Here is a 53,637-nt window from a genome sequence, read left to right as displayed (position 1 = left end):
TGACTCAGCATGTCATTGGAATCTTCTACAAAAATGGTAATAGCTGTGCCGTTCACTTTAAATTGGGCAAGACTACCTTGGAAGTGTAACAGTGAAACCACTTCTCCTTTGCGCATCTCTGATGCAATCCCCAGCCCTGGAGCCAAGACTTGTGTTGTAGTCTTCACTGGGCTACCAAGAGTACTTCAAACCATATGGCTGGCTTCATCCTTTGCTTTTACTGACATAGTAACTTTACAAATGCTATAGCTGCCTTTAACATTTTGGAGCTTATTGTCAACTTTTATTGTGGGGACATTGATGAAGAACCCCACAACATGTCCCGCGCCCTGAAATGTTGCATGTACAGTTTGTTCACTTGGTCCAATTAGTCGCATATGTAGTCCCTTCTCGACCTCATTCTACGGAAAGACTAATTTTCTTTCAGATATTCTGTTTCAGCCTGAAACAAGGCTTCAAGTGTAGTTCATACGGGGCGTGTTGGACAACATTAGTAGTGCCTTAGAATTAAAAATTTTCAAGCTCTTCTAAAATGAGAAAGCACATTCAGTGGTTTTGTCATGAACAACAAAGGAATTGCTCTGCCACATTTCCTCCAATGTGCTACTTCTCTCTGGCAGAGAAGCATAAGCCTGTTTGTCATAATTAAAGAACATGTCAACAAGTGCAAAACTGGGGTGCCCTGATTTGGTTCGAATTGATTTTTTGACAGTAATGGCACATATAGATGCATTTAATAGGCTCAATACATTTAAGGGCATCATGGTTCCAAAGGGCCCAACATGGAGGACTGCCCTCAAAAATCTGAATTTTATCTGTAATTTGAAAATGTGACATTATTGTATTTATTAGATAAAATACCGTGACAATCAATCACACACCAAGGTCATTACTTTGCATTGACATGATGTTACATAAAATGACATTGTGCATTTAACTTCTTCTTGCCTACTAAATCTTGAGCAGCATCAGATAGGCTTATAGATTATAGGTTAATAAAAACAAGTATTTATGTTGGTCAAACTTTGTTGTCAAGATGTTTTCTATTAATAGACGACTCAATTGCAGGATACCACAAAGGCTGTAACAGAGTTTATGGTGGATGAAAAAGGGAAGAGGAGTGGCTGGACAGGAAGGAAGGCTGAGCAGGCCAACTTAGCGGGGAAGGGAGCTTAGGCTGGGATCACAGGACGGTGGTAGCCGGAGTCAAGCCATGGATCTGAAACTGAGGGAAACAGTGTGTTTGAAAGAAAAATGAAAAAGACACATGCAGGTTATAGGCTGGAAGGCGTCTGACAGCAAGAACTGAGTCTACGACCTGATGAGGAAGTGACGTCAGGGCTGGGTTTATGTAGCAAGCTGACAATTTGCGATGGAGGACAGCTTCAATGTCCTGCAATCATACACACACACACACACACACAGAGTGGGAGACTCACACACTAGGACTGCAGTTCTCAAAGTGTGGGGTGCAAAAACTGAATCAAATGTTCTTTTTCATGCCTCTCTTCGTTAATGACTATCATTATTAATGCCTTTCTCTATTGAGAACAAAGACAAAACTAAATATCCGCAGTGATCATTAATGCATACATGTAGCCCAAATGAAAGCATTAAATAGGACACCAGAAGAAAAAAATGTAACACAAAACCAAATTGTGAAAATAATGTTAATTATAGCTAAACAATAAACCACCTTTGCAACAGAAGGGTGGCAGAGTAGTGTGGACAACAACCTTAATTTGTCACACAGTGTCCACAACAGTTGGCAACAGATAGAACATGATGTTACTTGACATCACTTCAATAAATGTGAAAATTTGAAGCTTAGTGTAATTCATTTGCATTTGATTGTGGTGATGGGAATGTAATTCTCTCTTTTTTTTGAGGAAAACTCAACCTGGAATATTATAAACACAACAACCCGGCAGGTTCCAGTGTGACCTTTGGGCATCACAGAGGCCACAGACTGTGCTGGGCTGATTTGGAAACGGCTCCTGCTGCATGAGACGTCCACGGATGAGTCACGCGCAGGCGATGAGACGGAATTTTGTGCGCGCTCGCGTGCATGAGAATACGTCTCCACGCACGCGCCTGCCTGGTGCGAGGGGAGGGTCGCGTCACGCCCACCGCCTCACTCTCGCACGAGGACTATATATATGTATGTAGACCGAGATAAGGACTGAGACGATCGTCTGAGCTGGAGGTTCACTCAACGCACACTTCAGTCAAGGAAAACTGCAGCAGTCATGGCTCAAGGTGAGCATCATTTTTTTAAACAGACCATAAATATCGTGTTTGTTTGTTTGTTTGTTTAGTAAAATGTAATAAAAAGTGTGACATCTGTGCTAACCTTTTACAGTACTATGCAAAAGTAAGAATGCTTTTGAAAGTTGAATTTTCAATACTTGAATTTTCAATATGTATGGAGTATATAAGTAGTAGTGTAAGTAGTGAGCTTTTTTTTACACCTTCCCAAAACTTTAGTACAGTACTGTACAACCATTTAATGGGCTAAAATGCACAAATGTGGACATAGTGTAAAGTTTGCTTTGGTGTTATCTTTAAAGCATTTACGAATATGTTTTTGTGTGTGTGTTTGTGTTATTATAACTGCCGAGGTTGTCCCCCTCAGTGAGATTTAACAACACATGCAGCCTCTTATGTCAGTGACTGACAAGTGACTTTCACTTAGGTACATTGCTGTCATTAGCGTGCTGAGAACAACAGGCGTTGCACAGCTGCCTTCTAATACCGTCGCCCTGTGCTGCTGGATCAGCTGCATTTTCAAGTACATAATTCATCAGACATCTGAAGTCCAGTGGATTAGAAAAATGCTACACCCTCATCTGTTTGAACAGATTATTGTTGTTGCAGGACCTCAACGTTTATAATGACATCTCAGAGCAGCTGCAGCCTCCACCAGTTTAAATGCTGCTATCTTTATAGGTACACACACGCAACCCTGCAAATATTTTGCGTTAAGCTCTTGTGAAGGCATTCAATACCTTCCAGACAAGAAGCTGGCCAAACTGTTAGGTGGTCACTGAAAAACGTGTAGAAAAGATGAAATTGTTGTTGACCTGTGAATGAGGCATTCCACAGATATCTCAGGGAGGAATGTTAGCCTATCTTTAAAAAAGGCTTACAGGCTCCATCTAAATTATATGAATTTCATCTGCATTGACTTTCTGTAAATTTCTGTGTGTGCATATGGTAACGATAACCACAGTATAACTTTTCTGAATCTTACAAGCAATGCACACTTTTTGACAGTTCATTTTAATCCGATCATTCACAGGAGAACTCAACTTCATAGAAATATAAACTGAAGCTTGCTGGACGTTTTGGCTTTTAGAATAAAGAGCACATTGATGAATCAATGTCACCTCTTTTCCTTCTGTGAGACAGAACACAGAGCATTTAGTCCGCATTCAAGTGTCTGCAATGGAGGTCTGAATTTAGCAAGGGTGTTAGCTGCAAGACTGAAAAGTTCTTTTTTCTTCAGATGGGGAGCTTGCATATTTATTTTTCCAAGATTAAAATAGTCTACACAGTTGACACTGGTGACATTCTGCTTTAATTTCCTTATTAGGCTTATGCCAGCCTCAGTGCTGCCACAGAGATGGTCCCATTGCAGTGTGGGTGATGTATGAGTGGGAGCAAACTGTGAGTGTGTGCAGTAAAGCTTTGCAAAGAAGGCCGGGTCATGGCTGAGGAATGTCCATCCCCCGCATTCATATAAGAGCATTGCTCTGCACCAAGTTATGTGCCATTATGGAATAAACTGCATTCACATTAGCTTAACACATGTGTACCATCTGGCACTATGGGTTGGCAGTTACCTTCTTTTAAAGCTATTACATACCCGCAAGCCCAGATCACAACAGAAAAAATTAGATCAGTGTTTCCTTGAAGTGTTACGCTGTTGTTTCTGAAGATTTAATGTTGCAGACTTTCATTTGTTAATTGTTTTCTCATCTTTGTAAGCTGCAGAATTTTTAGGACTTGTTAACCCAATTTTGGTGTGATTAATTAACAACTTCTTTCTTTCAAAGGAAAAAAAATCACCTAAACTTCCTAGTATCGTGAGGCATTTCTTTTCCTGATGAGTCTTCAATAAACTGTGAAATAGCATCCATGCTTGTGGTTGATATTTGCATAGATCAAATGTGAGTTAAATGGATGTAGAACTCATACAGAAACAAAGACCCCTGCTTACAACTCTGCAACTGTCTCAGAGTAGTTAACATTCTCATCTGAAAGGTATTTGCTCCTATTAGATACAGTAACATGTCTTCAATTAGGAGCTGAGCAAAGGTCGAACTCAGTAAAACATAACAGCCCTGAAAGGTACTGTGGAATGAGCCCCTGCAGACATCGTGTAAAACAGCTGGGAGACTTTGCAGCCTAGACTTTGTTTGCTGAAGTCTCGCCCAACCTTGACACCATCATTCACACTTGTTTCTAGGCCTTTTCTTAACATCAAGGCATAATGCAGGCCATGGGGAGATGTTAACCTCCAGTGGTGTAATGGAGCAGCCAGTGGTTAGTCAGCAGCAGCAGGACCATGGAGACATTATACACTCAAAGTTTTTCTACAAACAGGAAATCAAAGGGGAGTGTGTGTGTCTTAGTCCCAACGCTCGCTGGGGTGAGGCCGTAGTTTGTTTACACTTATTTCAGGGACTGACTGTCTGTCTGTTCTCACCTCTTGTTAAAGTCAAAAGTGACTGTGAGTGTTGTGCAGCGTTCACATAATGTGTGGACAAGGGTTCAATAATGAACGCTTAATAAACATTTAACCAAGGTCCTTTGAAATCTGTCAGAGAAGTGAAGATTGTGAAGTATCTATATATACATACTCTTCTTCCTGTACCTACACTTTAATGCTGAATAACAGCAGAGATACTGTTTGTACTTGTGAATTACCTGTATACCTAATATTACCCATGCTTATTGGTTATATTTTTTTATATCTTTTCAAGCACTGGACATTGATCGTTGGAACCTGGAGTGTGACTTCAACAACACCGACCATCGCACTGATCTTAATGGTGTCGATCGCCTGATCGTGAGGAGAGGCCAACCTTTCACGATCAGCCTGTACCTTCGCTCTGCGAGCTACCAGCCAGGAGTCAGCTCTCTGGACTGTGTTGCAGAAACAGGTGCTTGTCCTTCGTTGTAACTGTATACTTTTTTAAATGGCATTTTATAATTGAATGCATATTGGCCATCAGTGGTTTAAAGATTCTTAATCGAGATGTTCCCATCATGTTTTACTTATTGATGCCAATCCGTATCTGAACTTGTCCAAGAGCACCTGATCTGATACCATTGTGTTTATGTGAATTTTTGTAAACTGTACACTGCAACTGTGTGGGTGTGATAAGAGTGGTCTCGCTTTGTGGCAGTCCTTAGTTACGTATGAAGAAATTCATTAATGAAATGCTTTGCAGTGATCATAGTTGGAGGGATTAACAGTAAAAATATAAAAAACTTGTGTTTCAGTAGCTTGTAGTCTATTACTGTAACCTATCATGTATGGCAATAAGTGACATAGACAATTACACTCGCATACACTGACTCAAGCTTCAATAATTCGCTCCGAAGTGTTCTTCACCACCCTGCCTGTTTTTGAGCAGCAAAGAACAGACTTCTGCCATTTTATCTGGGGAACCAGTGCACGAAATACAAAGTTACAAAGTTAAATACAAATTTACCGAATATCTTGGTTTTTGCCAATATATGTATTGGCGTAACACCTCCGTTTGCCAGCATGGAGATTTTCATTAATTCTTAATTTCAGGTAAATATAATCATATCCAGAATATGAAAAAAATAAGAGTCATAATCATCCTATAAGAAACAGAAGCTAAGAGACAAACATGGTTATGCTATGTGCTGAGAGGAAGGAAGGAAAGGAGATAATTTTCCTTGTTCAGTCTGTACTGCTGCTGGCTTTCCCATTGAGCTCACTTACATGAGCTGCAATGTCCTGTTGTCGTTTTCATTTTCAACCTCACAGTTCTGTAGTTGTTGATGGACTTGGCTGTTTTTGTTCGGAGCCTCACATATAGTAGCTACTGTATCCTTCTGTAGTGGCTTTAGGAACACCTTACAAACACATGAAACAGTATTACTCTCCCCCTCTTTCAATATTGAATACATGTCTGATGTAGAGCTTGATAAGACAGTTGCTTTTGGCAACACTTGAAAGAGGAAGTGTTAATTGCCAACAGGAAAGCATCTGTATAATCATAGATAACAATATCAACCAAGTACACTTGGATGGATTAGCAGAGGACCCTTTATCCCACCCAGTGAGAATTGACCAAACCACCTGCCATTCGTTTACAAATGATTTTTTTGTTGAGATAACTTGGCAGTACTTGAATCTGAACTCAGGTCACAGACTAGAATTTCATCCAGTTTGGACTTTAATCAGGTGTCATTAAGCAGTTACACTGGGCATGCATGATAAGATTCCTTAGAAATTTGAACTCAATGCAGCATGGTTTAGGAAAACAGTAGAAATTGGTTTTCCATTTCCCAGACTCAAATGTTTCTTTTAGCTCACTCCCACATCCTCGACTCCAACCATATCCCCTGTCACATGCAGGCCCTCAACCTTCTGAGCAGTATGGCACCAGGGCCGTCTTTGGCCTGTCTGCCAACATCAACACCTCCCGCTGGAGTGCTGCTGTCACCAGTCCCCCCGGGGACATGGTGGCCCTGTCCATCTGCTCTGCCCCTGATGCCCCCATAGGCCGCTACACCCTGACCCTGGGACGATCTGCACGGATTGAGTTTATCCTGCTTTTTAACCCCTGGTGTGCAGGTGGGTAAACAGTCCGTAAATCAAGCTGTCAGGCAGTGGATCCTGTGTAGGAATCCTAGATTTAAAAATGCTTTAAGGATTGTGTTTCATGCCAGAGTGCGCTAACAACAGTTTTTAAGGGTGGAGTTTGCTTATACAGCGATCATCTTTCTGATAAATCTAAGGCTTAACAGACGGCTGGTTAGTTCAGCTTAGCATGAAGACCGGAAACAGAGGGTAATAGTTAGCTTGATTAGCCAGCATAAAGCTCTTTCTTAATCAGATTTTGTAAACAAATATTTGTCAGACTCATTCTCTGCCAAGACAAGCCCCTTCTGAAGTCTTCCTTCACGTCCTTGAAATGGAGTGAGTAAACTCCATCACCTGCAGGGTGACGATATGTGCTTTCTACTTTTTAAATAATGACGACCAATACATGACAGCGTATTGGTCTAATGATGTATTAAAGCAGTCATTGTATTGAATGTTGTGTTTCTTGGCTACAGCTGATGCAGTATACATGGACAACGAGCAGAGTTTGGCAGAATATGTCTTGTCTCAGGATGGCATTATCTTTAGAGGAACCCACAAATATCCCATAAAAAGCCCCTGGAACTTTGGCCAGGTACCAAGACCAACATTGATGCTGTCAGCTTCACTTAATCATTCATGCATAGTCAAGACCTGCTTATCAAGTGATTAATGATGTGTTACGTAACTTCAGACTTACCATAATTTTTGGACATTTACCGCTGAAATGAACAGAGATGCTTTATTGAGCGAATGACCCGGCTCCCCACTGAAAAATGAGAGGATTGTTATCTGTTTTAGTCTTCTGTTCAAGACCTGATACAATTTGATTATGTTGGCACTAGCAATGTGCAATTTGTGAAGAATGTGAAAATTAAGCAGATGATTTGTTTTATGTTTTTATGACAAGGTTTTCAAAAAAGATATATAAATACATTAATACTTTGTGTTTTATCAGTTTGAACATGGAATTCTTGATATCTGTCTGAGGATTCTGGATATGAATCCTAAATATATGAAAAATCCTGGAAAGGACTGCTCAGGGAGAAGAAATCCCATCTATGTGGCCAGACTGCTGAGTGCTATGGTAAGCCAAATTCATTTTGGATTTCAGGCATTTCTCTGTTTGCAGTTTAGAGATGCTCTTATTACTGTCTGTTGTTGCACATTTGTGTTTACAGATATGTTTCTAAACATACCTTTACACTTAACATGAAACAAGCTTCTATATTACTTTTCTTTTCTACTCCTCTTCATTGCCTTTCAGGTAAATTGTAATGATGATCAAGGGGTGCTGCTGGGAAACTGGTCAGGTAATTATGGAGGAGGAGTGAGCCCCCTGTTCTGGAAGGGGAGTCAGGACATCTTGCGCAACTGGGACGCACAAACCTGTCAGCCTGTGCGCTATGGACAGTGCTGGGTGTTCGCTGCGGTGGCCTGCACTGGTAAGATATGATGGAGTTGGAGCCTCTGGACTATTACTGTCTTGGTCAGTCACAACCTAACACCATATGTGTGTCTGAGTGTGTGTAAATGATAAAGATTTTGTCCTCAGAGTTTGACAACACATATGTAAATTAATTTTACATAACCAGTTTTCAGAGCTCTTGGTATTCCCTGCCGAGTTGTCACCAACTACCTGTCAGCACATGACAACAATGGCAACCTGGTGATTGAACGCTACGTTGATGAAAATGGCAAAGAAATTGCAAAAGAAATGATCTGGTATGTACTCATATGTTTTTTGTATATAATGCCACACTAGAATATAGCTCTGTGTAGCACCAATGTACTTGGAATTAAGTGCCTTTACATATTGTGAAGAATAGGCCTGACAATCCAAAGGGAAGATATCTGTAAAAAAAGGAGGGGCCATATTATTTATATCCTGACAATCTCAAAAGTGACAGTGAGAAACTTTGATATTTGTTTAATTTGTATTTTAATTTATGCGCCTCAAATATGACAATGTCATCTCAAATTAAATTGATTGACTGAATGATTTTTTTTTTCACAATAAACATAACACAATTTAATTATATTTAATTCCCATGAGTTTGTAAGACATGAGTTTGATTATTAATGTAATGGAAAGTATGTTATTATAAATATAAGCCCAGAGTATTTTGCTCTTACCTAACTGCAGTCAGCCAGAAAGTGTCATGCTGATGGTGTAATTTGTATCTGTAGGAATTATCACTGCTGGGTGGAGAGCTGGATGACCAGGCCTGACCTAAAACCAGAGTTCAATGGCTGGCAGGCCAGCGACCCTACACCTCAGGAGAAAAGTGAAGGTAATCACAACACCAGTGCACTCATGAAGATGTCCAAGGGAAATCCTCTCCAAGGTGAATCTATAATATCTGGTTTTGACATTTTCCATTAGGAGTATACTGCTGCGGCCCCATCCCTCTCAAGGCCATCAAGGAAGGCGAGCTCACGCTCAAGTACGACGCCCCATTTGTCTTTGCTGAGGTCAATGCTGATTTCATCACCTTCGAGAAGAAAAAGGATGGCAGCACATCAAAGGTCATTCATGATATACATATAGGCCAAATGATCAGCACAAAGAGTGTGGGCAGTGATGCCAGAGAGGACATCACTCATCTCTACAAGTATCCTGAAGGTAGAGGAACCCATGATGTAGTTTACTGCCTTTTTTTACGGACAGGCAAACCTCACATAACAGAATATTTATAAGAGGTCAAACTGTATCATTAACAAAAATATCCAAACTCCACATACTGTCAGATCACACCAAGGGGTCACTTGCTGTTTCAACTCCTACAATCCTTACTAATATCTTTGGTAATATGAATTTACTATAATCTTAAAGTCTGAACGGACAAAAAAACTGTGCTTCTTTACTCAAACAGACTGTTTTGTTATGAAGTCCGCTGTTCTGAATGACAAAACTTAAATTTGCTTCTCATTACGTATGCTGTTTTGTTTCTCCGACATTGCTAGGTTCTGCTGAAGAGCGGGAGGCTTTCAAGAAGGCCAACCACCAAACCAAGCTGCTCAAGCAGCGGCAGAATCAGGGTCTACACCTTACCATCAAGGTATCATCAGAAATGAGGAAGGGCTGTGACTTCGATGTGTTTGCTGTGGTTTCTAATGCCACGCAAAGCAACAAGAAATGCCGCCTGTACTTTGGATCCTGTGGTGTATCCTACAATGGGACTGTGGGAGAGAACTGTGGCTTTAAAGATCTGCTGAATGTCGAACTCTCACCAGGACAAGGTAACACACGCCACTGGGGGGCAGTCACATGTGGTTGCTTTGTAGGTCTTACCTTTAAAAATATTGTGTGTCTTCCTTTAGAGAGGAAGGTACCACTGAGGTTGAACTACTCAAAGTACTGTGGCGTAGTCACTGCGGAAAACATAATCCGCCTGAGAGCTTTGCTGTTGGACTACACCACCAATGAGACCATACTGTCCATGAGGCATATTGTGCTGGACAATCCTGAAATCAAAATCAGAGTGAGTACTGGAAAGTAGCCTCCAATGACAGTTATGGACATTAAAACTAGTCTGGACTGCGTATATTTGGGTGCTTCCTTGGGTAAAAGAATTAGAATCCACTGTTAAATTTCACTTAAGGTGACCAGTGTTCAAATTAAAATAAAAACCAGTCTTGAAAATGGATTCAGAAAGAGAACTTGGCCCAAGCGAAACTGTAGTATATCTACGTCAAGACTGTCATTACCTAATACCTCTCACTGGCTCCGCTCTGTAGGTCCTGGGTGAGCCAAAGGAGAACCGTAAACTAGCTGCAGAGATCACCCTTCAAAATCCGCTGCCAGAGCCGCTGGAAAACTGCTGCTTCTCCATAGAGGGGGCCAACCTCACTGGGGGATGCGTGATCTCTGAGAGGTATGGTTGTCATTTTGATCTGGTTTGATCCAGTATGAGTTCACTGTTATTCTGTCACACAATGGACCAGGCATAAACCAGAACACTCTTTTTTTCCATTAAGACAAAGAAACAGCATACCAGCAAAATATAATTTGATGGAAATTTTGACCTTCATCATTTCTGTTTGATTTGAATGCCTGACTCTGAGTTATGTGTTATTTGTTTTTATCATATCTTGCCCTGGTCCCAGTCTCATTTCGCTGTCTTGCTGGATGAGACTCTGTTTATTCAGAACAGGAGCCAGTTGACTATAAAATTCATTGCAGGGGTTCAGTGAATCAGCAGTAGATTTAGCTGGAGGACAAGTTAACTTCAGTCAACAATGGTGTATAAAGAAATTTGCTTACATTAGCTTTGGATGTTCGACACTATGAACAGGTTTTAATTTCATGGGCAGAGCTCTAGTTGATCAAAAAAAAAAAAAAAAAGAAAAAAAAAGAAAATCCACCATCCCAGCACCATCTCCATAAATAGTCATAAATATCAGTCTAATCAATTGTCCAAATATTTATATGACTAGAGAATAGTGATAAAGCCTGTACCACGCGTATCACAAATGTAATGTTTAAATATTTATTCCACAGGCTGGCCTCCTCGGTGGGACCAGGACAGGAGGCCAAGGTGAAAATATATTTCACTCCTACACGTTGTGGGCTCAGAAAGCTGGTGGTTGACTTTGACAGCAGCAAGCTGTGTCACGTCAAGGGCTACAGAAATGTCATCATTGGAAAATAGACCTTCCTTGCATTTACTGTCTATCAGACTGCACTATTTTTACTCCTTTTATTAGAACTGTTTCTTTTGCAGACATTTACTAAGGCACTTTTAGCTCTAGGTAAAATACCTTTCTGTCAATATTATTTAGAATATCACTTTATACGTCTGATTGCTACATCTAAAACTGTTTTATTAAGAGCTAAAGATATTTAAGATGACGTGACCTGAGAACATTTTTGTACTTTAGGCTGATTAAAAATATGCTTGCTTTCTGAAATGTGAATCAATATCTTAACTGCCATGTCCTGGTTTTACACCTTCTAAGTGCCACAGTTAAGGAAGAAGTTACTCATGTCTAATGATTTTATAAGAATATTCCAATCCAAGACATTGGCTCCAGGCAGTCTTAGATCCTGGTTGACAAATGTATCCAATGTGGAATTGTTTTTTTTATTTTTTTTGCATTTCTACATTAAGATTAATGATGTCTGTATGTAATATTCCAGGTATTTTCATTCATTCTGCCAAATAGATCAATAAATCTGTTCTCATAAGCTTTTTTCATTGTGTTTTTTTGCCTTTGCTCCTTACACAAGTGTCATAATGCTCTTCTTACTCTCCAATTTCCCCTGAGTAAAACAATAGCAGAATGAATTAATAAAAATCAAACAAACAAACAATGAAAAAAAAAACAAAAAACACCAGAAAAAAATATCATCTATCTTGTTGTACCACCTCTTGCACCCACCAGTCTTTCCTGGACAGAGCCAGCGAATCTGCTGCAGGGATGAGTCTGAACGATGGAAAGAGTAATGTCACAGCTGCTTATGTGTGATCTCACGTGTACTTCACATGAGATTGAGGAATTAAGCGCTTGAAGCACCAGAAATTGAGTGTGGCAATTTTTTTCACTAATTAAGATTTAGTGATAGAGGTTTTAAAAATGATTCCTTTATTGCTGAACTTACCTGAGTGATAGTGGAGGAAAAATATTTTCCTGTCCATGGCGAGCTGTGATTCTTAAAAACTGCACTGGTCCTATTGCTGAAAACAAATGACTTACTAAACTACATTACTATAGGTAACTACTGTATGTGTAACTATAATTATTTGTGCGTGTGTGTGACTTTAAAGTTAGGGGAAATGCTGCGCTCTGCTGGCCAGAAACAAAGTCTCCATGTGCTAAACAGGAAGTCACAAGCCTCTGCAGCATGTTTTGTTATACAATTTGGCAGCAAACACAACTCTTGATATTGTTTTTAAACAGGATGTATGTAAAACACAAAAGATTGAAATCCAAAAAGCATTACTGCCATCCAATAATGGGTAAAAGGAAATATTTGCCTTTGCTTTTGGCAGCAGTATTCCTGTAAACAGTCATTTTGCTGTATATTTTAACTGATGGACACAAAAAACATCTGCAAGCAAATAAGCTTGACTCACAAGAGTTTGTCACTGGGCACTTGTGCCAAAGGTTTTATGAGTGTTTTTGGCTTGCTTCAAGCTGAACCGTTTTGATTATGTAATCTTGCCCTTCATACTAACCCCGTCTTTCCACAAGAGAAATCAACTCTTCAATCTTCAAAATGTTATATGCCCAATCATAAAAAAATAATTATGATGTTTCAGGAGCCCTCATCTTCTTCCTGGCACTCTCTTTTAATCAGCAATCAGCTGGCACACATTTAATTTGATGCAATAGGAAAAGAGCAGAATGGTGGGGAAAAAACACACAGCAAACTCTTTTGAAATGAATCTATTTAACAGAACAAATACCAAACAGCAGCACTTAGAACAAACACAGCCAACAGGAAAACACATTAAGAGGGAACATGACAAAAAATGTATAGTGGTTGAGAAAATGACAGAAAGAGTGGAGTGTCTAACAATGCAATAGTTGTGTCTTGAGTCATTTGGTTAAGTAGCACAGAATAAACTTTATTTTAGCAACAACAGTAAAAGTCTACAGTGCCAAGTGTGAATATACACAAGGATTTATATATAATACCTTGTTGTGATGAAGGCATACATTTGTGTTTTAACAAACATTCTAGTTGTGGTTAAGAAAGCTAAATACATTTAAAGTGTTTAAACAAAGATTAGAGAAATGCACTTTGAAAAGATTTATCGATGATTGATAATTAAAAAATGAACTTTTTTTCATTCCTTGAAAAGCATTTACAGTGAAATACTACATCTTAGCATTTTCATGAAAGAAAATCAAAAAGAGAAATGGCACAGAGTTTCTATTCTGTGTCTGCATCTGTGAACCCCAACATTGCTTTATTTATTATTTATGTAAGCTATAATAACTCTGCTGTTGTTTACTTTAAGTTTGTGAGAAAAAGTTCTGCTTGTGCAGCCACCGAGGGAGGCAAACAAAAATAACCAAAATGAGTGCGTTTCTTTGCTATTATAGCCTTGCTGTCATATTAACATAACTAGATGCAAATGGCAAAAGCACAGAGAACTCAACAAAGCAAACAAAGAAGATAATTTTATATACTTTCAGTAAAACTGTACCTCTTATTGGCATTCAACAGCATTGGCATCCAAACGACACTATTGAAGATAGACAAATGAAACACAAAGGGCCCATTTAAGATTGACACCTTGGCTCTGCGGTGATGTGTGTTGATGACTTTCCCTTGTTAGAGGTAAGTCATGACCATGCAGACAGACAGACAGACAGATAGGCAGGCAGTCAGACTGCTCCCTCTAAAGCACACAGCTCTCATTACAGTCAGTGGCGCTGCCGGCTGATCTCCTCTTTAATTCCCTGCCCTCTGTCTGGCGTTGGGGGTTTGGGTGGTGCCCCTGCGACCGGTTTCCTGGCTCCTGCACCCGGACATTAAGCAGCCCCTGACTCCTCTCAGGCTCCACATGGAGGTAGGCAGAAACCCGGTGGTGCTGAGCCACGGTGCCACTGAAGTCGATGACGCGACACTCATACATGCCTTCGTCTGACGGCTTGACACTAGAGAGACGCAGCTTATGAGAGATGTTGCTGCCGACCACTTTTACCACCTACAATGAGGAAAATGGACAGCTTGTAAAAGGTCAATATACAAGAAGTGAACGCATCTTAAATAAGTATCCATGATAAAAAATGAACTTGAGTCAGTTCTTTGATACGACTTTGCCTTGTTCTTACTGACAGATGATGCCAGATCAAACTCACGCTAATTTTTGTGGCATCTTTAGATGTCTCCTCCAGGGGTACAACCTGCACAGAAATAGAGGTCAAACAATATCAACAACATAGCTACCAGCATCTTACAGCAGCCACATGTTTTTTTTTTTTTTATGCTTGCAGCAGTTGTAAGAAAAAACTTTCTTAGATTGCTGATCTTTCATTTTCTGTGGTCGTTCAGCTTTATCTATGTTTGTGTGTACATATGTATTCATGTATACATGTGACGGTGCTTAAGTATGAGCACACACTCCATAGCTCCAAGCATGTAGGCCTGGGAGCAGGAGTGCGCCTGTGAATGCATATGTAGAAGCACAGAAGTATTCTTTTGGGCATAGGTATGAATTATGCATGGAACAGACAGAATTTGAAAATCTATTTCTTTCTCAGTGCCAATTATAGTGTCTAGAGGCACAACATGGGAGTCTGAGTTCCCCCATGATGGGAGTAAGTCAACCTGTTCCCCGGTGCTGGCAAATGCTAATCAGCAATTATCCCTTCATTTACGATGCTAGAGGATTTCTGCCCTGGTTAATATTGCATTTCCCTCTGCCTCCTATACAATGATCTTAAGATTCACTCCAACAGTTGTGTCCAGATAAACTGAGATGCAAAATCGTGACGATGAGAAATGTAAGTCTGCTCGGCAGTTCCAAAGTTTCCAGCTTGAAAAAGAAATGTGTCTTACTGCACGACATCAAAAAATACCCTCAGTGTCACATATACATTATTTACATGTTATCTCTGTCCCAGATAATATTATGATGGGATGTATAAAAAAAGTATTTTTTTCATTTTATGTTCACTAGGAATGACTAATTATATTTTATTTTTAAAACATGGCCAAAGTACAACGACTTTTCCGTTTTAACTTCATACTATGAATACTATGAATACTATACTACGAATGAACCCAATAAGGATATTTTGATGTCTGATAAATTGCTGCGTAATCCCGGTGGACAGGACTAAATGCTTGACACAGAAATAAAAGTACTGCTGTCAAATTGTAGGTAATAAAATGGCTCTTGACTGTTTTTTGTCTAACTAAGGGGTCGGCAACCTTCAACATTAAAAGAGCCATTTGGACGTGGTTCCCACCAAATAAAACCTACCTTAGCTCACCAGGGGTCAGGAGCTCAAAATAAGTCACCAGCCTGTTGGCAACAGGTGATGTGAAGAAGTTGTGACGCATTTTTGGATCAAGAAAATATTTTAAAAAACATGTTATTTCTATGTTACAAGATTATCTAAATCTTTAGAATCATAACTATTACATTGAAAAAAAAAAAAAAAAACCCCAAATAGCTATTATTCATTCACATAATTTTCTCAAAGCCACAGGGACCAGGGTTGTCTGGTCTGACTGCACTCCCTAGAAATGAGATCAGCATTCAATAAATCATTAAACATCTATGAACAGAATGTGCGTTGATCAATCTATCAATTATTATTTGCACAAAGTAAGGTTTTCATGGTTTGTTCAGGTTGTTTTGGTTTGTTTGCATTAATCCTTACAGTGTCAGTAGGTCTACTTTGAGCTAACTCAATAAATCAAATATCCGTTTCTACTTTTATCGTTAATCACCGGAGCTGTTCCTCAGCAACTACATCTCTGCATTAGGATATTGAACAACAAAAGCAGCCTGTCCTCTCCTGTATCTTACATAGTTGGTGATCTGGGGTGACTTCTGTTGCCAGTTCCTGTGGTCCTTGATGTACCACCACTGGATCTCCAGCGAGTAGGAGGGAGAGCCTACCCCGCGGAAAGAACAAGCCATCTCTACATCCTCACCGCTCTGTGTTGTGATGTCGTGTGGAACCTCTGTGAAAAGAGCTATAAGAGAAAAAGAAAAGGGAAAGTTGAGGGAAAAGTTGAGCCTAAGATAACCCCGAAAATTACAGAAATAGAAATTGTCAGGTTTTGTGTATGCCAGAGTGTGCTCAGACACAATATTTCAGTGATGACAACACTGCATCACACTTCAGCTAGGGAAAAACCACACGAAAGCCTGACATACAAGTGCAGCGTGTTCTTAGCTAAATGAATTTAGCAAGGTGTAATCCAGGGAGATGATGTGTCAACTCAACAAACCAGTAATTAACATTTCATTAGTTTTAAATGGACACGCTGTCCATGTTATTTAATATCAAGGTTTTCTGCCTGATTCCTTCAAAAAGCAATTGAAGCAAGCACTTGTGCAGGTTGAATGGCTTTTTGTTTTGTTTGCAAGATAGCATAAAGAAAATAAAAAAATAAATAAGAGGGGGTTAATAACATTTTATAATCCCTCTGTTGAGCAGCCAGAGCTGAACATTGTACAGATGTAGGTATTTGAAAGCTTAACCACACTTCAAACCCGTGTACCTAAGACCGACCACCTACAGCAAGAACAGAAAGTGTAGTGGACACTAAGTCATTACACACCACATTTTCATTTCACTGCACATCATCTGAGGCAGACACAGTGGAGACAACAACTGACCCAAATAGATCCTAATTCATAGCAAACTTCTACTAAGCAATGCAGGAAAAATAGTGCCTGCATTGTGAACCACGAAAGTGAAACAAAACACCGAGTTCAACAGAAATCATATATGAATTCACAATGAATTGACGTGTGTTCTGTGTCCCAAACCTTTTTTGTCCCATGTAAATCCCATCTTTTTAGTCAGACTACACATAAAGATTTATTAAAGCAGTCTTTTTATTTTATTTTATTTAACAATATCACGTCATAATTTGAGTGTGATCACAGACTAAACTGTTCAATCTGTGGGTAATATTCCACCTTTCGCATCAACACAGTAACCCTTCAGAGAAACCTTCCAAAACCCGGATTGGTGAAGACTCCTTAGTCTAGCAGAGCAAAGAGGGGAGTGAGTGATTGTATCTGTAATTGATGTTTGCTTGGCCTTGGGTAACACTTATCCTGGGGACTGAGGAAGATGGAGGGACAGAAGCAGAGAATAAAGAAACCTGTGGAGATGATTTTGGTATGGTTTGACTGACTCGGCCCTGGGGAGTTATGCCCTTGATGCACCGCTGCTGGCGGCCAGGCACTGGCCTCATTTGTCAGGATAAGATGTACTGTAGGGAAGGGGCCTTACAGAAGCCTAAAAGGACAGAAGAGGAGGAAAGACGGGGAAAGAGAGAAAAGAAGGAAGAGGGCAGAGGTGAACTGAGGTGAGTCAAGAGGACAAAGCGCTGAGAAAGAGATGGACAAGTGGGGAAAGCGAAAAGGCTGGATGATATATTCTCCTGCAATGAAACAACTTTTCTTAATTTACATAAGTGTTGCATACACACCTTACATACTGCATCATTTTTACTCAGTTTTAGAATGAAAATACCGAACAATGCTTTGAATATCAGTATTTGTCAGTGAAAAAAAGAAAAATGGATTTGTGCACAGTATGTACTTCCATTAAAGCCCTCTCAGTGATGGTTCTGCCGAACACTGCAAATGTATTCAGACTGAAATTAAAACACAACCCTCATCCCCGACAAACTACTGAGTCATCTATTGAAAGCCGCAACCAAAGCATTTAAAGAGCTCTGCATTATTTTAATTTCTTTAGCTGAAAAAAAAAAAAAAACTAAACAAAACAACCCAACAAATAATCTGAATAAAGTACAGACAAGATGTCTCCATATTTAAAACCTTGAAATGCTTCTCTGTATATATGTAGTGTTATATTTGTGTTTATGTGTTTGTCATGGCAACCTGAAGGTCTGTCAGTTACGAGCAGGCATGATATGTTGATGACAGAAAACAGAACGCTCAGCATGTGACATTAAGCCCTTCGAATTTTCTGTCTAGCTACCATTTATTATGCAAATGATCCTGAGATTGCAAATTCACAAGTCAAAAATAGGAAACATGAATGCTACACCTCCACTTTTGTACCTTCTTCATCTCCAGTTGGAATTTTAAAGTGAAAAGGTTGATGTATCCAAAGTCTGTCTTTCTGGTTTCTCATTCTGGGAGGCAGATCTCAGACCTGTCAGCTTCAAGTGAGAGATGTGCCATATGATGCGCCGCCTGAAGCGAAATTACATTATGTAAGAGTACGGAGCGAAGCACTGTGATGAAAGTCACGATTAACATAAAACCACAAGTACCAGATGAGGTTAATCATTTATTTTTGACCTTAAAGGCTGCAGTCCTCTTGCAAGGTTTTCTGGTGCTTTCATGCACATCTTGTCGTCCTCATTAATAGACAAACAGCATCCAACTCCTTTTACTCATGGCTAGAGGTTATGATATGCAGTTAACGCTCCAGACAAAGCAGAACTTTATGCTAAGGTGGTTTCATTAAACACATTTCAGATGACAATGATTTAGTTGTTAATGATACAGAGTGAAGAATCACAGTTGAAATTGTTAGTATTTAGTATGAAAAGACAAAGAAGGTATGTACGTCTCTTGTAGTTTTACAATGTTGAGATCATTTATGTACAACATTTAGACGCAAAAATAAAATGTATTTGTTAATAATTTCATCGTTCCACCTTTTATATGCCATTTAAGGGTGACTAGGAAGGTCACATTATTTCTACATATTACATACAATATGCCATTACATATTCCATGTAATTTTTTATTAATTCAAGTTTTGTGATTTACCAAAACGGCAGAGGAATGTTACTAATATGTCTTCCTTGGATTTCTGGGTTTAATTTGTTCACTGTGGTGTGAAGTAAACACTAATTTTACAAAATGTTTAAGAAATTTCACAGCAAACAGCAAAATGGGAACACACAAAGATGCTTCAACCACGCATTGAAGCAGACCTTTTTTTCCTGCCACTGATTGTTGAGTTCTGTGTGGCGCTGTGAATAGCAAAAGGAGACAAAAAACACGACATGCTCCTGTGTAGATTTCCTGTGATTTTTGTCGAACGGTGGGATTCATTTTCTGGGACGATTTCCTGTGGCGCAGACTCTTCCTTCAAATGTAGACTGTAATCACAGCTGGCATAATGATTTAGTTTCATCTGATGATGTGCGGTTTTCCTGATGGCAGGAAAATCAGTATGTTACGACAGCAAAGCAATCAAATCTATTCTCAGAAAGTCCAATAGTGAAAAACAGCAGCGTTCATTATAAAGTTAAAATATTCCGACATTTCTTTATAATGTAAAAGGCCCTATAAGCTTTGTATAAAATGATATTAAATCATTCTTAAGCACTGTCACTCTCAAATGTAAGAACATATGGTAGAGTGAGTATGTGGATTTTATGGCATGGTGTCTAACATTTCATATACTGTATAACTTTGTTTGTTCCAAGGATTCATGTTCTGATTATAGTGTTTAGAAAATCTCATAGCATGTTTTGAAAAGGTGGTGCACAGATAAACGACTTTTCTTTCACTTTTTATATTCCCCTTTACGTCTTGTTGTGCAAGAGTGGCACTTCTTTTCTAACTTTAGAATGAAGAGCACAGAAGGTGTGATTAAATTTCTCATTGTCTTAAAATAATGTGTTCTGAACATATGGGGACAGAAATGGAGCCTGGCAAGGGGTGGCATTTCACTCATATTTTCTTAGATTTTCTTAGTATTTGATGCACGTGTTGGTACTTTTTTCTATCAACAGCCAGTCACAGAACACTGATGGTGGCATATGCCGCTTTGAGGAGACTTTTCCTGCAGACAAAAAATATGTTTATGACGCACACAGTGAAAGATACACAAAACACAATTGATTGAGAGCAGCACAGCAGTATAGTGGTTAGCACTGTGGTTAGCACTGCACCACAAATCAAAGGTTGTCAGTTGAGTTCCTGGGCCAGGTACTCCAAAGACAACATGTTCAGGGTTAACTGGTGACTCCAAATCATCTGAATGTGAGTGTGAGTGTGAGTGGTTGTCTGTGTGTTGGCCCTCTGATGGACTGCTGACCTGTCCAGGGTGGCCCCGCCCTCACCCAGTGTGAGCTGGGATTGGCTCCAGCACCCTCATGAAAAGGATAAGCGGTTGAAGATGAATGAATGAATGAACAGTTATTGGTGTTCATCGGCTGTTCACTGAAATCTATCACTGTCTGGCAGCCACTGTGCAAACATAGTTCCATACTAGGCCACGCAGGCCAAATTGAAAGGAAATAGGAATCTAAAAACAAACAAACAAAAAATGTGATTAAACTAATGAAATAAATAATGAGCAAAATTTCTGTCGTATTCATGACATAGTAAGTAAAGAGTAAAGATTAGAACATACAGTGGCGTAGTAAAGCATATACTGAAAATGGCACTTGTGAGTGGGATATTTGGCAGCGGGTGAACATTTTATCCTTGACTTTGATTACTTGGAAGCAGGGGGAAGGAAAAGGATATGAATGACTTCAACAAGGGCAAAACTGTAACGGCTAACTGACTGGGCCAGAGCATCTACAACTGCAGCTTTTAAGGGTGGTGGTCAGTATCTACCAAAAGGGTCAAGTCTTGGGTGGTCAAGGCTCATTGAAGCTTGTTGCTGGCCTGTGCAGTCTAAGCCTCCAAAGGACCTATAGCCACTCATAATGCTAGCAGAGTTCATTCTGGATCTGAGGAGGTTGTCAGAACACAGAATGCATCACAATTTGTTGTGTCTGAGGCTGTTTTCTTTTCCATAATGGCCTGTGCATCTCTTATCTGTGAGACCAGGACGGACTATGGGAGGAATGCAGGACGGTGAAGGCACTGGGATGCTTTGTGCAATTTGTTGCTGGGAAATCTTTGGTCCTGACATTCACGTGGATGCCACTTGTACGTGTTATCGACACGTACTATCTAACTAAACATTGTTGTCACCTCTTCAAAGAAACAGTATTCCCTAATGTCAGGGCCCCTTCAGCAGGCTAACGCTCCCCGCCAAAGTGCAACAGTGGTTCAGGTACAGTTTGAGGAACACAACAACTTCGAGATGTTGACCTGGCCTCCAAATTCCCCAGATCTTGATCCAATCACATCTGTGGGATGTGCTGGACAAACAAGTCTGACCCTACCCTGCAAATAAGAGAAGGTCTTAAAGGCTCTGATGTTAACGTCTGACTGCCAGATACCACAGTTGACCTTTAGAGGTCCAGTGGAGTCCAGGCCTTGATGAGTCAGAGTTGCTTTGGTAGCAATAGAGTGGCCTATATAGGCAGGTGTTTGACTGGTACTGTAAATGATAGAAACAAGAAGCATAACATACTTATTTATCTTCTCTAAGTATTTATTGCTAAATGGTTGGAATTAGTAACAAAATTTAAAAACTCTTGAATTGAAATGAACAAGATGGAGACTATTTTCAGCCACTCAAGCGCGTTCTGGCTTAATGAGCTAATTAGCTATCTAATAAAATCTGCAAGCTGTCATTGGACAGATGCCAGTTAGAAATAAGAAGCTGGGCTTTGTCTGTATGAAGCTAACAGTCTTTGTCAATTTGTGAATTTTATTACCACTGGTGCATCTATAGCTATCACTGCAAACGTCATGTGCTCCAGAAGACAGGTGACTCAAGGTCACAGAGCTTTGCAAACTGTCTGCTATTCTTTGTAAATAGTGATTTAGAAGATTTTGGTGCTTGTTCTTAGTTTGTATCTTGAAACAACCTATTTGTCATATTTGTCTCTATTTGTCACCATTAGTGTTTTGTTTTGTAGATTTTATGGCTGATTTTTCATTCACTCAGCTTCAGCCAAAGCCCTTTCCGGGTCATGGGGTTGCTGGATCCAATCCCAGCTCACACTGGGTGAGGGCGGGGTCACCCTGGACAGGTCACCAGCCCATCACAGGGCCAACACCCAGAGACAGACAGAGACCAACAACCACTCACACAATTTAGTCACCAGTTAACCCAAACATGATGTCATGGAGGAAACATGCAAACTCCCCACAGAAAGGACCCAGGCTCTCTTTATGTCTTTGTATATATACTTATATGTATACCAACTGAAAAAATATACCAAACATTCCTTTTATGCAGCTAACAACCAAAGAATGGTTTGAAGGAGAATTGAATTAATGAGGTAAGTAGTGCATCCATAGCCATGTGAGACCACTGCATGTGCGAAGTCAAAGTCAAATCAAGGAGGAAGCTGCATAGGGAGCCCTGAAATACACTTGAGAGTCCACAGCTACAGCAGGACTGGCTTATAGCTGCAAGGTAATTCCTGCTCTTTCCCATGTCCCCTGGCAGCCAAAATTCTGCAAACACAAGATTTCTCTTTCTTTCCCTTGTTTAAATCCTTTTGTCGCTTTTTCTCTCTCCTGCTTGCCAACTCAGTAACATCTCCCACAAATCTCAATCTCTTATAGAAACAGTGCATTTCACTACTCTCCCTCGCTTTTCTGGCGATGCTACATTCTTACTGTCTGCCTTTTAGTTCTTACCTTATACCTCACAGTTTCACTCAAGCCTCTCCCTGCGTTCATTCAGTGCCCCTCCCTCCGTTCGTCCTCACTGAGTGGGCAGTCTGTGTCTGTTGGCTCCCTGGTGTCTGGTAAAAAGAGATGCTTCCAGCACTCGGAGTAGCTCACCACAGCTCTTGGAGGCTTGCCCACAGGTGCTGGCAGGTGTTCAGCATCCCAACCCTGCATGTCCCACACTATGTGTGGTGCTATGTGGTTTGTGACCAGAACTGTGTATAGTTTGTGTGGATATGAATGCATGTTAAAACGTGTGTACTATTTTTCAGAAATACACACACTAGGTGTCCCTCAGCATATGGGAGAGAAAAAAGCACTCCCAATTAGCATTCAGCAACGCTCAAACAAAGGCATGTACTCTCTGTGACGCACGCAGACACATATGTCTGCTAACCACAAAAGCTCAGCACAAAGAATCACACAATTCAAAAAGGATTAAAAATATTCTCCCCAACGGAGGGAGGGGAAGGATCCAAAAATGTATATGCATTCATGGAAAACTCTCCACACAATGCTGGAAGCATGATAAAAAAGTAATTTGTCTGCAGTTTTAGAAACTCATTTTTATTTTTCCACCACACAGATGAAATATAATTGTTGTTGTTGGGTTCTTTGAGCCCATCATGTGGAAATTTTATGTAGACACAGCGAAGAGAGATAAAAGATGTTTATGATATTACTTTCTGCATCTTAAATTAAAGCCACACTGCAGTTCACATCAGGACTCATGTATGAAGTAAAGGACTTGAGGGAATTTTCCTCAGTGTGGCGTATCAAGTGTATTTTATCAGAGTTATGGTATGCACTCTTGGACTATGTTTGCAAAATTTTTACTTGCTTTTGGTATTCACGTACTAAACATGCTCACCATACACATCAAAGAAATCTCAGGATAAATAAAGGCTAGGGCACCAAATCTAGGAAGCAGTGGAGCACTCCTGTTTTGTCAGCCTCTCCACAAACTGTTTATATGTTCCTGTTATTGGGGGTGTGTATAAAAGGCACAAAGATCTCTGTCTGTCCAAAATTAGTAGCCATTTACAAAGCAGTTACAAACTGACCTTCCTTTAGTTTCTGATTGTCTGGTCAACAAAAAACAAACCACCAAATACTCTGACAGTTGTTTGAGCCATTTTGAAGCACTTTGATGCTTGCTATGTTCTGTGATTGTGAACTGAATATCCTGTTTTTAGGCCAGTGGTTGTAGAAATCAAGATATATGAAGACATCACCTCTTCATCTTGAAAGAAACCTTTTAATCATGTTCAATGACTAGGTATCTTTGTCTGATCACGTTGCTTTCTTGAGAAAGATGTGGCCTTACATGACTCAGTACACCTGTCATGTCCAGCCTGTGGTTATTTCTTGCCTCTAGCAATTCAATACTCCTCTGACAAACTTCCTTTCATGTTCGGAGAAACTGTTAATGGTTCCTTTTCTCTGAATGTTCTCTGTTTGTATGCTCTATGTAAATAAACTTGTGTTGACTTGCCAATTGAAGATGGTCCAGAATGCAACAGCCCATATGGTCATTGATAAGTGTGAAAAGGTCATGTGACACTTCAATCCACATTGACCTACAATCAAATTCAAGTCATTAATGCTCGCCTTCAGAGTGACTGAATGTGCAGTGATGTGATATGAATTCAATCACACAGCCCTGTGCTCCCTCTCAGCCACTGTGTTCCTCTAAGATATGGTCTGGCATTGCTATCCCAACACACAGGGCCAGACTGTTGTCATCGGTGGTTCCCTGATGGTGGAGTGGGCGACTGAATGCTACCAGAAAAGGGAAGTTTTTCTCTATTGTGAGGAATTTCTTGAAGCCTGAGCGCCCCATCTCAAAAGGTGTTAACCTTCTACCACAGTAACCATAGCATCCTAGCTCACTGGACACGTTTGCAAAGGCAAATGTTTTAAATACACTTAAAAGATGATGTCAGTCATCTCCGTGCTTCGTCTTGGCCAGTAATAACAGTATTTGCACTTGTCCACTGAGTTCTAATATGCTTCAGTCATTTTCACTAATAGTTTCTTCTCTTTCTCCAAGAGTTTTCATGTGAATTTAACAATCTTCAAAAAACTTTCTTTTGGCTTGCTGTTTCACAGTTGCATCAGCATTTTTGACGCGTTCAAAACTTGAATGAAGAACTTTTCATTATATTGTTCATGCTGCAGGCCTTGAGATACCGAGAATAAAGAGAAAGTGTAGGTGCTATGTTATTCAGTCAAACTTTTTTTCCACAGATCTCTTTCAATTCAGTCTAAAACCTTTTGTCATGTGTTAATGTAGATTTCTTGTAAAAAATATTATCTCTCATTTGTTTATACTGACTATTAGAGGTCACTTCCACTTGATCTACTTTTATCTATTACTTTGTCGTTTTTATTATGTCAAATACATCTGAGGATATCTTTCTGTGCATTGACTGGCATCTTTTAATGTCATGAAATTGAACTTTTGGGTTTGTGGGGACATAAATACTAATTATTAGCATTAGCAATTGTTATTAGTAACCCTTACCCTCTATAATGCCAAAATTGCTGAAGAAGCAGAGGGAAGATCCCAGATGACATAGACATGGTGTAGGACAGACTTGGCTAATGCTGGCTGTAAACTCTACAGAGAACTGGAGGTTAGCACAATATAGAGAAAATATGAGGTGACCTGAATGCCTGTGCATAAATAATAGCAATAATAATAATGAATAAGTTTCCTTTGGGCCTTATTTAAACCTGGGGAACAAAGCTGTTTTTATATTCAGCCAACTGGGTACTATCTATCAACACTCAGGCTGAAGAAGAAACAAGTATTCATGTGAATAATGTGAAAAGACATCGAGATCATTTGCTGTTACCAAGTAATAATAACAATGAAAATATTAACAATAACAATAAGAAGAAGAAGACAAAGAAGCAAAAGAAAGGAGAGGCGAATAGTAATATGTTAATTCATATTCTTAGAAAGACATTACGCTGATGATGCATATGCTTCACAATAATACAAAAGTATTTGTACAATATTCTATGTATCACAATAAGTACATTCTATAGAAAATCCTGATAAAACTGGCCAATCCTACTGTAATCTGTTAACTAGACATCCTAAAGATGCTGTTTGTTTATCTGTAATGATACATAGGGCTAGGGTTATGTAATAACTGCAGGTAGCAATGATTGCAGGATGTCACATAATGATGCTCCAAATATTGTAACAGATGCACTCAGAGAGCTTTATGCATACATCCCAAATTATTAGCACCTCCAAATGATGTTGTGCTCAATCAAACGCCCCACTTTCCTGTCTGTCCTTCTCCCTTTATCGCTTTATTGATCTGGTTGCTGTAAAATTGAAATGCACCTTCTTCAACCTGCCGGTGAAACACGACTTGTTGACACACCGCATCAGGCCATGACAAGCCTGCTCAGCAGACATCCAACTGTTTCCTGACTTTAATTACTGTAGCTTCACCAGAAATCAATCCCACAGCTTTGGTAGAACATTAAATCAACACAAAAACGGACTCAGTTGGTGTGTTTTCACAGTAAACAGGCAGAGAATGGAGTGTAAACCTTATACTGCTGAAGTGAGCGCTGACTTCCGGGGAAATCTTAAGCACCCTGATTTACAATGTTATATAGCTGGCATAGAATGAGTTTGCTTTGGTTGGCCTTTTCTAAGTATAGATTTTCATAAAAGCAGCACTGTCAGACCCGTCTTCCACTTGCAGCAGGGGACCATTGTTTGGAGATGCAAGTACAGTACATGCATTTTTAAAACAGCCTTCCTTGGCATTTTTCACTATATTGCTAAGGGAGCGATGATAGAAGCCAGGCCATGAGAAGACAGAGGCGGCTGCTCCCTATCCAAAGACTCATTAAAAATGAAAAGGGGAGAAAATAATACCATGGAGGACATGAATATATAAACAAATGCACATACACAGCTCAAGCCCAAGAGAGACTGCACTTAAGTATTTTTTCATGTCTCAGGCAAAATGAGAGGGATATATCCAGCCTAAGTACCAGTGTGAGGTGGATCCTTTCTTTCCCTCTCACTCCCCCTTCCTGTTACGGTTGGAGCTTGAGCTGTTTGAGGATGACTAAATTACAGAGCGCTTATTAGCATGGACGAAAAGCAAGTGTGACATCCATATCTTTCCTTGTCCATGTGTGTGTGGTAGTGTGTGAGCAAGAGAGAGAGAGAGAGAGAGAGAGTGTGCCAGAGAGGCATACAGGATAAGCTTGTCACAGCCCTCCAAGCTTTTTTCTCTTTTGTCAAACAATTAAAGAATGAGGCTTGTATTTGCATGCAGTTTTTACAGTCAACATATCACAGGAAACCAAACCCAACAGCAAGTCAGTCCATTTCCTGACACCTTCCTCACACCAAAAATGTTCCTACTGAAGATACATCATACATATATGGAGCGGTAGTAGTTCCAACCTTGGAAGAGACTAAATGGTTATCTAAAGAATCTAGGCACTATAGTTTTGGTAAGTGAGAGTCACACAGGGGTACATAGTGTATATGCAGGGGGCAACTTTTACTTTTGGCAGTTCAATTTTTAATATCACAAGGGCAATGGATGTGAGTTTTAAACTGCAGGGAAAAGTCAAGTCACCCAGTGCAACAGTGTGTGACTCCTGAAGCAAAAAAAAAGAAAAAAACAAAACAAAACCAACAGCAAAAAAAACAAAACAAAAGAAAAAATAATAAAAATAATAATTGTGTTTTGCCCTGAACAATTATATTCAACACATGCTATTACAAAGCATAAAAACACAGACAGGTGAATCCTGGGATTACACTACAGTACACTATATAAATATATATATAGGTGTTGAAAAAGCACAACACAGAGAGGCATTGAAAATGATACCCTGGTAGCTGGAAGAAATGTGGATATCCTCCCCTAAGTTAAGTGCAAACATTTTTCATCTGAAAAGGTGCCACCTTACAGAGACAGCTCAGGTTCATTAACTCAATACCTCTATTTGAGTCAGATCCGTAGGGCACAGAGCAAAAAGAAATGATTCATTGAGAGCAGGAAAAAAAAAAAAGACAGTAAATACCAAGACATAAAAAATCCAGCTTAACATCCAAACTCCCACCTAGGTGCGTGTAAATAGCCCGTGAACAAATCCCCTGTGGAGAGAAGTATTTCACTAATTTACTGAATGGCTTTAATAATCAGGGAAACCCCAAGGGAATTGTGAATGAAACAACAGGAAGTTTGTGTAATAAAAAGACAGATACTGCTACAGATATTTATCTTGATCTTAAAAAGCTTTATTCCAACATGTTCCGCTTGTTTTGTGTATATTGGAAAAAGCTAGCTCCAGCACTTGGTTCCGATTTAGAAACATGTTTGCGTAGTGATATTATTTAGCAAGCAGATGAAGCCGGTGTTATTAAGTTATTATATTCTGATTAATAGTGGGATGTTAATAGCATTCCTACATCTCTTACAGCCATGAAGAAGTGAAATGTTGTGCAGTGGTGAATATTAATATCACTACTGTGTCAAGGGATTTCTGTACAGCACGGATGCAGCACAAGAGAAAGCATATAAACAAATGTGGACTGGAAATAAAAACACAGCAACAGTAAACAATATGAGCAGTTTCGGTTTTTGCCAGAGTCAATAATGCTGTATTTGATTCAGAATCAGCGGTGGGCAAACACTCAGGAGCCTCCTTTGGGAAATATTCACTTGCTAAGAGACCTTCAACCTTCATTCAAGGTGGAAGGTAAAATAATGAAATAAGAAAGGAGCCGGTAATCAAGCCAGCAGCTGTCTGCCTGTTGCCATCGATACTCTGGGCCTATGGAGTGAATTTTTCATAGCCCTTGGGACATGGGACTCGGAGACTATTTCTGTGTTTGCCCCCCAGAGTGCAGCAACACAAAGTAGCACATGTTGTTGACAACACATGCCCGCGCAGAGAGGCGGCTTCAGAGGATGCCCACTGTACTCCATCTGGACTCCCCTGGGATGAGTGACAACATTATGCCCTGTTCTTGCATTTTGCCCTTGAGAGTCTTTAAGTGATGTGTGTTTCCATGGGATGGGGCAGTCAAAGCAGATTTGTCTTTATTGATCTGTTCTTGGATTGTAATGTTAAATATTATGCTCAGATATTTAAATTCAACTGAGTCTCAGTGAGCTTAAACAACCAGCGCCTCATCACAGACACACTGTACAGTATAACCAAGATGTTGTCCTCCACGCACGCACAACAAATTCATAGAGCTGGTTCTGCTGTCAAAAATATCCAGTTTGCAGTTTGCTAAATTAATTTTTATTGTTAAATGAATTATATGATATTCTGAATTATATTCCAATCAGTGTAAATAATGTTGGGTTTTGGATACTTGAAAAAATGACCTTGGTCTACGTAATGGCCAACTCCTTAATTTAGCAGTTAATAACTAATAATAAAAAAATCTCTTGTGGAGTTGTTTGGATGCTGTATCTGCAATGCTCTCATGCTGCCAAAAATACAGATTATCTGTGACTGTGTGAGTCGCTGGTCTTGTGCTGTGGTGAAGAATAAATTCTTGAATAATATCATGTTAGCTGTTAGCAAAATGTTATCAACTTGGCACTACATTACTCTGGAAATACTCACAGGCAGAGAGGCAATGTGGATGCAGGGCAGTCATTCTGAGGAGAGGCACTAGCATTGCCAATTTCAACACCAGCAATCTTATGTGGCATTTGAAAACACATCAGACAAAAATAGCGACATGAGATCTCCGATGCTGAGGTGAAGAAACAGGATGAACTGCAGCAGCAGGAAACCACTTTCAAAAGAGAGGATGAATTCCACAAAGAGACTGACCCACTTATTGTTGGACTGCTGTTTTTATATTGTTATTGCATCTCTAAATCTAAGTGTTGTATTTGCCTCACTGTAGCAACAATTTAATATATATAAATATATATATATATATTGGTTTTATGACTAGATGTTTTTTATGACTGACAGTCAAATTACATAATAAAAGAAAGATTCAATGGGATTCATGTCTCTGTTCTAGTTTTACAATAGGTTTGATCTGAACCACAAAACAACAGGTATTAGAGCCATACTGGGTTTGTGGTACAGGTGGTGTTCATCGTTTCTTCTCTTTTTTTCAATGCAACAGTGACACATTAGTAATTGCACCAGCTGATACTCAGGACAGGCATTTGATCGGTACTATGAAGGAAACCTGGACCCTTGCCTCTTTTTTACAGCAGAGACAAAACATATTCAGATCTTTTGTAATTGAGCAAGGCAGCATGGTGGCATAGTGGTTAGCACTGTTGCCCCACAATGAAAAGGTTGTGGGTTAGGTTCGGTGTGGAGTTTGCATGTTCTCCCGTTGCCTGCATAAGTTTCCTCCCACCGTCCAAAGACATCATGTTTGGGTTAACTGGTGACTCTAAAGTGTCTGTTGGTCTGAGTGTGAGTGGTTGTTGGTCTCTGTCTGTCGCTGTGTGTTGGCCCTGTGATGGACTGGCAACCTGTCCAGGGTGACCCCGCCCTCAGCCAGAGTGAATTCAAATTCCTCCCTCAAAGATTATTTCATTACTCACTTCACAAAATAGAATCAGTGCAACAAACAAAGTGTATGTTGTAGGTCATGACAAACCTGCCAGAGATCACTGTGTCATCAGCAGAAGCAGCTGTCTCTTCAAGTCTCGATACGTTAAAATCTACCCCTGTCGTGTCAACCATCCGTTTACTTTCCTGCTCTCTCCCACTGAGCCTATGCCAGCACTGTCCACTGTGACAGCGTGACTACAATCTGTTGCCCCCCCTACCCCCTTCTCACGCAGTCAGAGCTCCATTAAATTGAAAGCCAATGCAAACTGCCTGGGCTGGCCATCCTCATTAAGAGGACACCAAGGAGAGGACTGGCAGAGGATCCCAGACACTTTGGAAGCCTAATGAATTGGTACACGCCCCCACACTGTGAAAGTGGTACGCTCACGATGGATAACAGGATGAACGCTGCCAAGGAGCACTAACACTGTAAGGGCCTGCATCAGAAATGAAAGGTTGAGGATTTATGATGACGCCACATGTGACTCCACCATCACTTTGTAATAATGCCATCTACATGGACAAAAATTTGCCTCGAAACCACATACTCACTCACACAAACCGATCAGTTTTCTTTGTCGTCCCTGCCAGGACTCGACCCACAAGAGCAGCACGAGTATCACACTCGACTCAACACAATGCGATAAATGTGATCCCCGTAACTTGGTTGCTTGCGTTCATGCGGAAGATAGAATATTGCATTCGTCTTGATCTACACTTTAGCTTAAGAGGCATGGACCAAATAAGCACTCCCCCAGCCTCTTTGCTCTGCATGAAGGCTCAGCTCTCCAATGTTTGGGCAATTTATCAAAGAGCCAGATTAAAAATAAAAAATAAAAATCTTCAGAGGGATGATTTAACCACAAAGGATAGGGAAACTTTATTTTGTGGAATGGAGCTGTTGTTGTTTAAAAGTGAAAATAGAAAGCTCCACACCCTCAGGCATTTCTTCCTCATGACCAGTCTGAGTCACAGTGTAGGGAAGAGAACACAACGATTACAGCCAACTCTAATTAATTCCCTGTGGGAAAAGTGCTGCTAATTGATTTTCTAACCTGCCCAAGACAGTCAATCTATTTGGAAGTGCTGCGCTCATCTGTAGTGATCAAGCTAAAGCTAACATGCTAAACAGAGAGGGCTCAGGGGATGGTCAGTGAGGGGCCGTGATGAAGCGATTATGGAATCTAATTAGATACCAGTAGATCCATTGTTTGGTGCTGCCAGGAGGGTAAAGTTATTAATAGGTAAAAAAAAACCGAATAAACAAAAAAAACTATTTCCTTTAAAAACATTAAACCATATCTATTTTGAGATTTTTTTTTTTCTTTTGATCATTAAGTTCTCGTTTCTGTAAATTGTCACTGTTGGACCTTAATTTGAACTCAAAATACCTGATTGCCTGACTTCTGACTGTCAAACTAAAACTAAAACTAAAACATATCTGAGGATGAGGATGACTCAGAACATGTAACTGTCATTGTCTACTAGGGCTGAATGATTTTGAAAAATAATTTAATTGAGATTTTTTTTCTCCAATATTGCAATTACGATTTTTTTAAATGATCGTTTAATCCTCTTTTTTTTTTCAACAAAACGTCATGAATTATTTTAATATGGCCAACAAAATATTAGATACATTTAGTATGGAATGTTCTTTCCCTTAGGCCAGGTGTCTTTGATAGAATTAAAAGATCACACGTCAAAGGTCACAATAAGATGCAAGAGTTAAAATTAATAACGTTTATCTAACTGCTCATTACAGAAAGACAAGAGCAACTAATCTTTGGCCTCTATGTATTTGAAAGAAAAACAAGGTACTGTTTAATAGTATGCACCTTGTGTACACTCTGCAAAATAAAGATATTTTTAAATGACATCTATCTTACCGCTCCCAAGTCAGTAACATTTCACACAAACTGAAACACACAATTTGCCTCTACTAATTTGCAAGTATTTTGGAAAACCAAAAAAAAATGAAGTTAGAAATAAAAAGATGGATAAATACACATACTGTACTATTTAACAATGCAGTGAACCCAGGCTTGGTCACCGTGCTGAGAGGCACCATATCTTCAGCAGTGAACTCAGTTATTGCCTGAGTGACATCCCCGTGCCATTTAGGACTGTGCTCATACAGAGCGACTCTTTCAAACATGTCGGGCAATGATGCCTGTGTTGGGTTTTGCGTGTGTGGCGCTCTGGTGCTCGGCTGTCGTAAATGGCTTTGTGGTGTTTTTTATAAGTGCTGGAAGTGGTTTGTTGTGTTGCCCCGTGAAGTAGCAACAGTAGCACAGCATGTTCTGCGCAACACCTGATGCGGCACAGCGTCTTTCTTTTTAAAGCTGAAATAATTCCACACCGCTGATGTGCTGTTCCTCGTCGAGACTAAAGTCTCTGCTGATCCAGTTTCTGACGGTTCCATCGAACCAGAGGCCATTGCGCAACAGGCTAAGGTGCGGCATAAAAAGTTGATGCAGTCGAGTGGTCCACTCTCGCGCTCTCTCTCCCTCTCTTGCGTGCGCGTCACATGACCACTTTTTTTTTTTTTTTTTTAATGTGGCTACATTGTAATCACACACGTTGCGATTAGAAAATCGCATTTTATCATATTGCGATATTATCGCAAATGCAATTAATCGTTAAGCTCTATTGTCTACCTCAACAATCATCGGTGACTGTAATGTATGGCATAGCACTCATATTAACTATCCATCTGAAAATCTGAGTCTAAATAGCAGAATTATGTGTGATCATTTCATTCAGTTCAACACCATGCTTCACAGACAATACTAGTTTGTTAAAGGCAAGTTGACATCATAGATCAATCATTAATATACCTGCCAAAGCCTCAACAAAACAACAGCAGAAGGTACTGGAGTACAGTCAAGCACCAACCCCAGAGTTTTGTTTCCATAGCCAGCTGTAAATATGAATTATGAGTACAGTACCAGGACATCCAACACCTTCACCCACCTCCATAAAAAGCACATAGTGCAGCACAGAGCTCCTCTCCCATTAGCTTACAGGAGGTGTGATTTGTCTCGAGGACACTGAAGGAACATGCCCTTGCGCCTTTTCTTGTTTTTATGGTTCACCTTGGCTTGTCTTACTGTACAAGTTGCTATTTTGTGTGCACCACACAAGAACCACTGCCAAACCCAAGATTCACGCTTCGTATTACAAATGAATATAGTAACTGTATTCGTTTCAAAAATTCACACACTGCACTGTTTGTCTTTAATGAGTCTATGGTTCATGTTGACCTCTGCACATCTCTCAAAATAATTTGTTGTCAAACCTGCCTCTAAAACCTGTCTCTAATTTATGTGTATCTTCCTTTGCAATGCTCCAAGAGAACATTCATTTACAAAATGAATAAAACATGCTTTGCATAGTAGGTTATATTCCTCTTCCTATAGTCAACTGATGTGAGGGAACATACCGTGAAATTGCAATATTAGTGGTTAGATTTTAACAGTTGAGTCTGTCCTCTGTGATGTCAACTCAGACTTAAAGATAAAATTGACTTAAATTTCCCAGTTTATCAAAACATCATGACATGTAAATAGCAATCTTATATTTCTAACCTTGTGGCACTTATACAGCAGTTTTATTGTGTGTAGGCCACTGCGTTGTTTAGTTTGCAGTGATGTTGTTGCAACCCATTCAAGGACTGTGTCACAAATTAGCTCAGCTTCTTTTCATAAAAAAATTTTTATTCAGAGATATTTTTGAACACTTTGGTCAGCCACAAGTGCATTGTACACTGCATGGTTTTTCATTCTAACATTTAGATCACTCTCTGTGATTCTGCCAACTAAAGAGTTGATTTCGAAATGGCTTTCTAATCTGTTGAATGTGTGTTATTAATGCACCTTAAAAGGCCCTGCTTGATAAGTTATTAAAGGTGACATGTCAATATCAGGCAGATCGCACCAACTTGCACCATACTCATATGGAAACATTAAAACATGATAAAAGTGTACATTCAGCAGTTTAAACCTAATACTATGACTGAAAATATGCTATGCATACAGATTTCTATCCTCATAAAAAAATTAATAAATAAAACCTAAAAAAAAAATAAATCCTTAAATAGCCAAGAAAGAATATCTGGCCAATCTTCCCTGAACCCCACCCAACCACTCCTAAAGAGTGCAAATCGTTATATAATCAGCTCACCTTTCCATTCAGCAAAAACAAAACACAAGCACAAAGCAACTCACCGTTTCCAGAGACGTGGTTGTCCAGCTCTCCGTGGCCGACGGTCAGAGCCGCGGTAAGTTGAACGTAAAGTCCCGCGTACTGTAAAATCCCCAGCAACACTCCAAAAGCTCCCATTGCTTCAGCCGGTCTGGTCTTAGTGTGTCGATGCGATGGTCACATTTAGGTGGAGAGCATCGATGAAATATCCCCCACCGGGCAGCCGGGCAGCCCCCGCAGACATGCAGCTGGAGCCGGAGAGGTGGAGGAGGAGGTGGTGGAGGAGGAGGAGGAGAGACGCTGCTGCTGCTGCTGCTGCTGCTCCGCTCGGCTCTGCAGGAGGAGATGAGGCGGAGGGAGAAGGACCGTGGAGGCAGGTGCAGCGGCTCACACCGAGAGGCAATTAGGCGCGGAGGGATCTCACATGCACGCTGTTAGAGTCCGTTTAAGTCTCATTTCCGTACTGGATGATGATGATGGTCGATGATGGTGGTAACACTTTTACCGCTGATTTCTGGGTTGGATGCCACAAGTTGGGGCACAAACTGTCTCATACATAATCATAAAGGAATTCATGTGTATCCTGGAATGAATTATATTAAATTTGCAAGAAAAAAAAAAAAGTCTCCCCTCGGGATCAGCAAAGTTAATGTTGGAGCTGGAGGAAGAGGCCTTGTGTTGCATTATCCACTCAGAGTTTAAAGGTCAAAGCCACTCTCATGCCTGCGTGCTAACTATGAACCTGAAGACGACGGCTGGTGTTAGTTCAGCATATAGAGAAACACAAAGAGCTGCCCTGAATGTGCAGAGAGAACAAAATCTATACATGCTAATGTTTTTACAGCGCTCTAATAGGCATTTCACATGTCACGTGTTTAACAGGAGAGAAAACAAGAAATTAAGTGTCAGGACAAAAATAATTCACCATGTACAGGCTGGGAGCAGTTGCTAGGTAACCAGCAAATACTTCAAGAAGTTACTGGTCTTCGCCATGAAATAAGCTGTGTCCCACTTCAGGGGCTGCATCCTTGGGAGACACAGCATATGAAGGTGGGGTTTTTCATATCTGTTGTAGACCACAAAGGATGAAATATGATGCGCCCGTCCAGTTCGTAGGGGATTTTCCCCCTTTGAGTATATCGCTGTGTCCACATTCACTGTTTCTCCACAACGCACGGATCTTATTACGGACAGTATCAACGATGACCAAACAATACTTTTATACCAAAACATGAGATTTTTAAAGCACTTGTTTCTTATAATGGTTGTACGTGTTAAACTCATCTGAAGCCCAATACTTTGATTTAAAACTAATTACCTCAAGCTCTCTGACTGGGTTTTTTGTTGCCATATTATTTTTATCACTGTCACATCATGATCTCTCATGATTTTTCCACAGAGGATCCGCCTGTTGAATCCGAAGGATTTATTTGTCAGCCACGTGAAGGAGCCTTCAAAATGAAGAGAGCATTTGAAATTTGGTCTTCACATGCAGACTCAGTATTATGACACAGAAGTAGCCTCGTCCTAAAAACACAATATTTTTATACTTTGACTTCAGGATCAATGAAAATTTACAATTCATGCTATTACTGAGGCTTTTAATTATAATCTCACGTGCATACTATCAATATTAATAAACTATAGGACTAAGGAAGGCTAGCTTCTTCCTAAACCTTTTCCAGTTGTGCGCTTTGCAAAGCTATACTCAAGTATAACTAGCTTCCAACTCCAACTGTGTGTATTTAGCAAGAAAGCAAATAAGGGTGTTTCCTAAAATGTCAAACTACAAATTTGTGTAATACATCATGCAGCATTGTGCAGAATAAGAGAAATTAGGGCTACATGGATTAATCTGGAAAAATCTGCTATATGAGAATAAAGCCACAATGTCCTTGACAATAAACTACTGTGTCCTGCTGTAATTAAAGTATGCATGTACATAACAGGATTGTTAACCCTGGTGAGAGTGTCCCAGATGTTTCCTCGTGTGTTTTTTTTAGTGATGGTGTTAAAAATGATCACTTTGCATTTTGATGGGTGCTGTCATAAAAGCTTACAGAATTCGTGCTGCAGTCACATACCGTAAGGAATCATTAAATAGGTGAAGAAGAGCTTAGATCAGGGAAATCCAAGCCCAGTATCTATGTTTCTGAACAGGAGTGTATTTTTAGAAAACAGCTTCACGTGATCCAGTGGTGGGTAGCTGTAAGTCTGTATTGAGCTGTCCAGGACTGACAGTGCAAACATGATCTTGGCTCAGTGAAGAGACAAGTGGCCTTTAGCCTGTGTTCTTTCTTTCCCAGTCTGACAGCCCAAAGAAACCTATTATACCTGAGGGACGACCTTCTCAGATGGGAGAATATGCCTTGCCGTCTCCTTGTTTCTCAGTTTCTCACATTCAGCAAACATACATTTTACATACATTTTTCAACGCTGAAAAATGACCAGAAATTGCACCAGTTTCCAATTTCAATCCAGATTTATTTGTATAGTCCCTAATCTAATGGCATTTACAGAGTAAGGGTTAATACCTTTGGCAGTCCTTGGAATTGTCTTACTTGTATTTAAAGGCTGTTGTTTTTACTGTATTTACATTTACTCTCATGGGTCCAAGTTTTCAAATTGAAAGTCATTTCTTCCATTTGAAAAAGTCACGTATCACATTGTCTTTTGAGATTTACATAAAATACACGGAGAGAGAATGATAATTTGATGTAGAAAGGTCAAAGTATGTCACTTTGTATGAGTTTCACTTAGTGGTATAATGCAAGCATACACTTTTGATTTTGCTTGAGTGCATACATTAATTTTGAGATGTGTGGCATTGACCCTACTAACTGGGAATCCTCTGAGCAGAAACCAGCAGGCGTGAGTCTTTCTGCTGGAAGAAAAGATACAGTTATCATTTATTTTAAGTAAGATTGAAGGAGGAGGGGTCAATTTGTTTTTTGTTTTTGTTGTTGTTGTTGTTTTTTTTTTTTTATTTGCTTTTTTGAGGTCTTTAATTCCAATGTCCTGCCTGTCTTTTGTTGTTTTCAGCACTATTGGAAAATAATTTTTTGGGGGTTTAGACATTTGGGGCATTTACAACCGAGGGCCTTTTCCATTGACATATGAGTGTGAACTGAGAAATCACCTCAGAACTACAAAAGAAAACCAGTTAAAATTAGAGGACTTTGAGAAACCGGACAATTTTCACTGCATGCCCAGTGCAAAAGAGCCTCATGCAGCTGTTTATTTTCTCTCATGGCTGAAGCGGCTGTCTGCTCCATTCCTCTGAATGCCAACTGGATTTGTGAGCCCAGAGAACTGTGGGTAAAATTGAAGCTGACATATGCCCCTGAGACGGACACAACACCTGCCTGGTAGCTCTGAGCTCAGCACCTCCCCACCACTAACTGCCTCAGACAGCCCCAACCCCATGAGGTGTGTGTGTGTGTGTGTGTGTGTGTGTGTGTGTGTGTGTGTGTGTGTGTGTCTGCCCGAGATGATGGTTATACAGCACAAGACCCGTTAAATGTAAAATGAAAGAAGTGAACTGGGAGTGTGACTCAATCAGGGAGTGGATTTCAAAGCCGACAGCTTCCACTGAAGCTTCATGACATCCATTATTTATTGAGTTCTCTTTGACACATTCAGACACTTCTTTTACCTGCTGCAGAACAGAGGCGTATGCTCCAACGTCTGAGCAAACTGATGCAATCAGCAGAGAATGTACCACACAATAGTCACGCTCAAAATGACCATAAATTAATGCTAGTTTTCCTATTCATTGTATTTAAATTTGTGTTTTGTGTTTTTGTGTTATTGTATTGTCATTATAATATGGTTGTATGGCCCATTTAGAGCAACTATTGTCCCCCTGAGAGCCTTATCATTATGTTTCCAAGAACAATATCAGTAAAATGGACACAACAGATTCAAAGATACTGCAGCAAGTTCTGAAGTAAATTATTTAAATATTCATCAATCTTTTAATATCCTTCCGGGACAACCCTGGACTGTCATCATAAGAGCGACTCTGTTTGGGGTAAAAAGGGACTGGTTTCTGCAAACAACCCTAATTAATTTAGACAGGATTATCCTATCTCAAAGCTAACATATCTTGTGTTTTGATTTCAGCAAAATTTAAATATGCTGGCCATTTGCACTGTTATTGCCATTTCAAAGTCAGGCCAGCGGCACTTTAATATTGTATAGTAACTGACTGATAAATGGTATATGTCTATGCTAAGTGGCTAAGAGTCGCTGAAGAATAATCTTCAGCCCTAATCAGTGTGCCAGCAAAATAACAGCATGCGACATTGTAAAATTCAGCAGCGACTACATTCATGAAAAATAGCAACAGGTGTGAATATTACTGACATATTTGTACAAACTCTATTAGTCCATGTGCGGAACATTGCAGCTTTGACTCAATATAGCGCTCTTGTTATTTCCCCGTGAACTGCTTCAGCAGCTTCTGTGTCACATAAACGTGATCATGTTAGGGCCGATACAATACTCAATTTGGGAACAACGAAATATTTCCCAACCAAATTAGCGTCAATGCTGGGCTGAATGGATGAGGTAAAATTATGCCAATATATCTAATTATATGATGCGTAAAAAAACAGCTCTTGCTAACTATACTTCCTTTTACTTGTTAGAGAATCACACGTTTCTTATTTCCCTCAACCTTTAAGATTATATCACTTATCTCTGGCCTTAACCCGAAGCTCTTTGAACTAAAATGCATGTAATACTAGCATTATATACAAGTACTGTGGAATTGACTCTGTCTCTCTCTATTTGCTATATCAAATAACAATATCTCTTTTGGCTCTTGAGGATGCAGAGACCCCAGGCTTTTCAGGACTTCATGAATATTAAACCGGGCTCCAGTATTTGGACGCCATTTAACTGCTGTATTAATGCACAAGGTATATACTTCAAACGTAGCTGCAGCTGCTGGCACATTCAGTATTTTTTTATTTTTTTTACATTCTACCATATATTTTTAATACTTTCCATAGTTCTTAGTGATATAACTTCATGGTGTTTAAGGCCCCCAAAGCATCTCTTCTTATCTGACTCTCTTTGCACTGGCCAGTCTTTTCAGCATGCAGCTGGGGGAGATATTGCCACCAAAAGCATGGTTGTTTTGTGAGTCAAATGTTGGAAAATATTGCACACTGGAGTGAGGATGAGCCGGCCTTGCACAGTGTGAAAAGTGTCCCTCTTTGGAGTCAATTGGAGGAGAAAGCTGAGTGAGCTGAGCAGAGCGAGACCAAATGTTCTTCATAAGGCTGAATCTCTCTTTAGCCTCAGGAATCGCATCAAAACTCCATCACAAATATCAGCAGGGATGAAGATCCACATTTAACTTCAATATTCTGGTGTTAATCCTTCCCCTGATGCACTCCTTCATATTACTGCCAAGGTTAAACACCACTGGAAGTTCAGCAGTGACAGAGATTCACACAATGATGAAAATTCAACACAGAGCTTGATGTATGGTTGAAAAATGATCCCTCATTTACAGCTGTTAAATCACGGGACCAGAAACATTTGAACCCGTCTTTTGTACCACCAGCTGATGCTGTGTCGTTTGCTGAAACAAAGCCACCCGTGAACATTACACCATGACTCTCTCTCTCAGCAGGAGGAAAGTGTTTTCACACTCCACAGAATTCATCACTTTCCAGTCAGGCAGATCGTTGGCCAGCCTCTCTCCTCTGTCTCTACCTGTCATCTCACTGACCCTCCAGGAAAAATTATATGACGCCAAGAACGTTGCCACCATTTCCTGGTTCACTGGGTAGAGCTTCGCGCTCCAGTAAACCTTTGCTGTTCATTTCTGGTACGATTTTAACTGGCTGCCGCTGAGAGGCGAAGATGTCAACTAGCGTCCTGGCAGCAGCAGCAGGTGCGGCACATTAACCACCTCTCCGTTTACCGCCTTCAGTCTGAGGGTAATGTGGCCTGATGGAAACATGCAATGAATAAAGATAGCGCAGGGTGTGGTGAAGAGTGTGTTGTGCATCTCACATGAATAAGAGAGTGCTGAATATTTTGGCAAACTAGTCATAGTCATTTTTTATTATGTGAAGCAATCAAATGACATGATGTGTAATTGTCAATAACCCTTGCACCATTCCACATATATGGACACAATATAAAGTTTCCAGCACTCAGTAGGTTTGTGATGATGTCAGAGCCACTGCTCTGGACTTGGCTGGTTTAAATAGAGCTGGACAAGTACAATCTATTGTGGCTGTTTAATAGTGAAGTGTTAATACACCCTCATTAGTGTGAGCTTTAGGCTCAGGAGGTGATGCAATTTTCTGGACACACACTCTCAGCAGCCTTTGGCATTTCAACACAGTGGGAAAAGATCGCTCTCAACTGCTCTTTAATCTTCTACCAATTTTTGTCTGTGCGGTTGAATCCACTTCAGTTTCCCAAATGGCCAACTCTGCGACCAGCCATTTGATCAGACAAGCAAAAGTAATGCATGATATCCCATATCCCATATTTCATGTGCTTATCATGTAGATTCATTTACTCATGACCTTTAATCAATTCATTTACTCCTTTTATTGACAAACTTTCTATGATGTGCAGTGACAAAAAAAAAAAAAACAAAAAAAAAAACCAGACCTAAAAAGTTAAATGGTTATACAAATTAATCTTTGCTATGAGGTCAATATAGATGATATGCCTGGTGGCTCATAGCTAGCCACCAATATGAAATCTGAAAACAAAGTCTAACTTGCTTCTTACAATGGTATCTTTTTTACACGTGAGATAAAAACCTCAGTTTCTTTCAACATAAATTTTTGATCTCAACCTGATTTTAATTGCCACCGTTGGAAGGATCCCGGTGAACTGTTTTCCTCCTGTTACCTTTGTATTAAGTCAAACAAGCCAACAGGTGGCTGCAGCTTCATACAGACACGAGAGATAATTTCAAAATCAAACTATAAAGATACGATTAAAAATGTTTGACAGTAACAGTTGATATTTGGAAACCGTAGAGGACAAAATAATACCTAATACCTTTGTTGGTATTGTCACATTAGGTGTTTTCTTTACATGTAATACACACTGAAGAATTTAGAAACCCTTTACACAAAGCAGCACAATAATTTCCTACTGTTTCTTGTTGAACTGTGTTTAGATAAAACCAAATAAAGCCAGTTAAGTGAAGGAATGAAATTTCTTCTACGACAGTATTTGTTTTGGTTACAGCGATCTGCTGGTTATAAGATTGTCTGACTTTGTTAATTTTGATGGATAGTGTCTACATTTGAAACAATCCAAGGCGCTCTGTTTTCATTTGTACTCATTGTGTCCCTTTATGTGTGAGGAAAAAAATTAAACAATGGATTTCTAAATCTTAGCTTGCACTTGAAAATCTCCCCTGGGGATGATGTCTCTTGTCCTACTCAGCTCGCCACAGAAAAGCAAAACCTTTCAGCAGCAGCTCTCGGAAACGTGAGCATTTTGACAACACTTTACCACAATGGCACGTTGAACTGCACAACTATTTCTATGTCTTTACCGTGTACAGGCTTCATGACCACACTTCAACCCCGCAGATTTAAATCATGCAAATAGATTATACTGAGAATAACCTCTCGCTCGGTCTCCCTCTTTTTAAACATAACCAGGCTTGCTGCAGATTATTAAGGGGAATCAGTGCTGGTGCCGTGGCAACACCTTTTGTTGCAATCGCACATGATCAAAATGGGCAAAGTGCATTAAATCTCAAATTTCAAAAGATCTCACTATCCCAGAAAAGACAGTTCGAAGTCCAACTGCCCCTGACAGGCAGAAAAAAAGCCGTAAGATGATGGGATTTCATGGGGGTGTAAGATCCTGCAGTATGTTTGTTCTCTGATGAGACACCTCCCGTGCTCATCAGCATTCCCAAAGAGAGAGCGAGCGAGGGCGCATTATGCAGAGTCAATCAATTTTGCGTTTGCTTGTGTGCGCAGCTACTTAATTCCATCACTATACCCTGTTGTCATGACAACACTATTATACATTGCCAAAAGGAAATGAGAGGTTCAACACTGAGCGTTCACAGTTGCTCAAATGCATTGGGGACGCAGCTCAACAGCATGTGAGGACAGTGTGGATCATGTCGGTGTGCTCAGGGGCTTGTGTTTTCCTTCTTACATCAAATCTTCAGGAAAACATCCCCGTTGTATTTTTGGTAGTTGCGTGTGTATGTCTATCAAATGAATTAGAGTGTGTCTGTTTTTAGAAAAACATCTGAAAACCACAATCTCAGCCCAACCCAGAGGAGAGGACTCTTTGATACTGTCAGCCAGATCCTCAAGTGTGCACACTCATGTACACGTGCCGTGCACATCCACACAAAAACACACATTCACTGGCTGCGTGTCAGCCTTTTAACAGATGGGTTTTTATTACAGTTTCAAGCACAGCATTGCCAAACTCACCCCATAAACTGGCATGTGCCCCTCTGGCAATTTCATGTGTCTTAGGAACAACAAGGGCTGTTGTGCTGTGTGTCAAGCTGTAAAAAAAAACAAACAACAAAACAGCAGAAGCAGAGAGGTGATCGGTACGCTTCCAACTTTATAGCGATGATAAAACACAGACAAAGGCACGAGGATTGTTGACAGCCGAGGTGTTTTGTTCCAAGTCTGAAATTTGATGGTTTTGTAATTTCTCTCTGAGCCTCTCCTGGCTGAGCTGCTTTGTTGGCGACAATAATTACTTTGGCCACTTCATGATAATTTCCTGACCAAAAAAGGGTCTGATGATTTTATGCACCAGACCTCTTTCTTTTTATTAATTTATTCTTTCCATAGACAATGTTGTTTGACTCACAGTTTAAGTTATTCCACAGCTAGAATTTGCATGTATAAACTGTCCCAGTGAAACCAGCAATAAAAAAGATTAAGAGCTGTAATGTGCAAGCTGTAAAAGCTTTACTTGTGATGTGCATCGCAAAAACAGTGTGCAACAGTCTGAAGCTGCACGATTCAGTCGTAAGTGTACTTAGTCTCGGGTGCAGAGGGAAAAGATTCAGGTAAAGACACGAAGATGCAAAATGTGCAATTGTTATACTTTTAACAGTACAAGAGAAAAGGGACAAGGACTAAGTGATATGTTTGCAAGAGGATAGCTTTGAATCCAACGCCTGTCTCAGCTCTACGTCTCAACCTTTTATTTTCAAGTGACTCCCTTGTTAGCGTTCTCTGGAAACAGTTCTGTTCTTTTATGTTTTATTTAGGTTGCAGTGCCAAGATACTTTGAGCTTGTAAACTGAACATGCTATCTAGCGGCAAATAATTGAGCTGATAAATTCTTACCTATGGCCTTGATTTCTTTTGTCAATTGTGTGCACTACCACTGCATGCGAAAAACACACAATTACAGCGTATTATTGCAGTTTCCCAATTCTCCAGAACTGCACCTCTCACATTTACAAGCTCCAAAGCTCATTCATTTACGCAGTTAGGTGTGATGGACAAATGGTCCAAGTCAATCTGCAGTTTTGCATAATATATTGTCCCACTGAGATGTATAAAGCACTCACTCGTCTGCTGTGATACTAGAACAATGATATTTTGCAGAAATGGTCCATAGATTTCTAACTCAGCTGCTGTCAGTGAACTTCTCTTTTAGTCCTGGGAGGGTGATGCATCGATGGGTGAAATGCTGTTTTCATGTAAAAAAAAATCATAAATCAGAGAACGAACATTTTTATGCTTCACACATAATATTTGCAGGTTACTGATCTGAGCAGCTCTTATTTTCATTGACCTACTGTGACCGTTTCCTCCTAAACTGGGATTGGATGATGACTGTAGTGAGCGTTAAGTGTTAATTCCTTTCCTCAGATCAGGGAACCCATTTGACTACAGTGGGATGTGGGTGTGTTGTAACATATCCGAGGCTTGTGTTGGTGGTGAATGTGCTATTCGTGCTCTTAATTGCTGTCAGGCTGGCAGTTAGTTCACACTGAGTCTGACTGGAGCATGATAGCTGGCTTTTCTATTGTCCTGTAAACACTGCCTCAGAAGTCCTGTGGGTTTTGACTCTGGACAACAGGTAAAAAGCTGCAAATCACTGAATACATTAGCTGAAAACGTAAGTTTCATTCATACTGAGCAAGGAATCATACTCATGCAGGATTACATGCATGCCTTAGGGAAATATGAATTATTCATTGTGAGATGCAAGATTTGTTGGGAGCGTAGCTCATTTCATGCATACCCTGATCATAAAAGACCAAATGCATAAACTTTGAAGTGACGTGCGGTAGAAAAACATTTTTAAGAGACAAAGACTATATTGTTCTTCACTTATCTCTGTAGTGGCAGGTGTTAAAACCCATCTTAAAACTAATAAAGCTGTGTGTAATTACAGCTTTAATACTGTCATTCCAAATGACAAATATGATTTTTAAACTTATTTCATCTTAATATGAAATAAAAAGCCATGCTCTTAATTTCAAAATGAATGCTCAAAAATTAAATGTCACGGAGCAAAAAATAATTTTGAGACTCCGTGGAAGGTTTTGTGACTTATAAAGGACCAAAACAAAGACAGCATTAAGATGATAAGCGGCTGGTTTTAGGCTGTAGCCACAGTGTCAGAGTATAATGAAAATAAATGGTCCAATATGTGCAAAGTGGAACCGCTGGGACTCACCAGAAGGAGAGCAGTGATCAGGAAGTAAAACTTCATCATAATGCATACAAGAAAAATGTTTTGTTGTGATTTTGGTGGGATTGTCATAACCTAAGACCAGAGGGAATTTGTTTTGTTCTCATTTGCAGGTATAGAAGTTGCCCATGGAGTGACCTCAAAAGATAAATAATGCATCAGGACTTGAAAGTATTAAATTCATTAGGAGAACTTTCAAAAGACTCTCTAGATCTCAGTATAAAGTAAACGTTGCCCAGGGGAACCTATTAAGCATATACTGAAAGAATAATTCTTACTGAGTCTGGCCTGAGCCCAGTTTTTCTACTCACACTCCATCATGAAACTGAACAGACCAAAAACGCGTTTTATTTCTCCCCAAAAGCAGCCTCTGTATAAACCAGCATGGGTAAAGAAAGTCTGGCTGTGAACCCACTGGACTCAACTGATTAAAAAGCAAAACATTAAATATTATGCTGCTTCTGTGAAATGTGGCCGCTTCATGTCGAGGTCAAACATTTAATTTATTTCATTTTGGCTGGGAACCAACGGCCATTGTGAAATAGCATACGAGCACATTTATATTGGACACTATTTTTGTACTCCAGTTGTCCCTGTGCACTCTTTGAGCCTGCGTTTGTACAAACCAGATGAAAAGAAGAAATTCTCTGCTTTCCCTAAAAGAAGATAACAGAAGATTTGACACATTTCCAGAGATTTTATCTTTACAGTAAACAGGAATGATCAGAACCATGTCAGAACAACAGACACTAGTTAGATGGCAAAGCTTCTTAACAAAAAGAATTTTGAGATAATCAAGCAGAAATCGGCATGTATTAATGTAGAAAACTGACTGCGGGGGGAAAAAAATCAAAGGCTAAAAAGTTATTACATCAGAATGCACACACTGGTGGTCTATATGGCTATATGACTGGAAGTGAAAGTATAAAAATAAAAATGGGAATAATGTACCAGAATGAATTTGAGGAATGTCATCTACAAAAATGGTAGTAGCTCATGGTGTAGTTGTCGTCGTACATCAGCAATTCAATAAAAACTCTTGATTTCTTTTTACACAATATGCAAATGATGGTGCTGCAAAAATACCCTGTTATTGACATTTGATGTTCAGACTTAGATGAGCACTTGGAGAGCAGCTTTACAGCATGCCAAGGAGCATTAAATGCTGTACATTATAATCCCATCATCATGTTACATGGCTCAGCAATGCACCTTTCGGTTATCCTGCTAAAGAAAAATCCCCTGCTTGAAAGATTTTGCTCTCCCTTTCCCTGTGTTCATGTGGTATTTTATAGCATTTATTATGCAAAAATCTTACAACAGCTGAGTTATGGACACCTTGTTACAGTGCTGTGACAAGACCATTAGTACGGAAGGCGGTTGGAAACCAACTCAGAGGCAATCATTTCAGATGGCCTGTAGCTCCGCAGACACTCTGATTAGGCTCAGCTTCCAGGTGTATAATGACCTGCCACTTCTACTAATCCATCGCATACCCTCCTCCGCCTCCTCCTCCTTCTCCCTGACCCAAACAGGACCTCTGTTTAGATTAAACACAGGATCATTCAACAGGACTGATGTGGAGGTCAGCAGTAAATTCATGGGTAACAAATGGTCCCCAACACGAAATCACATATGTTTGGTTTTTCAAATGTTTTCATGGTAAGGTGCTGCGATGGGTATGTAATGTGAACGCTTTAGGGACCTCAAAAAGCTAATCTTTCAAATGTGGAACAAGCAGCAAAACATCATTGGTTGAATTCACTCTTTCTTTTCAGTATTTTCAAATGTTTATTGTTTCATAAACACTGTAGTTCACTTCTCATAAAATACAAAAATTTTAAAAATGAATTATTATTGTCAAATGAACTATTTAGTTTATGTTTGTTGAACTGTGTAATAGCCTGTTGATGAAATAAATATGTGTATATGTGTAAGCTGATCTGCTGTGTTATGTAAATAAATAACCCTAATGTAACTATTGAAGTAATTGGAATGATATCTTTTAGGTCACTATTTTTTAGCTGGGCTAATTTTGCTTACCAACCTTCACCTAACCTTAAGATGAAGCAGTTTTCCATCTGTCTTATTTCTAAATAAGGAAAAGCAACACAAGCTGGAATAGTCTTTGCTTTTCAGATATATTTGTTATGAATCCAGTGGCTTGCGAGAAACAATGCATTTTGTGTTTAGTATAACATTTAGAATAATTTTAAACGTATGATGAAAAAATATCACCTCGCAAACATATATCATGGATTTTTAAAAGGAATGACTGTCAATAGGCAAGACCTTTGTTGGGGCCATTGTGCCTGCTGTACGTTGTAATAAACCATCACTTCAAGTGGTTTCCTAAAAGGGAAGACCAGAGGGCTGCGGTGAAAGTGGGGGGAGAGGCCGGAGGAGGAGAGGGAAAGCACTGGAGCAGATTCAGAGATAGTCCTGCAGAATAGAGATTGATGAGGCGCTGGGTGGGGGGTTGGGGGGGGTGACTTCGAGAGAGGAAAGCAGCTGCAGTGTGGTAATGGTAACAAATGGTGCAGGAGCGCAAACATTGACAAACACATGAGATAGTGTAGAAACTGATCAAGCTGTGAGGCTCATTGAAAGATGCATCTCAACTGAGGAACGTAAACCTTTAAATTGCTCCTTTAAGGCAAAGAGTAACTGGTGTATGGAAAAATACTGGCAGTAATGCCATCAGTCCAATTTTGCTAAAACAACAATGTCCACAAAATGTAATGCTAGTGTATTGATCGAAATTTGTGGAACTGATGTGGAGCTATAGTATATTGTAGAAAGAAAAACACATACAGAGAAACTCCCTCTGTCTGATATAGATATTATTATCAGTGGATTATAAATCTAATATTTACAAGAGCTTCTTATTTCCTTCAAATCATCAAGTATATTTTTTTTATAAAGTTGCATTCAATTATTAAGCTGTGAATGAATTCAGCTAAAGTTTGTAATACGTGCACATGACAAAAACAATCTAGTACATCCTTCTTAGACTATGCATCACAATAAATTTATTTTTAAAATTTAATACCAGTTTCATGTCTACAGTGATTGTGATTTTATAATAATGAGAACTGACTCCTTTAACCACACTTTGAAAGTCTACTTATGAAATTAAATTGAAATGCAAAATGAATAGATAAACCAGAGAAAACACACATAGAGACATGTACACATATGTGTGTGTTTGTGTGTGTGTGCACGTGTATATGTATATATACTTCACTGACCCTTGTGTAAAAGCTTGCTTTTTCTGCTCGACTTCTGCTGGTAAGCTCAGTTCCACATATTGATCCCAAACAGAAAAAGCCATCTATTCAGAGGAGGATTTACAAAATGGAATCTTATGGTTCCCTCCTGACAAAACCCAAGTTTCTGACCCCAGAGACCTCCTCAGGTCACTGAGGACCAACTTCCTAGCCTGACGACTGAAGCATTTATGAATGAGTGTTGCTGTGATGTTGTATTTTTGATAATAAGCCAGTGTTAATTGTTGGATTTCAAAATACCTTGAAATTCTTTGAAATTCTGAAATTGTGCGTGAAGAATTAACCATTGCCCCTTTTGATATTATAGCTTCTTCGTGTTTATATCATGCGAGTACATTTGAAGATTAGCATTATTCTATATATCTTATAACAGTGCATACCTCCTCAGAATTTGAAATACTTAGTCATGGATGCCCTAAATCCCAGCTCTCATATGATTCCCATGATTCTCTTGAATCACCCTGGAAGGTTTCCTGTCCTGTACGTTTCCCCTATTGTGTGGGCACAAGGAAACACAACACAATGAATCCTCTGAGAAGTAAAGCCCCGATCTGATCTGAGCTCATGAACACAGTATAAAGTTCCACAAATCCCAGGGGGCTGCACTCCATTGGGGTCAGACAGGGTTGAGCTTCAGCAGCCTTCTGCCGATGTGACACTTCACAGGTTTTGCTCATAAAAGCGTAAGGGCTCTACATTTCCCAGTTAACACAAACCTCCTGTGCCTGAGCCTCCAGCCTCACACTGATAGTTTACAGCTTTTAAAATGAAACTCAGATTACGATCATTGTGGAAAAAAAAAAAAAAAAAGACTGATTATGAAAGTCCCTGACATTATAGAGGAAAGAAAAGCAATTATATGACCAAAATAGAAGCTGAGAAACCAGAGAGGAGGACTTCCTGTTTGTATCGGTCACCTGAACTGAGCTAGTCCTTTGTGCATGGAGACAACTGCATGTCATTTAGTTTCATGTTTAGAAAAGACACCAATGACTCATTTATAGCATCATTTATGTCTTGTTTCCGGGCTGCTCCCGTTTGCTCCCAACCCCAAGAGCTTACTGTAACTGGGAAGTCTCGCTGCATCTCAATGTGAATGTTCATCACTTTCGAGGTTTTGCAGACAATAAACAGACGGTTTACAGAGAGATACACACAGTCTCCCGCAAGGACACAGAGCATCTGTTTGCAATCCCTTTACTAAATAGATTTGCACAGTTTTGGCCTTGCTGCCACTAAAGGAACAACAGCTTTCAGAGGACTTAACAGAAAAATAATGCACAGATAAGCAGAGAATAAAAGGGACACGGAGACATCAGAGGTAGCAGTGTCAAGACAGCAATAGCAGACCACAATTTGACAAGTGAGAGAGAAAGGAAAGAGGCGGAGTGTAAGTAAAATGGAGAGTCTGTCTGGCTGTGACACAGAATACAATTGTGGGATTTTTATTTTTTTTTCCCAAGCCTTAATCACTCAGTTGCTATGAGGATCACATTCCTGTGCAGACGTGACCATGAACAACACGGATTAGGGGCTGAGGATCACAGTGTGATGCCTAAATTGGAATACAGTTTGTCTGTCTGCATACAAAACACCTCATTCTGTGTCTGGGGCTCCGGTGAATTCTCTCGTAAAAACCTCAATCACACACTGACCTGCAGTCATTGTAGCAGCTGCTAATATGGGAGTGTGACAGTCGGGAAATGATGACACCTTTCCAGCAACACAGAGTTTACAGAGCGGAGATCTGTCCTGATAGGACACAATCTTTCACTGTGTGTTATCTAATAATAATAAAAAAAAAAATTCTTTGTTGTTTGTCTCTCAATTATTCAGATCTGCTATTCGGCTGGCTTTACATAGATCATCCTCCTCTGAGCTTTCGACCAGTGTTTCACTGGAAGCAGAAAAACACTGAGCAATGCCAAGTAACCAATTACATGATATTATTATAATTAATTACATCACCTGGTTTCTCCGTTAAATGTTTGTTGAATATTAGCAAAAATGTGTGGCAATAAAGATAATTAGCAGTGGTTATTATTTCCTTCTTGGAAAAGCAGATGCACCTGCACAGACTGCTGTTGCCATCAATAAACAGCTAAAATGCTTCCTCTTCTTTGAATAGAATTTTTCAAATATTGAATGCAGCGTTCGGATTTCCGAGTCCACAAAATGTTTGTTCAATGTAAATTCTGGTTAAGTCTTTGAAAGAGCTACGATTTGAACATGCAGGACCTATTTGTATATGCAAGGGCAAATCCACAACCTGGGTTATCCAGTGTACACCAAGCAGACCCAGAAATCTCTCTCACACACACACACACACACACACACACACACACACACACACTCAGCAATCCATCAGTAGTCCTCTGATCTGCTCATTTGAGATAAAAGAAGTCAGGCCAGCTCTCCAGGGCATTAAGGAACGCTAACACCTTCCACCGCTCAATTCCTGCACCATGTAATTCATGTTAGTGCAACTCGGAAAACACCACAGGAAAGAGAGAAATGTATTAAAGCAGACCCAAATTAACATATCTTGTGCAACTTGGTCTGCAAAATGCAAACACTGAATATGAAATTATTTGAATTTGCCATACCTTTAAAAAATCATAGCATTATGTGAGGGAAACTACAGCTGAGGAAAAATCAAGAGCTCCTTCATTATTCCTAAGGTGAGGAACAGAACGGGTTCTGCATTTTATGCACACTGATATTTCTCCCTGAAAATGCCGACTGAGGACTCTGCATTGGTGTGGGCCGCAGTAAGGAGCGGCAGACGAGCACTTTTAAAGGAAGGCGTTGAAGATGGTTATTAAGAATGCCAAATTGCATCAGTCCACATTATGTGGTCCCAGAGAATCACCAACAGGAGAAGTTGGCATGTTGTTGCAACTGCTAGTACGAAAGACTACATATGGTTTGAAAACATTTTCAAGAGGGAATCATTTTCACATTAGTTTTCAAAGTTTGGTATCAAATTGTTATGAAATATTTTGTGATACGACTCTGTTTCTGTAAAATGTTTCCACCTATATTTTGGTACCTTGTTCATTCAAATTGCAAAATTGAGTCTTATTACACTTCGTCATCATAGTTATTGTGTGGTAATGAATTTTTCAAGCAACACTTGCTGCAGGCTCACCCCACTTCTTTTCGAACACAAAGCCTTCAATCTGCTTTCACTGACTTATTTTAACTGGGCAGCATGGTGATGGCTTTTTTTTTTTTCATTTGCAGGTGCAGAGAACAAATCTGCTGTCAGCGAGGCAAATCATCTCTTTTGCCAGGCATGTCTAATGTTTATGAGTCTGGGCCGACCGTACCTGCTGTGGTTGTCACTCACCATCAGTCGAGCAAGAATCCTGGTGAGCTTCACCTTGAAGGGTAACTGAGACACTGAAGAAAGGTAACGAATATGAAAAGGAAGCTGCTGCGATGTGATGATGGCAAGGCCATGATTTCTTTAGTTTTAGTGATAAGAAGTTGCACATTTTAGTGCCAGTAGAGTTCCTTCTATTTAAGAAACGAACATCTGTCAGTGGTCGTGAAATAATGAATGGGCATCAAATTATTGGTCAACTGCCATCTGACCTTTGCTCATTATTGCCACTATCCTCTTCATTCATCTGATTCCTCCATGTGTCGATGATAACATTCCTTGATTGAATTTGTTCCACAGCTGGCAAAATTATGAAGTAGCAAAAATCTTGTGTAACCTATCTGCAAAACTGCCATTACTCTCTAATACTTTGTTTTTAATTTATTCTCCCTACAAAATCCTAATCTACTTCTCTTATGATTCAAGGTTCAGTAGAGATGTTGCAAATGGGCTTTCTTGTAATCCTGCTCTCTTGCCCATCCCATTTCCTAACCACATAAAATCCTAGTGGGATCTCACTTCCAGTATTGTTTGATTCAATTACTTTACTGGCCCTCTTTCATTGTATTTCTTCAACTTGCAGAACAAAGAAATCCAAAGATCATATTTAATGTTTATGATTATTATGATCATTGTAATGGTGTCGATGATGATGATGATGATGATGATGATGATTATTATTATTATTATTATTATTATTATTATTGTTACTATTATTACTATAATTAGTGGCTACTCAAATAGAATTTAATAGACAATATCCCCATATCTGAAATCCTTCAATGTTAAAAGGTCAGGGATTCCCTCACTGTTCGTCTAAATAATGGCTGTGACTGTTATAAAACCTTTTGTCTGGTTCAGCCTTATCAATTTGAACAGGCTTTGACCAAGAGGATGACAGACCTGATCTACTTTTGGAAGCAGGAAACAAGCATGCCAGGTGGTGGAATAGAGGGAAACAAAGGAAATGTGGAGAAATACTGCTGGTATACTGGAATATTTATGATCTGGAATTCTTTTATGAACATTCCTGTGGATTTTATTTGTTTTTTTTATCTGTGGACATTTAAGGACAAATGGAATATATGTGTTTAATGTTCAGAAGTTGGTTTTGGCTAGAGAGTTTTCCTCTGTTTGGATTGTACATGAATCTTTGTGGCTTTGCAGATTTGTCCACATCCATGAAAACATGTATGGCACATTTTAGAAAAGGGAAAGCTAAGCAAAGCATGCTCTTCAAAGTATAGCTATAGGGTTAGGGTTGGATTGAGGCTGCTTAGTGGTTTTCATGTGTAGCACAATCATATAGCGCTGGCATTGTTATGCCATCATATGAATGATGTGGCGTGGTGGAGCACATTCAGCACTTTAGTCAGGTTT

The 53,637-nt window shown here is 39.7% G+C and overlaps 2 protein-coding genes across 2 annotated transcripts; one reads left to right on the top strand and one right to left on the bottom strand.

Annotated features, from left to right (window-relative positions):
- The first annotated feature begins 2,191 nt into the window (after positions 1-2,191).
- On the top strand, positions 2,192-12,046 carry tgm2b (transglutaminase 2b). The gene is made up of 13 exons (XM_029501859.1): positions 2,192-2,259; positions 4,989-5,168; positions 6,623-6,841; positions 7,327-7,445; positions 7,809-7,937; positions 8,118-8,295; positions 8,446-8,575; positions 9,041-9,144; positions 9,237-9,476; positions 9,818-10,093; positions 10,175-10,335; positions 10,592-10,728; positions 11,355-12,046. Exons 1-13 carry the CDS (start codon positions 2,250-2,252, stop codon positions 11,503-11,505), a joined length of 2,034 nt encoding a protein of 677 aa, XP_029357719.1. The 5' UTR covers positions 2,192-2,249; the 3' UTR covers positions 11,506-12,046.
- Positions 12,047-13,274: 1,228 nt separating this feature from the next.
- Positions 13,275-35,197, bottom strand: vstm2lb (V-set and transmembrane domain containing 2 like b). Its single transcript, XM_029502836.1, has 4 exons — positions 34,908-35,197; positions 16,348-16,517; positions 14,669-14,713; positions 13,275-14,514 (listed from the first exon to the last, which is right to left on the bottom strand). Exons 1-4 carry the CDS (start codon positions 35,020-35,022, stop codon positions 14,206-14,208), a joined length of 639 nt encoding a protein of 212 aa, XP_029358696.1. The 5' UTR covers positions 35,023-35,197; the 3' UTR covers positions 13,275-14,205.
- Between the last annotated feature and the right edge of the window lie 18,440 nt (positions 35,198-53,637).

The sequence above is a fragment of the Echeneis naucrates genome, chromosome 5 (genome assembly GCF_900963305.1).
Source record: "Echeneis naucrates chromosome 5, fEcheNa1.1, whole genome shotgun sequence".
NCBI lineage: Eukaryota > Metazoa > Chordata > Actinopteri > Carangiformes > Echeneidae > Echeneis > Echeneis naucrates.
Note: the sequence above shows the minus strand (reverse complement) of the source record. Positions and strands in the feature narration are given on the sequence as shown.

What these genes read in the sequence shown, in the direction of transcription:
- tgm2b (XM_029501859.1), top strand. An exon ending in ATTGCAAAAGAAATGATCTG is followed by an intron (nt 8,576 to 9,040) that starts GTATGTACTCAT and finishes TTGTATCTGTAG; the next exon opens with GAATTATCACTGCTGGGTGG. An exon ending in GGATGCGTGATCTCTGAGAG is followed by an intron (nt 10,729 to 11,354) that starts GTATGGTTGTCA and finishes TTTATTCCACAG; the next exon opens with GCTGGCCTCCTCGGTGGGAC.
- vstm2lb (XM_029502836.1), bottom strand. Translation starts at nt 35,022, where the DNA reads ATGGGAGCTTTTGGAGTGTTGCTGGGGATTTTACAGTACGCGGGACTT. An exon ending in CACCCCAGATCACCAACTAT is followed by an intron (nt 14,714 to 16,347) that starts GTAAGATACAGG and finishes ATTTCTGTGCAG; the next exon opens with GTTGTACCCCTGGAGGAGAC. An exon ending in AAGATGCCACAAAAATTAGC is followed by an intron (nt 14,515 to 14,668) that starts GTGAGTTTGATC and finishes TCCTCATTGTAG; the next exon opens with GTGGTAAAAGTGGTCGGCAG.